The following is a 72,089-nucleotide window of genomic DNA, read 5'->3' on the forward strand; positions in this document are numbered from 1 at the left end:
CTGCATGGTATGAAAGACCCATTGATCATCAATTGTTGGTGTCCCTCAGTAACATATTCCAACATTAATATAAAAGAAAGTGATCCAGGGCACCTGGGAGGCTCAGTGGGTTAAAGCCTCTGCCTTTGGCTTGGGTCATAATCCCAGGGTCCTGGGATCCAGCCCGCATCAGGCTTTTAGATCAGCAGGGAGCCTGCTTCCTCCTCTCTCTCTGCCTGCCTCTCTGCCTACTTGTGATCTCTCTCTGTCAAATACATAAATAAAATCTTAAAAAAAAAAGAAAGTGATCCCTATTTGGAAGGGTAAACCTAAGTTATCTAAAGTGACTATCTTCAAAGACTAAATCTTCTAGTGAATTCCTCTCTTCTGTATTATCAAAGTTACAACCACTTTGCGTATTTATTTGCAACTTTAAGGCATAATCAACATACAGGAAGCTGCATGTGTTTAAAGTATGAAAGTTGATTTTTGACAAAAGACACTCATGAAGCCATCACCATAATTAAGAAACATATCCAACGCCCCCCAAATGTTCCTTATACCCTGTTGTAATATATCTCTCCTTTCCACCACCCTCCTCCCTTGCTGGCTGCTCCTGCCCTTCTTGACTTGGTTTCAACCCAGAAAAACAGCCATACTCTATGTATCTGAGCCAAATCCTCCTTTGAAAAGAAGCCAGACCCTCCCAATGATTTTTTTTTTTTTTTTTTGCAGTTGTACGCAAATAGCCCCCAGACTAATCAAGGGCCTTAAGGAAGGAACTGGGAGATTGAAACATTTCTATTAAGTGGAAGGAGAATTCTAAGTCTCAAATTACTTGAGGATAAAAAACCACTTGAAGGGGCTCGTGGGTGGCTCAGTAGGTTGGGCGACTGCCTTCAGCTCAGGTCATGATCCTGGAGTCCCAAGATCAAGTCCCACATTGGGATCCCTGCTCAGTGGGGGGGGGGGCGGATCCTGCTTCTCCCTCTGATCCTCTCCCCTCTCATGCTCTCTTTCTTTCATTCTCTCTCAAATGAATAAATAAAATTTTATAATTTTCTTTTTTTTAAATGCATTTATTTATTTGACAGCAGGAGGGATTACAATTAGGAAGAGAGGCAGACAGAGAGAGGGGGAAAGCAGGCTCCCCGCTGGGCAGGGAGCCCGATATGGGCCTCGATCCCAGGACCCTGAGATCATGACCTGAGCTGAAGGCAGAGGCTTAACCCACTGAGCCACTCAGGTGCCCGAATAAATAAAATTTTAAAAAATTACTTGAAGACTTGGTGTGAAAACATGTTTCTTAAGGAAACTTTATTTTTCTTTTATAAAAAAGCATGAATTTGAAAAGTAATTAAAATCTGCATAATCCCACCACCCTAGTTGAATACAGTCATTTGGCAAGTTTTTATTCCTGCTTCTTCCAACCTCAGAAAAATAATTTCTTTATTGAAACCTACTTTAAAGATTTTATTTATTTATTTGAGAGAGAGGGGGAGGGAGTATGTGTGAAAGAGAGAACAAGTGGGAGGAAGGGTCAGAGGGAGAGGGAGAAGCAGACTCCCCGCTAAGCAGGGAGTCCCATGCAGGGCTCCATGTGGGACTCCATCCCAGGACCCTGAGATCATGACCTGAGCTGAAAGCTGATGCTTAACTGACTGAGCCACCCAGGCTATTGATACCTGCTTTAAACACAACTTTTTGAGCTTTTGTGTTTAACCTTCTTTTTCATACATTATTCCAAGCACACACCACTGTAATATAGCCATAAAAGCAAAGCATAAAGTGTATATTTTTCTCAGGTCTCAGAGAAAGAACTGATATATCTTCTTAGAGGAAGTGGCTTCAAAATGCTATTAAGAACAAAAACTCTGTATTGTGGTTCTATCATCAGGTTCTAGAAAATTTGATTCTATAAAAATAGAAAAATATTTCTTCTTTGTTGAACATAAGTTTATAGCAGGAAAGAATAACCCCCAGAGAAAACCAACAGCTATAGCCAAAGATATTCTTTTGGTGAAGCAATGTTAGGGATGAGGAAGCCAAGTATCTATGTATACTCAGAACTTAGATTCCTCATCCTTAAAATCTCTACCTCTCTCCTCAGTAGATTGGAAGGACCCATTTTTTTTAAACATATAATGTATTATTTGCCCCAGGGTGAAGGACTCATTTTAATGCTAATTTTCTTTCTTCAGCACTCCAGATGGCCTACTGCCAATTAGCATGCTATATATTTCACCCCATAGTTATTGGGAGCAATGAGGTGGAATAGAATGTGTGCTGGCCTGGGAGTCAAGAAATCCTGGCACAGTGCCTGGCACAGAGTAGACACTAAATAAATAATCGTTCTTTTTTTTTATTTTTTATAAAAAAATATTTTTATACCTAGGGGTACAGGTCTGTGAATCGCTAGGTTTACACACTTCACAGCACTCACCAAAGCACATACCCTCCCCAATGTCCATAACCCCACCCCCCTTCTCCCAACCCCCCTCTTCCCAGCAACTCTCAGTTTGTTTTGTGAGATTAAGAGTCACTTATGGTTTAGTAGACTTGTGTTCTAATCTTGATTTTGCCATTAATTTACTGAAAAGTTGGTAACTTTTTGAAGAAAAAGAGAGCTTGAATTTATCTATCTTTATTACCTTCCCCCAATATCTACACTTGCGCTAAGGAAAAAAAATTGGTTCAAAGATACTTAAGCCCCTCTAGTTTCTAGTTTCTTAAACTACAAAGTGGGAAGTAACAACTCTTGTCTATCTCATAAAGGATAAGGGTATTAGATCAGATAATATAGAATTGTGAAAGTACATTGAAAAATATAAAATATTACACACATGAAAGATATTATTAAGATTATTGGTAGAAGCCCCAAATTCACTGACGGGGAGGGTAGGTGAGCTGAAAAACAAAGGGTTAGGCCTGCATTTCTAGATCATAATTATCTGCTGGTGGGCACTTAAGAGAGCTATATGAAACTTCAGTGACATAATCTGTTACCAAATGAATAGGAAGGGGCTTTGAGTTTGAATCCATCACTAGAGGCTGCAAAAGATCATTTTTATGTAACTCAGAGTTCTCATCAGCATCCATGATTGTCTTGCTGCATATGTTTGGAAAATGAATGATTGCTTATATCTTCATTTCCCTATCAGCATAATGAGGCAATCAATAACTTCCTCATAAAAGTTTTGTGAAAATGTTTTAAGGAAAGGCAGACTATAACTCCAAGAGCCTAGATCAAGATAGAAAGGGTTTTTTTCTTTAATCTTTTCAAGACTACATGACATAGCCCCAGGAGCAGCCATAGAAAATAAGCCCTCTTTCTGAGATAAATTTCTTATTCTTCTTTTTTTAATTTTTTTAAATAATCATATAATATATTTTTATCCCCAGGGGTACAGGTCTGTGAATCACCAGGTTTACACACTTCCCAGCACTCACTGTAGCACATACCCTCCCCACTGTCCATAAACCTACCCTCCCTCTCCCAACAACCCTCCCCCCATCAACCCTCTAAATTTCTTATTCTTAACACAAACACAGGTAGTTATGCTCAAGACTCTTATTTATTAAGAATTTTGAAGATGTATTTTGAAGAGGAAAGTAAAGTTGTGTTTTGATTACTTTCCTACTTTAGTAAAACTTTCTTTCAAACCATCTCAATTTAAAATGATCAAAAGTCCAGGCTTCAGCCTTGACAAAGGCTTTGGCCTTTGACACTCAAACAGAATATTGAACCAACACCAAAAACTCCAGGCAACTCTACTCATTGCAACCCAAGTTGTGTGTTCGGAACCTGTAAACTGCATCTCCTTGGGCCATACTGCATTAACATGACTTAATGCAAGTAACACTGAACAGTTTTATGGTGATAGCAAGGAGAGGCTATAGACCAGCACACTGTCCTTGTGCTTATGTTAACTCTGACTGCCACTGAACTATAATACTAAATAGAGTGAAAATACAGAAAGGGGATTAGAGTTTGTTCTCTGTGTTGCAGAGCAACCTTTTTATTGACTCAACCAAGCTGTTTTGTTTTAGTCTTACTTCATTATTTTGGCAAGATTTGAAATTGACACTATAGGTTGGAAATTCTAAGATGAGGTAATTGATGCCAGAAAATGACTAATTGATGAACAAAAAATACTCTTCCTATTTATTATTTTTAATAAGTGATAATGGATTCAGAGTCATCTCTTGCTGATTCTTAAAAATTTGTCTTGTTATGAAAATGCTGTTAGCTTTTGAATTAATCACTTGCAAAAGTAGCTACAGATGGATAAATTTCTGTTTATCTCCTCCACACCAAGACAGAATAAAACAACACACCCAGCATCAAATAACAAATATAAGTACACATACACAAATGTGCTTTCTTCCTGAACTGATTATTAACAATTTGTTCACAAGTAAGTTTCTGAAATTGTGAGTAGAGTTGCAAAGGCCTGTGATTGTAGCATTTAATTATATAGCTTACCAGCAAGTTCCTAAGTGACTGCCATATAGCATAGCACACAACAGGAGTTTTCTGAGGATGATTTCTAATAGTAAGTGACCTCTCAATTATCTTCAACCACTGCACATCCACTTGTTCTGAATACTGCCTCATGAGATATTACATCCTGTCCTAACTCCTCTGCTGATATGTTGGAGACCAAGAAGACAATGCTAAAGGGTGGAGGACTTTCCATTTCTCTTTGCCTTTTCTTTCATTCAGAGACTACGACCTGCTGTATCTCAATAGGCTGAAATCTACGAACAGCAGATGAGGTGTTGAATAAAGTGTTAGGTAGTTACCCAGGGCTGATGGAGCCAGAATCACTTTGTACTGACCCTCCATTGTTCTCAAACTGGGAGGTTTTCTTTTTTTCTTTCTTTCTTTCTTTTTTTTTTTTTTAGCCAAAGATTATTTTATTTCAAGAATTATTAATGCTGATAAAATCCCAACTCAGTGGGGAGGAGTCAAGATGGCGGAGAAGTACCAGGCTGAGACTACTTCAGCTAGCCGGAGATCAGCTAGATAGCTTACCTAAAGATTGCAAACACCTGAAAATCCATCGGCAGATCAAAGAGAAGAAGAACAGCAATTCTGGAAACAGAAAAACAACCACTTTCTGAAAGGTAGGACCAGCGGAGAAGTGAATCCAAAGCGACGGGAAGCTAGAACCCGGGGGGGAGGGGCCGGCTCCCAGCAAGCGGCGGAGTGACCGCGCACAAAATCAGGACTTTTAAAAGTCTGTTCTGCTGAGGAACATCGCTCCAGGGGCTAAACCGGGCGAAGCCCACGTGGGGTCAGTGTGGCCTCAGGTCCCGCAGGATCACAGAAGGATCGGGGGTGTCTGAGTGTCGCAGAGCTTGCGGGTATTGGAACGGGAAAGCCGGCTACAGAGACAGAGCCGACAGTAAGCTCGCACCTTGGGGTGACCTTGAACCGGTCGCAGGCTCAGTGAGCTCGGAGCGCGGCCGGAGGTCAGGAAGACGGGAGTAACTGGGCTCTGTTCTCTGAGGGCGAACTGAGGAGTGCGGCCCTGGGCTCTCGGCTCCTCCAGGCCAGAGACCAGAAGGCCGCCATTTGTATTCCCATCCTCCGGAACTCTACGGAGAGGGCTCAGGGAACAAAAGCTCCTGAAAGCAAACCCGAGGGGATTACTCACCCCGGCCCCGGGTAAGGGCGGTGTAATTCCGCCTGGGGCAAAGACACTTGAGAATCACTACAACAGGCCCCTCCCCCAGAACCGACAAGAAATCCAGCCAAGACCAAGTTCACCTACCAAGGAGTGCAGTTTCAATACCAAGGAGAGCAGCAGAATTCCAGAGGAGGAGAAAGCCAAGCACGGAACTCATGGCTTTTTCCCTGTGATTTTTTTTAGTCTTGCAGTTAATTTAATTTTTTTCTTTTTCATTTTTTGTTTTTTTTTTCTCGCCTTCGGGTAAAAATTTTTTTTTTAACTGTTACCTTTTTCTTTTTTAATGATTTTTTACTAGTTTATCTAATATATATATTTTTTCTTTTTTACATTTTTCTTAGCTGTTTTCTTTTTTTTAATTCGTTTCTTTTCTTTTTTTTTACTTTTTTCTTTTTTTTTCTTTCTTCCTTATTGAACCTCTTTTTATCCCCTTTCTCCCCCCTCACAATTTGGATCTATTCTAATTTGGTTAAAGCACATTTTCCTGGGGTTGTTGCCACCCTTTTAGTATTTTACTTGCCCCTTCATATACTCTTATCAGGACAAAATGACAAGACGGAAAAATTCAACACAAAAAAAGAACAAGAGGCAGTACCGAAGGCTAGGGACCTAATCAATACAGACATTGGTAATATGTCAGATCTAGAGTTCAGAATGACAATTCTCAAGGTTCTAGATGGGCTCAAAAAAGGCATGGAAGATATTAGAGAAACCCTCTCGAGAGATATAAAAGCCCTTTCTGGACAAATAAAAGAAATAAAATCTAACCAAGTTGAAATCAAAAAAGCTATTAATGAGGTGCAATCAAAAATGGAGGCTCTCACTGCTAGGATAAATGAGGCAGAAGAAAGAATTAGTGATATAGAAGACCAAATGACAGAGACTAAAGAAGCTGAGCAAAAGAGGGACAAACAGCTACTGGACCACGAGGGGAGAATTTGAGAGATAAGTGACACCATAAGACGAAACAACATTAGAATAATTGGGATTCCAGAAAAAGAAGAAAGAGAGAGGGGAGCAGAAGGTATACTGGAGAGAATTATTGGGGAGAATTTCCCCAATATGGCAAAGGAAACGAGCATCAAAATTCAGGAGGTTCAGAGAACGCCCCTCAAAATCAATAAGAATAGGCCCACACCCCATCACCTAATAGTAAAATTCACAAGTCTCAGTGACAAAGAGAAAATCCTGAAAGCAGCCCGGGAAAAGAAGTCTGTAACATACAATGGTAAAAATATTAGATTGGCAGCTGACTTATCCACAGAGACCTGGCAGGCCAGAAAGGGCTGACATGATATTTTCAGAGCACTAAACGAGAAAAACATGCAGCCAAGAATACGATATCCAGCTAGGCTATCATTGAAAATAGAAGGAGAAATTAAAAGCTTCCAGGAGAAACAAAAACTGAAAGAATTTGCAAACACCAAACCAGCTCTACAGGAAATATTGAAAGTGGTCCTCTCAGCAAAGAGAGAGCCTACAAGTGGTATATCAGAAAGGAACAGAGACCATATACAGTAACAGTCACCTTACAGGCAATACAATGGCACTAAATTCATATCTCTCAATAGTTACCCTAAATGTTAATGGGCTAAATGCCCCTGTCAAAAGACACAGGGTATCAGAATGGATAAAAAAACAAAACCCATCTATATGTTGCCTCCAAGAAACTCATTTTAAGCCCGAAGACACCTCCAGATTTAAAGTGAGGGGGTGGAAAAGAATTTACCATGCTAATGGACATCAGAAGAAAGCAGGAGTGGCAATCCTTATATCAGATCAATTAGATTTTAAGCCAAAGACTATAATAAGAGATGAGGAAGGACACTATATCATACTCAAAGGGTCTGTCCAACAAGAAGATTTAACAATTTTAAATATCTATGCCCCCAACGTGGGAGCAGCCAACTATATAAACAAATTAATAACAAAATCAAAGAAACACATCAACAATAATACAATAATAGTAGGGGACTTTAACACTCCCCTCGCTGAAATGGACAGATCATCCAAGCAAAAGATCAGCAAGGAAATAAAGGCCTTAAACGACACACTGGACCAGATGGACATCACAGATATATTCAGAACATTTGATCCCGAAGCAACAGAATACACATTCTTCTCTAGTGCACATGGAACATTCTCCAGAATAGATCACATCCTCGGTCCTAAATCAGGACTCAACCGGTATCCAAAGGTTGGGATCATTCCCTGCATATTTTCAGACCACAATGCTCTAAAGCTAGAACTCAACCACAAAAGGAAGTTTGGAAAGAACCCAAATACATGGAGACTAAACAGCAACCTTCTAAAGAATGAATGGGTCAACCGGGAAATTAAAGAAGAATTGAAAAAATCATGGAAACAAATGATAATGAAAATACAACGGTTCAAAATCTGTGGGACACAACAAAGGCAGTTCTGAGAGGAAAATATATAGCGGTACAAGCCTTTCTCAAGAAACAAGAAAGGTCTCAGGTACACAACCTAACCCTACACCTAAAGGAGCTGGAGAAAGAACAAGAAAGAAACCCTAAGCCCAGCAGGAGAAGAGAAATCATAAAGATCAGAGCAGAAATCAATGAAATAGAAACCAAAAAAACAATAGAACAAATCAATGAAACTAGGAGCTGGTTCTTTGAAAGAATTAATAAAATTGATAAACCCCTGGCCCGACTTATCAAAAAGAAAAGAGAAAGGACCCAAATAAATAACATCATGAATGAGAGAGGAGAGATCACAACTAACACCAAAGAAATACAAACTATTATAAGAACATACTATGAGCAACTCTACGCCAATAAATTTGACAATCCGGAAGAAATGGATGCATTGGTAGAAACATATAAACTACAACAACTGAACCAGGAAGAAATATAAAGCCTGAACAGACCTATAACCAGTAATGAGATTGAAACAGTCATTAAAAATCTCCAAACAAACAAAAGCTCAGGGCCAGACGGCTTCCCGGGGGAATTCTACCAAACATTTAAAAAAGAACTAATTCCTATTCTCCTGAAACTGTTCCAAAAAATAGAAATGGAAGGAAAACTTCCAAACTCATTTTATGAGGCCAGCATCACCTTGATCCCAAACCCAGACAAGGACCCCATCAAAAAAGGGACCTAGAGACCAATATCCTTGATGAACACAGATGCAAAAATACTCAACAAAATACTACCCAATAGGATTCAACAATACATTAAAAGGATTATTCACCACGACCAAGTGGGATTTATTCCAGGGCTGCAAGGTTGGTTCAACATCCACAAATCAGTCAATGTGATACAACACATCAATAAAAGAAAGAACAAGAACCATATGATACTCTCAATAGATGCTGAAAAAGCATTTGACAAAGTACAGCATCCCTTCCGTTTCAAAAGTCTTCAAAGTGTAGAAATAGAGGGCACATACCTCAATATCATCAAAGCCATCTATGAAAAAACCACCGCAAATATCATTCTCAATGGAGAAAAACTGAAAGCTTTTCCGCTAAGGTCAGGAACACGGTAGGGGTGTCCATTATCACCACTGCTATTCAACATAGTACTAGAGGTCCTAGCCTCAGCAATCAGACAACAAAAGTAAATTAAAGGCATCCAAATCGGCAAAGAAGAAGTCAAATTATCACTCTTCGCAGATGATATGATACTATATGTGGAAAACCCAAAAGACTCCACTCCAAAACTGCTAGAACTTATACAGGAATTCAGTAAAGTGTCAGGATATAAAATAAAAGAACAGAAATCAGTTGCATTTCTCTACACTAACAGCAAGACAGAAGAAAGAGAAATTAAGGAGTCAATCCCATTTACAATTGCATCCAAAACCATAAGATACCTAGGAATAAACCTAACCAAAGAGACACAGAATCTATACTCAGAAAACTATAAAGTACACATGAAAGAAATTGAGGAAGACACAAAGAAATGGAAAAATGGTCCATGCTCCTGGATTGGAAGAATAAATATTGTGAAAAAGTCTATGCTACCTAAAGCAATCTACACATTTAATGCAATTCCTATCAAAGTACCATCCATCCTTTTTAAAGAAAGGGAACAAATAATTCTAAAATATATATGGAATCAGAAAAGACCTTGAATAGCCAAAGGGATATTGAAAAAGAAAGCCAACGTTGGCGGCTTCACAATTCTGGACTTCAAGCTCGATTACAATGCCTTCATCATCAAGACAGCATGGTACTGGCACAAAAACAGACACATAGATCAATGGAACAGAATAGAGAGCCCAGAAATAGACCCTCAACTCTGCAGTCAACTAATCTTCGACAAAGCAAGAAAGAATGTCCAATGGAAAAAAGACAGCCTCTTCAATAAATGGTGCTTGGAAAATTGGACAGCCACATGCAGAAAAATGAAATTGGACCATTTCCTTACACCACACACGAAAATAGACTCAAAATGGATGAAGGACCTCAATGTGCGAAAGGAATCCACCAAAATCCTTGAGGAGAACACAGGCAGCAACCTCTTCGACCTCAGCCGCAGCAACATCTTCCTAGGAACCACGCCAAAGGCAAGGGAAGCAAGGGTAAAAATGAACTATTGGGATTTCATCAAGTTCAAAAGCTTTTGCACAGCAAAGGAAACAGTTAAGAAAATCAAAAGACAACTGACAGAATGGGAGAAGATATTTGCAAACAACATATCAGATAAAGGACTAGTGTCCAGAATCTATAAAGAACTTCGCAAACTCAACACCCAAAAAACAAATAATCCAATCAAGAAATGGGCAGAGACATGAACAGACATTTCTGCAAAGAAGACATCCAGATGGCCAACAGACACATGAAAAAGTGCTCCACATAACTTGGCATCAGGGAAATACAAATCAAAACCACAATGAGATATCACCTCACACCAGTCAGAATGGCTAAAATTAACAAGTCAGGAAATGACAGATGCTGGCGAGGATGCAGAGAAAGGGGAACCCTCCTACACTGTTGGTGGGAATGCAAACTGGTGCAGCCACTCTGGAAAACAGCATGGAGGTTCCTCAAAATGTTGAAAATAGAACTGCCCTATGACCCAGCAATTGGACTATTGGGTATTTACCCTAAAGATACAAACGTAGTGATCCAAAGGGGCACGTGCACCTGAATGTTTATAACAGCAATGTCCACAATAGCCAAACTATGGAAAGAACCTAGATGTCCATCAACAGATGAATGGATCAAGAAGATGTGGTATATATACACAATGGAATACTATGCAGCCATCAAAAGAAATGAAATCTTGCCATTTGCGACAACATGGATGGAACTAGAGCGTATCATTCTTAGCGAAATAAGTCAAGCGGAGAAAGACAACTATCATATGATCTCCCTGATATGAGGAAGTGGTGATGCAATATGGGGGCTTAAGTGGGTAGGAGAAGAATAAATGAAACAAGATGGGATTGGGAGGGAGACAAACCATAAGTGACTCTTAATCTCACAAAACAAACTGAAGGTTGCTGGGGGGAGGGGGTTTGGGAGAAGGGGGTGGTATTATGGACATTGGGGTGGGTATGTGCTTTGGTGAGTGCTGTGAAGTGTGTAAACCTGGTGATTCACAGACCTGAACCCTTGGGGATAAAAATATATGTTTATAAAAAATAAACAATTAATTAAAAATATCCCAACTCAGTAAACAGATACAGATTTGATTAAAAGGAACATCGTTTCCAAAAACAAAATAAATTCCAAAGATATTAAATAATAGTTTCAAGAACCTTTAATTATAAAGGCAAGCTACAGTGCAATTAATTTTTTATTTATTATCATATTTATTTATTTATTTATTTTTTATAAACATATAATGTATTATTATCCCCAGGGGTACAGGTCTGTGAATTGCCAGGTTTACACACTTCACAACACTCACCATAGCACATACCCTTCCCAATGTCCATAACCCCACCCCCTCTCCAAAACGCCCTCCCCTCCGCAACCCTCAGTTTGTTTTGTGAGATTAAGAGTCACTTATGGTTTGTCTCCCTCCCAATCCCATCTTGTTTCATTCATTCTTCTCCTACCCCCTTAACCCCCCATGTTGCATCTCCACTGCCTCATATCAGGGTATCATATGATAGTTGTCTTCCTCCGCTTGACTTATTTCGCTAAGCATGATACCCTCTAGTTCCATCCACGGCGTCGCAAATGGCAAGATTTCATTTCTTTTGATGGTTGCATAGTATTCCATTGTGTATATATACCAGTTCTTCCTTATCCATTAGTCTATTGATGGACATCTAGGTTCTTTCCATGGTTTCGCTATTGTAGACATTGCTGCTATAAACATTCTGTGCACGTGCCCCTTCGGATCACTACGTTTGTATCTTTATGGTAAATACCATGTCGTGCAATTGCTGGGTCCCAGGGAAGTTCAATTTCAACATTTTGAGGAACCTCCATGTGATTTTCCACAGTGGCTGCACCAGCTTGCATTCCCACCAACAGTATAGGAGGGTTCCCCTTACTCTGCTTCCTCATCAGCATCTGTCATTTCCTGACTTGTTAATTTTAGCCATTCTGACTGGTGTGAGGTGATATCTCATTGTGGTTTTGATTTGTATTTCCCTCATGCCGAGTGATATGGACCACTTTTTCATGTGTATTTTGGCCATCTGGATGTCTTCTTTGCAGAAATGTCTGTTCATATCCTCTGCCCATTTCTTGATTGGATTATTTGTTCTTTTGGTGTTGAGTTTGCTAAGCTCTTTCTAGATTTTGGACACAAGCCCTTTATCTGATATGTTGTTTGCAAATATCTTCTCCCATTCTGTCAGTTGTCTTTTGGTTTTGTTTAACTGTTTCCTTTGCTGTGCAAAAACTTTTGATCTTGATGAAATCCCAATAGTTCATTTTTGTCCTTGCTTCCCTTGCCTTTGGCGTTGTTCCAAGGAAGATGTTGCTGCGGCTGAGGTCGAAGAGGTTGCTGCCTGTGTTCTCCTCAAGGATTTTGGTGGATTCCTTTCGCACATTGAGGTCCTTCATCCATTTTGAGTCTATTTTCGTGTGTGGTGTAAGGAAATGGTCCAATTTCATTTTTCTGCATGTGGCTGTCCAATTTTCCAAGCACCATTTATTGAAGAGGCTGTCTTTTTTCCACTGGACATTCTTTCGTGCTTTGTCAAAGATTAGTTGACCATAGAGTTGAGGGTCTATTTCTGGGCTCTCTATTCTGTTCCATTGATCTATGTGTCTGTTTTTGTGCCAGTACCATGCTGTCTTGATGATGACCGCCCTGTAATAGAGCTTGAAGTCTGGAATTGTGATGCCACCAACGTTGCCCTCTTTTTCAATATTCCTTTGGCTAGTCGAGGTCTTTTCTGGTTCTATGTGAATTTTAGGGTGATTTGTTCCATTTCTTTGAACAAAACTTGATGGTATTTTGATAGGGACCATATTAAATGTGTAGATTGCTTTAGGTAGCATAGATATTTTCACAATATTTGTTCTTGCAATCCAGTAGCATGGACCATTTTTCCATTTCTTTGTGTCTTCCACAATTTCTTTCATGAGTACTTTATAGTTTTCTGAGTATAGATTCTTAGCCTCTTTGATTTGGTTTATTCCTAGGTATCTTATGGTTTTGGGTGCAATTGAAAATGGGATTGACTCCTTAATTTCTCTTTCTTCTGTCTTGTTTTTGGTGTAGAGAAATGCCACTGATATCTGGGTATTGATTTTATATCCTGACAGTTTACTGAATTCCTGTACAAGTTAATGCAGTTTTGGAGTGGAGTCTTTTGGGTTTTCCACATATAGTATCATATCATCTGTGAAGAGTGATAGTTTGACTTCTTCTTTGCGAATTTGCATGCCTTTAATTTCCTTTTGTTGTCTGATTGCTGAGGCTAGGACTTCTAGTACTATGTTGAATAGCAGTGGTGATAATGGACATCCCTGGCGTGTTCCTGACCTTAGCGGAAAAGCTTTCAGTTTTTCTCCATTGAGAATGATATTTGCGGTGGTTTTTTCATAGATGGCTTTGATGATATTGAGGTATGTGCCCTCTATTTCTACACTTTGAAGACTTTTGAAACGGAAGGGATGCTGTACTTTGTCAAATGCTTTTTCAGCATCTATTGAGAGTATCATATGGTTCTTGTTCTTTCTTTTATTGATGTGTTGTATCACATTGACTGATTTGTGGATGTTGAACCAACCTTGCAGCCCTGGAATAAATCCCACTTGGTCGTGGTGAATAATCCTTTTAATGTATTGTTGAATCCTATTGGGTAGTATTTTGTTGAGTATTTTTGCATCTGTGTTCATCAAGGATATTGGTCTCTAGGTCTCTTTTTTGATGGGGTCCTTGTCTGGGTTTGGGATCAAGGTGATGCTGGCCTCATAAAATGAGTTTGGAAGTTTTCCTTCCATTTATATTTTTTGGAACAGTTTCAGGAGAATAGGAATTAGTTCTTCTTTAAATGTTTGGTAGAATTCCCCTGGGAAGCCGTCTGGCCCGGAGCTTTTGTTTGTTTGGAGATTTTTAATGACTGTTTCAATCTCATTACTGGTTATAGGTCTGTTCAGGCTTTATATTTCTTCCTGGTTCAGTTGTGGTAGTTTATATGTTTCTAGGAATGCATCCATTTCTTCTGGATTGTCAAATTTATTGGCGTAGAGTTGCTCATAGTATGTTCTTATAATAGTTTGTATTTCTTTGGTGTTAGTTGTGATCTCTCCTCTTTCATTCATGATTTTATTTATTTGAGTCCTTTCTCTTTTCTTTTTGATAAGTCGGGCCAGGGGTTTTTCAATTTTATTAATTCTTTCAAAGAACCAGCTCCTAGTTTTGTTGATTTGTTCTATTGTTTTTTTGGTTTCTATTTCATTGATTTCTGCTCTGATCGTTATGATTTCTCTTCTCCTGCTGGGCTTAGGGTTTCTTTCTTGTTCTTTCTCCAGCTCCTTTAGGTGTAGGGTTAGTTTGTGTACCTGAGACCTTTCTTGTTTCTTGAGAAAGGCTTGTACCGCTATATATTTTCCTCTCAGGACTGCCTTTGTTGTGTACCACAGATTTTGAACTGTTTTATTTTCATTATCATTTGTTTCCATGATTTTTTTCAATTCTTCTTTAATTTCCCTGTTGACCCTTTCATTCTTTAGGATGCTGTTTAGTCTCCATGTATTTGGGTTCTTTCCAAACTTCCTTTTGTGGTTGAGTTCTAGCTTTAGAGCATTGTGGTCTGAAAATATGCAGGGAATGATCCCAATCTTTTGATACTGGTTGAGTCCTGATTTAGGACCGAGGATATGATCTATACTGGAGAATGTTCCATGTGCACTAGAGAAGAATGTGTATTCTGTTGCTTTGGAATGAAATATTCTGAATATATCTGTGATGTCCATCTGGTCCAGTGTGTCGTTTAAGGCCTTTATTTCCTTGCTGATATTTTGCTTGGATGATCTGTCCATTTCAGTGAGGGGAGTGTTAAAGTCCCCTACTATTATTGTATTATTGTTGATGTGTTTGTTTGATTTTGTTATTAATTTGTTCATATAGTTGGCTGCTCCCACGTTGGGGGCATAGATATTTAAAATTGTTAAATCTTCTTGTTTGCCAGACCCTTTGAGTGTGATATAGTGTCCTTCTTCATCTCTTATTATAGTCTTTGGCTTAAAATCTAATTGATCTGATATAAGGATTGCCACTCCTGCTTTCTTCTGATGTCCATTAGCATGGTAAATTCTTTTCCACCCCCTCACTTTAAATCTGGAGGTGTCTTCGGGCTAAAAATGAGTTTCTTGGAGGCAACATATAGATGGGTTTTGTTTTTTTATCCATTCTGACACCCTGTGTCGTTTGACAGGGGCATTTAGCCCATTAACATTCAGGGTAACTATTGAGAGATATGAATTTAGTGCCATTGTATTGCCTGTAAGGTGACTGTTACTGTATATGGTCTCTGTTCCTTTCTGATATACCACTTGTAGGCTCTCTCTTTGCTGAGAGGACCACTTTCAATATTTCCAGTAGAGCTGGTTTGGTGTTTGCAAATTCTTTCAGTTTTTGTTTGTCCTGGAAGCATTTACTCTCTCCTTCTATTTTCAATGATAGCCTAGCTGGATATAGTATTCTTGGCTGCGTGTTTTTCTCGTTTAGTGCTCTGAAAATATCATGCCAGCTCTTTCTGGCCTGCCATGTCTCTGTGGATAAGTCAGCTGCCAATCTAATATTTTTATCATTGTATGTTACAGACTTCTTTTCCTGGGCTGCTTTCAGGATTTTTGTCACTGAGACTTGTGAATTTTACTGTTAGGTGACGGGGTGTGGGCCTATACTTATTGATTTTGAGGGGCGTTCTCTGAACCTCCTGAATTTTGATGCTCATTCCCTTTGCCATATTGGGGAAATTCTCCCCAATAATTCTCTCCAGTATACCTTCTGCTCCCCTCTCTCTTTCTTCTTTTTCTGGAATCCCAATTATTCCAATGTTGTTTCTATCATTTGTTTTCCTGAATTTTTTCAATTCTTCTTTAATTTCCGGGTGACCCATTCATTCTTCAGAAGGATGCTGTTTAGTCTCCATGTATTTGGGTTCTTTCCAAATTTCCTCTTCTGATTGAGTTCTAGCTTCAGATAATTGTGCACTGAAAATATTCCTGTAATGACCCCAATCTTTTTTTTAATTATTAAATTGATTTATTTATTTTCAGAAAATCAGTATTCATTATTTTTTCACCACAGCCAGTGCTCCATGCAAACCGTGCCCTCTATAATACCCACCACCTGGTACCCAACCTCCCACCCCCTTGCCACTTCAAATCCCTCAGATTGTTTTTCAGAGTCCATAGTCTCTCATGATTCACCTCCACTTCCAATTTACCCCAACCCCCTTCTCTCTAACTCCCCATGTCCTCCATGCTTTTTGTGATGCTCCACAAATAAGTGAAACCATATGATAATTGACTCTCTCTGCTTGACTTATTTCACTCAGCATAATCTCTTCCAGTCCCATCCATGTTGCTAGAAAAGTTGGGTATTCATCCTTTCTGATGGAGGCATATTACTCCAGTGTATATGGACCACATCTTCCTTATCCATTCATCCGTTGAAGGGCATCTTGGTTCTTTCCACAGTTTGGAACCATGGCCATTGCTTCTATGAACATTGGGGTACAGATGGGCCTTTTTTTTATGACATCTGTATCTTTGGGGTAAAAACCCAGGAGTGCAATTGCAGGTTCACAGTGAAGTTCTATTTTTTTTTAAAGATTTTATTTATTTATTTGAGAGGGAGAGAGAGTGAGAGAGAACATGAGCAAGGAGAAGTTCAGAGAGAGAAGCAGACTCCCCGCGGAACTGGGAGCCCTATGCGGGACTCAATCCCGGGACTCCGGGATCATGACCTGAGCTGAAGGCAGTCGTCCAACCAACTGAGCCACCCAGGCGTCCCAGTGAAGTTCTATTTTTAATTTCTTGAGGAATCTGCACACTGTTCTCCAAAGAGGCTTCACCAACTTGCATTCCCACCAACAGTGGAGGAGGGTTCCCCTTTCTCCACATCGCCTCCAACTCATGCTGTCTCCCGTCTTGCTAATTTTGGCCATTCTAACTGGTGTAAGGTGATATCTCAATGTGGTTTTAATTTGAATCTCCCTGAGGGCTAGTGATGATGAACTTTTTTTCATGTGTCTGATAGCCATTTGTATGTCTTGATTGGAGAAGTGTCTGTTCATATCTTCTGCCCATTTTTTGATATGATTGCCTGTTTTGTGTGTGTTGAGTTTGAGGAGTTCATTATAGATCCTGGATATCAACCTTTTGTCTGTATTGTCATTTGCAAATATCTTCTCCTATTCCGTGGGTTGCCTCGTTGTTTTTTTGACTGTTTCCTTTGCTGTGCAGAAGCTTTTGATTTTGATGATGTCCCAAAGGTTTATTTTTGCTTTCAGTTTTTAATCCCTTATTGCTAGAGAAACTCATAAATACCTCATTGTCAGGAAGGCTCATTCAGGTGTGTTTGTCTTGTCCCATGTTGTCAGGAAAGCAGCTTCCTTGGGACATTTTAAGGCACATTTGAGCATCAATGGCATCAAAAATGAAAGGAGGCTTGTCATCAGATCTTATGAAATGAACAAAGGCTGGTAACATTCCTTCAATTGGCCAAATAATTATTAGAAACCAAATAAAAACATTGGGTTACCATTATTTGTGTAGAATTTTTTATAGAACTATGAAAAATAATAGAGTCTAGGGTTACCATTATTTGTGTCGAATTTTTTATAGAACCATGAAAAATAATAGAGTCTGTAATAGTAATTTTTAGAATCGCAAGCAAGACACTAATTCCAAATCATAGAATGTTCTAAATCATGAAGCTATACCTAAGGCTAGCCAGGTAAACAAGTCAATTTCTTCAATTTCTTTCATGAGTGTTCTGTAGTTTCTCGAGTACAGATCCTTTACCACTTTGGTTAGGTTTATTCCCAGGTATCTTATGGTTCTTTGTGCTATAGTAAATGGAGTCGATTCTCTAATTTCCCTTTCTGTATTTTCATTGTTAGTGTATAAGAAAGCCACTGATTTATGTACATTGACTTTGTATCCTGTCACGTTGCTGAATTGTTGTATGAGTTCTAGTAGTTTGGGGGTGGAGTCTTTTGGGTTTTCCATATAAAGAATCATGTCATCTGCAAATAGAGAGAGTTTGACTTCTTCATTGCCAATTTGGATACCTTTTATTTCTCTTTGGTGTCCTTATTTCTCTGGTTGCTGTTTCTAGGACTTCTAATACTATGTTGAACAAGAGTGGTGCAAGTGGGCATCCTTGACTTGTTCCTGATCTCAACAGGAAGGCTGCAAGCGTTTTCCATAGAGGATGATATTTGCTGTGGGTCTTTCATAAATAGATTTGATGAGGTTCAGGAATGTTCCCTCCATCCCTATATTTTGAAGAGTTCTAATCAGGAATGGATGCTGGATTTTGTCAAATGCTTTTTCTGCAACAATTGAGAGGACCATGTGGTTCTTCTCTCTTCTTATATTAATTTGTTCTATCATACTGATTGATTTGCGAATGTTGAACCATCCTTGTAGCCCAGGGATGAATCCCACCTGATCATGGTGGATAATCTTTTTGTGCTGTTGGATCCTGTTGGCTAGGATCTTGTTGAGAATCTTAGCATCCATATTCATCAGTGATATTGGTCTAAAATTCTCCTTTTTGGTAGGGTCTTTGCCTGGTTTGGGGATCAGGGTAATGCTGGCTTCATAAAAAGAGTCAGGAAGTTTTCCTTCTGCTTCAATGTTTTGAAACAGCTTCAGGAGAATAGGTGTTATTTCTTCTTTGAAGGTTTGGTAGAATTCCCCAGGGAATCCGTCAGGTCCTGGGGTCTTGTTTTTTGGGAGGTTTTTGATCACTGCTTCAATCTCGTTTCTAGATATCGGTCTATTCAGGTTGTCGAGTTCTTCCTGGTTCAATTTTGGTAGTTTTTAGTTTTCCAGGAATGCATCCATTTCATCTAGGTTGCTAAGCTTATTGGCATATAACTGTTGATAATAACTTCTGATGATTGTTTCTCCTTCCTTGGTGTTAGTTGTGATCTCTCCCTTTTCATTCATAATTTTATGAATTTGGGCTTTCTCTCTTTTCTTTTGGATTAGTGTAGCCAATGGTTGTCGATCTTATTGGTTTGTTCAAAAAACGAGCTTCTAGTTTCGTTGATACGTTTTACTGTATCTCTGGTTTCTACCTCATTGATCTCAGCTCTAATCTTGATGATTTCTCTTCTTATGTGTGGAGTTTGATTTGTTGTTGGTTCTCCAGTTCTTTAAGGTGTAGAGACAGCTGGCGTATTCTGGATTTTTCAATTTTTATGAGGGAGGCTCGGATGGCTATGTATTTCCCCCTTAGGACTACCTTTGCTGTATCACATAGGTTTTGGACCAAAGTGTCTTCATTCTCATTGGTTTCCATGAATTGTTTCAGTTCTTCTTTGATCTCCTGGTTGATCCAAGCATTCTTAAGCAAGGTGGTCTTTAGCTTCCAGGTGTTTGAGTTCCTTTGGAACTTTTCCTTGTGGTTGAGCTCCAGTTTCAAAGCATTGTGATCTGAGAATATGCAGGGAATAATCTCAGTCTTTTGGTATCAGTTGAGTCCTGATTTGTGACCCATATGTGGTCTATTCTGGAGAAGGTTCCATGTGCACTTGAGAAGAATGAGTATTCTGTTGTTTTAGGGTGGAATGTTCTGTATATATCTATGAGGTCCATCTGGTCCAGTGTGTCATTCAATGCTGTTGTTTCTTGATTGATTTTCTGCTTCGATGATTTGTCTATTTCTGAGAGAGGCATGTTAAGATCTCCTATGATTAGTGTATTCATATCAATATGACTCTTTATCTTGATTAACAGTTTTCTTAAGTAATTGGCTGCTCCCATATTGGGAGTATAGATATTTACAATTGTTAGATCATCTTGGTGGATAGTCCCTTTAAGGATAATTTAGTGTCCTTCTGTATCTCTGACTACAGTCTTTAGTTTAAAGTCTAATTTATCTGATATGAGAATCGCTACCCCAGCCTTCTTTTGAGGCCCATTGGCATGAAAGATGCTTCTCCATCCCTTCACTTTCAGTCTGGGTGTATCTTTAGGTTCAAAATGGGTCTCTTGTAGACAACATATGGATGGGTCCTGTTTTATCCATTCTGCAACCCTGTGCCATTTTATGGGTACATTTAGGCCGTTCACATTGAGAGTGATTATTGATAGATACGTTTTTATTGATATCCAGTTACCTTTGAAGTCTTTCTTTCTGTAGACTGTCTCTATATTTCTGTTCAATGCTATTCTTGGTATTTTTCCTCTTTTATAGAACCCCCCTTAATATTTCCTGCAGTGTCAGCTTGGTGGTTGCATAGTCTTTTAAGCCTTGCCGGTCTTGGAAACTCTTTATCTCTCCATCCATTTTGAATGTCAGTCTTGCTGGATAAAGTATTCTTGGCTGCATGTTCTTTTCATTTAGTGCCCTGAATATATCTTGCCAGCCTTTGCTGGCTTGCCAGGTCTCTGTGGACAGGTCTGACGTTATTCTGATGGGCTTCCCTCTGTAAGTAAGGAGCCTCTTTGTCCTAGCGGCTTTCAAGTGATTATACCTACAATTATAATTCCTCAATTTGACTATCAGGTGTCGTGATGTTTTTTTTGATATGTATAATCTTGGGTGGAGACCGTTCAGCCTCTAGTACATGAACGCTGTTTCCATTCGCGAGATTGAGAAAATTTTCATGAAGGATTTGTTCCACTATATCTTCTAGACTTCTTTCTTTCTCCTCCCCTTCAGGGATTCCAATAATTCTGACGTTGGAATGCTTCATGGCATCATTTATTTCCCTGATTCTGTTTTCATGGTTTCTAAGCTGTTTGTTCCAGGCTTCCTCCTGATCCTTTCCCTCTATCTGTTTGTCCTCCAGATCACTAATTCTATCTTCTGTCTCAGTTACTCTAGATTTGAGAGAGTTTAGATTAGATTGGAACTCATTGAGAGCATTGTGAACCTCCTCCCTGGTAGCTTTAAGCTCCGCCTTAACATTATGAACATACTGTCTGGTCGCTTTCAGTTCAGCCCTAATCAATTCCGTTTGGTCATCCATGTCTTTCTCCAACCTAGCTATTGCCTGGGTAACTGTTAGCCTGAATTCTCTTTCCGACATATTTTCTATGTTGATAGCTGTTAGCTCTGTTGCAGAAGGTCCATCCTCTGTATTTTTCTTCTGTTGGGCATTCCTCCTCCTAGTCTTTTTGGTGGGAGATGACTGAACAGATGTAGCTGGATGTATCAACTGTGTTGTAGTCAAGGTGCACCTCAGAACACTTCCGAGCAAACAGGATTCCCCACCCAAACGTGAGACAAAAGAAAAAGAAAAAAAAAGAGAGAGAGAGAGAGACAGGAAAGAAAGGGAAGATGAAAGAGAAGGTTCAGCCCAGATGGGCCCCAAGGTAAGAGTTATGAAGTAGACAGACAAAAACAGACAAACAAAAAGACCGATACTAGTATATGACAAGAGAAAAAAAATGTGCAAATAAAGGATGAACCTCGTCCAAAAGAACCCCAAGTGTAAAATTTATATGCTATCAGGACAAACATAAAAACGCAGTAACACTGGTGGAAGAAGAATATGGGAGAGTGGTTATAAATTCTCAGTGTGTGCGAGGAAGGTTGTTTTGATTTTCCTGGATGTATCTTGATATCTTTGTTAAAGTATTCAAATTTCCTAAGATAAAGGGGATTAAAAATTGGTTTACCTATAGGGATAGTATTGATTGGGGAAAGGGGATTACTTTGAAGTTTAACTCTATATGAATATAAGAGGATAAAAATAAAAAGGAATAAACTAGACTAAACTAAATTAAAATTAAAAAAGAGGAATTCAAAAACTAAAAATGCAAAAGAAAAACATAAGTGTATGTATCAAAAAGTTTTAAGGGTATTATGGAATTTGATGTACTGTACAGCTTGCTGTGATGGTAAATAGGTTAAAAAAATTACCTATGTGTAAAAAAAAAAAATGAACCATAATAATGGGAACGAGTGAAAAATAAAAATTTTCCTATGAAGTAGTGGTTGTTCTCTTGTAGTCCTTTTTTTTTCCTCTCTTTTTTTGTTTCTTGGTTTGTTTTCTGGGGGAGGGGCCTGCCACGTGGGTTTCAGTCAATGATGTTCCCTGAGTTAAGTCCTCCCACCCCCCTCAAGGGGGTGGGCTCTGAGGAAACTGGTTTTTTTTCGGGCTTTTGTTCTCTGGCGGTTTTTATGTTTGTTCACTTTTTTTTTCTCTCACCTTGACCGCTTTTTATGGTTTTTGTAGTTTTAGGGGAAAACAAACCACACTCTGATTTCCCTCTCAGAGAGAAGCCTGAGTCTGGGTGCAGAGCCTAAATAAGTTCCCCCTTGGCCGCTGGCAGAGCAGGTTCCATGTTGCAGACCCTAGGGACACAGGATCTTTGGCTTGTACCCAAAGCCAAGGCAGTGGCGGCTGTCTGGGAGCTTCCGACCACCAAAGAGTTTCCAAGCAGCGATCGCACACTGAGATTTTCTGCTGGCCCGGGCTGGGAGTGCCTGGTCTTGCTGGGTCTAAGAGTGCCCGGCTTGTGTGCACCTCTTTCAGGGGCGGCTATGGGTCGTGCGTGTGTGTCTCAGGCACTGAGAACGGGACGCAGGTCCGAAAGCACCAGGCTGGGCTTTTGTGCACCTCTGTCAGGGGAGAGTTTGGGGCACGTGGCTTAGGCTCTGAAACAATGGCGCGGGTCAAAGAGCACTGGCCCGGGCCTTTGTAACTCTCAGTGGAGCATGAGGGATGTGCGCGCCTATCTCAGGCTTTGTAGCAGAGCTCTCGCGTTTTGCCCAACGGCGTGGCTCCCATCCCCTCACAGGATCCAGAACCCACGCATTCTCGGGCGAGCTGGTGGCTTAGGGCCCACGACCTGGTTTCTCTGCTGCACTCTCTCTGCCACAGCACCAGGGGAGGCTGTCCTGGGACCAGAGACTTAAGCCCTTGTCCCTAGCCATCCCGATTCCCACAATTTCCCCCTGCCATCCTTTTCTCTTTTTGAGTGCTTTCAATCAGTCTCCAAGTTAATGCTGGTCCCCAGACGCAGGGCTCTCTAGCTCGTATTGGGGTATTACTTTTCAACCGGTCGCCTCTGGTGGCTCCCTCCCCCTTTTGTTTATCTTCCAATATCAGTCGCTGTTCCCACTCCACTTTACCTGCCCACTGGAGTCTTCTGCCCCTGTAGAGATCCAGACGTGTATAATTCTGATCTCAGGCTGATTTCATGGGTGAATGGAGTTCTTTGGTCGTTAATCAGCTCACTTTGGGGTACAGGCTGAAAAGGTGCCTCCTCCTACTTCCCCGTCATCTCCCCCCACCCCATCCCAATCTTTTGATACCGGCTGAGACCTGATTTAGGACTGAGGATGTGATTTATTCTGGAGAATGTTCCATGTGCAGTAGAGAAGAATGTGTATTCTGATGCTTTGGGATGGAACGTTCTGAATATATCTGTGATGTCCATCTGGTCCGGTGTGTTATTTAAGGCCTTTATTTCCTTGTTGATTTTTGATTGGATGATCTGTCCATTTCAGTGAGGGGGGTGTTAAAATCCCCTACTATTATTGTATTATTGTTGATGTGTTTCTTTGATTTTGTTATTAATTTGTTTATATAGTTGCTGATCCCATGTTGGGGGCATAGATATTTAAAATTGTTAGATCTTCTTGTTGGACAGATCTTTTGAGTATGATATAGTGTCCTTCCTCATCTCTTATTATAGTCTTTAGCTTAAAACCTAATTGATCTGATAGAAGGATTGCCACTCCTGCTTTTTTCTGATGTCCATTAGCATGGTAAATTGTTTTCCACCCCCTCACTTTAAATCTGGAGGTGTCTTCGAGTCTAAAATGAGTTTCTTGTAAGCAAAATATAGATGGTTTTGTTTTTTTTATCCATTCTGATACCCTGTGTCTTTGGATTGGGGCATTTAGCCCATTAACATTCAGGGTAACTATTGAGAGACATGAATTTAGTGCCATTATATTGCCTGTAAGGTGACTGTTACTGTATATTGTCTCTGTTCCTCTCTGATCTACTACTATTAGGCTCTCTCTTTGCTTAGAGGACTCCTTTCAATATTTCCTGTAGAGCTGGTTTGGTGTTTGCAAATTCTTTCAGTTTTTGTTTGTCTTTCAGTTTTTGTTTGGAAGCTTTTAATCTCTTCTTCTATTTTCAATGATAGCCTAGCTGGATATAGTATTCTTGGCTGCATGTTTTTCTCGTTTAGTGCTTTGAATATATCATGCCAGCTCTTTCTGGCCTGCCAGGTCTCTGTGGATAAGTCTGCTGCCAATCTAATATTTTTACCATTGTATGTTACAGACTTCTTTTCCTGGGCTGCTTTCAGGATTTTCTCTTTGTCACTAAGACTTGTAAATTTTACTATTAGGTGACAGTGTGTGGACCTATTCTTGTAGATTTTGAGGGGCATTCTCTGAACCTCCTGGATTTTGATGCTTGTTCCCTTTGCCATATTAGGGAAATTCTCTCCAATAATTCTCTCCAATATACCTTCTGCTCCCTTCTCTCTTTCTTCTTCTTCTGGAATCCTAATTATTCTAATGTTGTTTCGTCTTATGGTGTCACTTATCTCTCGAATTCTCCCCTCGTGGTCCAGTATCTGTTTGTCCCTCTTTTGCTCAGCTTCTTTATTCTCTGTCATTTGGTCTTCTATATTGCTAATTCTTTCTTCTGCCTCCTTTATACTAGCAGTGAGAGCCTCCATTTTTTATTGCATTATGATTGCATTAATAGCTTTTTTGATTTCGACTTGGTTAGATTTTAGTTCTTTTATTTCTCCAGAAAGGGCTTTTATATCTCCCGAGAGGGTTTCTCTAATATCTTCCATGCCTTTTTTGAGCCCATCTAGAACCTTGAGAATCATCATTCTGAACTCTAGATCTGACATATTACCAATGTCTGTCTTGATTAGGTCCCTAGACTTCAGTACTGCCTCTTGTGCTTTTTGTTGTGGTGAATTTTTCCATGTTGTCATTTTGTCCAGAGAAGAGTGTATGATGGAGCAAGTAAAATACTAAAAGGGTGCCAAAGACCCCAGGAAAATTCCCTAAATCATTGGGGGTAGAAAGGGGATAAAAAGAGGTTCAGAAAAAAAGAAACAATTAAAAAAAATGAATAAAGAAAAAATATAAAAAAGAAAAAAATATATATATTAGATAAACTAGTTAAAAAACGTTAAAAAAAGAAAAGGGTAAAATTAAAAAAAAAATTTAGCAGCAGAAGAAAAAAAATTGAAAAAAGAATAACAAATTAAATTAACTGCAAGACTAATGAATCATAGGGAGAAAGCCATGAGTTCCGTGCTTTGCTTTCTCCTTCTCTGGAATTCTGCTGCTCTCCTTGGTATTGAACCTCCACTCCTTGGTAGGTGAATTTGGTCTTGGCTGGATTTCTTGTTGATCTTCTGGGGGAGGGGCCCATTGTAGTGATTCTCAAGTGTCTTTGCCCTAGGCGGAATTGCACCGCCCTTACCAAGGGCCGGACTGAGTAATCCGCTTGGGTTTGCTTTCGGGAGTTTTGTTCCCTGAGTGCTTTCTGTAGAGTTCCGAAGGACAGGAATGAAAATGGCAGCCTCCCAGTCTCCTGCCCAGAGGAGCAGAGAGCTCGGGGCCCCACTCCTCAGTGTGCCCTCAGAGTATAATGCCCAATTACTCCTATATCCCTGGCCTCCAGCTACGCTCCGAGCTCACCCAGGCTGCGACCAGTTGAAGGTAACCCTGAGCTGAGAGCTCACTCCTCGGCTCTGTCTCTGTAGCGGCTTTCCCGTTCTAATACCTGCAAGCTCTGTGACACTCAGACACCCCCTATCCTTCTGTGACCCTGTGGGTCCTGCAATCTTTAGATAAGCTAACTAACTGATCTCTTATTACCTGATGTAGTCTCAGCCTGCTACTTCTCCACCATCCTGACTCCTCCTCCGGGAGATTTTCTTTTTGATCATCTTTCTCTCCATGGCTCTGTGATTCTGAAACCAGATTTTCACCTGAAACAAAAAATGCTTTAGATTAAATGGAGCATCATACCAAATGCAGTTTTCATAGTTATTGCTGATATTGTATGGAGATTTTAGCATTTACAAAGCCCTATCACATGTATCACTTCATCTGAGGCTCCCAGTGACCTTGTGAAGCATACATATTTAGCAGGTTAAAAAAATGCCGAGACAGAGAGAAGGAAAGTATCTTGCATGAGATGAAACTTTGAGATCAAATCCAGGGCTACTGATTCTAAATGCAGTGCTCTTTACATTACATCTCATCCACTGCCTCTGTTAGGTAGAAATTAATGATAGAATGGCAGATGCTGAGGTGTGGTGATAAAAGGGGAGGGATTTAAATAACAAAGGTGATTACTATTTGTCATTAAAAGTAACTTTCTAATAATAAGTTTAATGAAACATAGAACTGGGTGTACAGGGTGATCAAATATTCTATCTCTTGCTGTGATGCCAATGTACCTTCATACCTGGATGAAATGCAAGCTGCTTGGGATAGGTAGCACACTAACGGACTTTCCAATTCCAGCATTCTAAGATTCCAGGATTACTTCTAGACTTAAGCGAAAAAGTATCAGATAGTTTTGTAATATCAAAGTTTAGGTAAATGGAAACCATTAATCCTTGTCATGCTTCATTGAGTACCTACTGTATGCTAAATTTGAGGCAGGTCGTAGAATTATACAGACCATTGAAAATTAAATTTCCTACCCTGAATAATAGAAAAACTTGGTTCAGGTAGCAGCATTGGTGTTCAGTTACTATTATAGTTTGGCTGATGTGAACCAGACAATTGCCATGATTGCCAAATCACCACTTCAAACATTTGTTGTGACTACTTGGGGAGGCAATCAAGGTTTTGACTTGACTGATTAACTTTATGGGAGTTTTAAATCTTCACCTTTTTTGTTCCAACCCTTTGCTTCTCCATCTGCATATTGCCTACCACATTCAGTTTTTAACAAAACCACTGACCAATGAGACTAAACTAGGAGGTCCAGGAGAATGAATGTGGGCTTTAAGGAGCTTTGATAGTGTCTTGGTCTTTTGTTTTGCATCCATTCTTGCTTACAGACTTCCCTAAAACCTCAGCCTATTGAAATAACTGTTTAAGACATGTTGGTTGTACTTCCAGTGTACCTGTCTTTCAGAAAGGCCCAGGTTGACTGCCAATTCTGATTTTCTCCAAATGGTGATATATCTACTGCATGGAATTCCTTCTCTAGCTCCAGTCTTGATGTTCTGTGTAAACCATACGGTACTTTTCTTTTGTCCTGGTTTTCCCTGTTAGGGGAGAAAGTAATATGTTTAATCACATTTTACTTCTTTGGAGATTGCTTTGGTTGAAGGAATCAGAACTACACTTCCCATCCTTATCTATTACTTTTGAATATGAAACAAGTACATTTTAAACCAAATATGTCATATATCCACTTTATCATTAAATTCTTTATTATCAGCCACCACCATTGACCTATTTATACCACAGCATTTTATTTTTTATTTTTCACACCACCATTGACCTATTTATACCACAGCATTTTATTTTTTATTTTTCTTTAAAGATTTATTTATTTATTTGACAGGCAGAGATCACAAGCAGGCAGAGAGGCAGGCAGAGAGAAAGGGGGAAGCAGGCTCCCTGCCAAGCAGAGAGCCCGATGTGGGGCTTGGTTCCAGGACCCTGGGATCCTGACCTGAGCCTAAGGCAGAGGCTTTAACCCACAGAGCCACCCAGGTGCCCCACATTTTATTTTTTTTTTAAAGCAAACACTTAATCCATGATTTTCATTCCCTTCCCTTCCTGCTTGTAGAAGCAACACATAGCATACATACAATTTCCTTTATATTTTATGCAGTTCATTTTTACCATTTCTTATTGAACCCCTCACCTACACTTTGAATTGTGCAGAGTATGTCTCATCCCCATTTTGAAATAAGAAACCTGAGGCTCAGTGTAGGTAAGGAAATGGTTTTGTGCTAGTGAACTGAAGTGCTGGGACCTAAACATATACCTCTGACTCTTAGTCCATTATGCTAAATATTATTCCCAGTTTAAATATGCTGGGAAGCATAAGAATGGTCCAAGTACGACAAACTATTCTGTGATCCTGACATTATTAGCTGCATACATTCTAGTTATGTATATACTCTATAGAGAATTTTGTTTGGATAATAATTTTAAAGAAAGCATTTATTGTCACTTAGATTCTGTTCTAGGATAGCTCCTATTATCTACTAGAAAAAAATTTTTGTGTGTGAGCATCTTAAGTCAACTTTTATTCCCAAGTGGCTAATCAATGGGGGAAGGAGGAGGTGTTGACATAAGCAGAATGAAATGAGTATTCTCATATTCTTTGAAAGGATATACAAATATTTGCTTTGTGTTTCAGCATTTAACTAATTTCTCATGCCCTTCCTCAGAGTTTTATTCCTCCTTTAAAATTTTCCAAATGTTATTAGGAAGGTTCCCTTTCTTTTCAATTTTTCTAACTCCCTCCAGGACCTTTCTTCTTTTCTCTATGGCATTTGGCAAACTGCTTCTGATCTTCCCTGGCTGTTTTTGATGTGAGGTTTTGGGGAGCGATCTGTAGGACAAAGGTTTCTTTAAAGTGGTTCTCTAAACCCCACTGAGGTGTTAAGAAGCAGCAGAGGCTTAACAAAGGAGCTACAAAGCATCAGATACCATCCTGAACCCTCTTTACATTCAGAAACACCAGCCAGTTGGTTTGAAATTTACAAGCCCTAAACAAATGTCAGACACTCTTTCATCTCCAGGAAAGGAAAAAAAAGGACATGAATGTAGAAACAAATTCTGGATGAGAGATATGTTTTAGTATTAAACTTAATGGCTGAATAACTCATGGACTAATGAACTAAACTGTACTTTTCTCCCTGAAAACTGAAAATTATGAGCACTAGTCAGTTAAACTACCTGGAAGGCCTAAAATTTGAGCTGGTTTTTTGAATCCAAACAGAAACCCAGGAAACCAGAGGTCTGGCATTTGATTATTTACAGAGGCAGAATGTATATTTGAAGTCACAATGAAATCTTGGAGGTTTAATTTATTTCCAGAACCTCATATCTTGGGATCAAAATATATATTTTAAGAGATGTCTCCTTAAACCCTTTCTAATCCCAAGATAACTGAGTATTTAAATTCTAACTTGAAGCAGAAGTTAAAATTCAACTTGTACATGTCTGTATTTTCTGCTCTTTCATAATCAGTAAATATAACCAGAGCTCAAGAAAGAACTCTGGAAGGTTGCTGTCCTTCCCCACCCCCATTGGTCATAAATTCCCCTCTTGCAGTTTCTTCTAAGGACAATAAAGTGAAGACCAGGCTTCTTTATTTGCCATGAAAATCCTAACCCGTGAAGAAAGGAGGGATGAGGAAGAGCCAGCTGCATATCAAAGCCATGTGAAGTGTTAAAAAGAGTCTGTTGCCTCAGTCTGACAGATAAGACCTCAAACCTCAAGAAGATGTAGCTCAGGGGAAATATTGACTACACATTTTGTAAAGAGAAATGAATTCCTCCTATATCCCTCCTCCTGAACTCTCTTCTTTCTTCTGTCTCATTGCCTCTGCCCCTTGAATGATGAAATTGGACTGACTGGGATTTGGACATCTTCTAGTAGAGAATAATGTCCATATATTTATATCAAACCAAAGCGAAGAGGATGAAAACCAGTTTCTTTCTATAGGAAATACAATGCAATTGACCCCATCTTAATGACTTTCTATCTTAAGTGTAAGGTTTTATAGGCGAGATAAACACGACACCAGGTGAAGTGGGTGCAAGGCAAAGTTTATTAAAGGCACTCTCCGGTGAAGTTTCAGGGCTCAGGAGAAGGGGAGCCAAGAAAGTTGCACCGGGAGGAGGTGGGCACCCTGGGAGGAGGTGGGCACCCTCGGGAGAGGTTCCAAGACTCTGGAAAACAGAGTGGGGTAAGTCGCGCTGGGAGGGAGTTGGCGGGGGTCTTTTATCCTGCATAGGTATCGGGTTACCTATGGAGATGTGACCTGCGCATACATCCTTTTGGCAGGAGAGTCACGGGTTAAAGAGGGGGGTAGTCTGGAAGATTGCGGAGAGATCCCACGGGGGTCTGGCAGGGAGACCCGGTGGCGGTCAGGTGGCGGTCATTTCCATTGCTCTTCCTGCACTCTGGGAGCCTCCGGAGCCACCAGTCATTTCTGTTGTTCCTCCCGCACTCCCGGAGCCCACCGACCCAACATTAAGATAATCTTTTGTTGTTTCAGTTAAAAATTGCATCCAAATTTATTTAAAACATTGTCCAGCAAAATGGTCAAAACCAAGGAACACAATGATAATCTTCAAGAATTATTAAGCAACTTATTTTCTGAAGTATATTAATTGAGTAAAGCCTTTTTTATTAACATATAAAATATTATTAGCCCTAGGGGTACAGGTCTGTGAATCGCCAGGTTTACACACTTCACAGCACTCACCATAGCACATACCCTCCCCAATGTCCATAACCCCACCACCCTCTCCCTACCCCCCAACCCTCAGTTTGTTTTGAGATTAAAAGTAATTGACTAAAGCCTTCCAAGTATAACTTTCTCAGTGTTTTGTCCAGTGGCTTAATCAGAATCACTCAGTTACTTCCTTCTCTCCCCCTCTTCCCCAGTCCTAACAAAAAAGCCTTTTTCCAGCTCTGCTTAGATAACTACCTTGCTGAAACTTATCCAAGACTACTACTCTGGGTAATAGAAAAAAATGAAAAAAATAATTCCTAGCTGTAACACACTGACAGTGTTTAAAATATGAAGATACTAAACTTTTCACAGAACCTTTCTGCAGGTTCTTCTTCATGTAGTCTTTAAAATGAGATGTGTAGTAGCTGCCTGGGTGGCTTAGTCGTTAAGCGTCTGCCTTTGGCTCAGGTCATGATCCCAGAGTCCTGGAATCAAGCCTGCAACTGGCTACCTGCTCAGTGGGAAGCCTGCTTCTCCCTCTGCCACGCCCCCTGCTTATGTTCCCTCTTTTGCTGTCTCTCTCTGTCAAATAAATGAATAAAATCTTTTAAAAAATTAAAAAATAAAATAAGATGCGTATTGGAACAGACCACTTAGAGAACAATGTGTAAATAAAAATATCTTTCTTTTTAATCAAATCACCTAGGGGACAGATATTTACTCTGTCAGTCCCCTTTCCTTAGAAAATCAAATGTGAAGATACTATGAAATGTTTCTGATTGTTCCCTAATATGTGTATTTGTCTTTCTTTGGCTTAAGGTTATTTAAAATAATCTTCAGTAATGGGAAGACTTTTATTTGATTACCTTAATCAGAGAGGGGTTACTTCTATTTTGCAGTTCATCTAATTATCTCCTCAGCCATAAGCCAAATGTTGTTCCACAATACTACAGAGTGAAGTAAAATATTTAGGAGGATCTGATTCATTCATTCATTTAACAAATATTTGTTTCACACTATGTACTAAGCATACCAGTGTGTGCATTTTGGCTCAGAGTGGTCCACTGAGGTGATCAGCTTAATATTTTTGTGTATAATTCATAACCTGAGATCCATAGAAGGGCTTCAGTGGATCTATGCATCTCCCCAAATTATTTTTAAAATGATGTGTGTGTGTGTGTATGTGTGTGTGTGCATGTGTGTTTACATGCACATACATGTGGGTGCAAGTATGTACACTTTTGTGCATTTTCTGGGGAAAATGTCCATACTTCTCATTATATTCTTGAACTGCTACTAAATCTACAAATCAGGCTATAAGCATATAGCAAAAAGATAATTTTAACCTATAAGACATTAAAATGAAATAAAGATAGACTCTAATAAAGCCTCATCTAAAAGATAAAATGCCAGGAGTCAGAGGGGTTCCAAAATATTTCAATTTTAAGTTTTTCAATAGAATTTGGAGAGAAAACTGTGAAGGTGGCGTTGTACAGCTAGGTTTAAAGGTTTGTGATGAAGATATCACAAACCAAGGAGTCCCTTTCTAAACTTCCCCTGGCACCAGCATTACCCAAGAGGGAGACCACACTCATAAAAACAAATGCAAATGGAAGGCTTTTAAGAGAGAAACCTCTCATGTTTTCTCTCATAAATAAAAATTCAAGACTCAAGAAAATTTCTTTTGCCATTCCCTCCTCCATTGTTCTCTCTTCCAAACATACTAATAACTTTTCTAAAGCGTTTCAAAACCTAATCTTGGACTGAGAGCAGATACTTTTTGACTTTTGTGTCTTTTGCTGATTTTAGGGCTTAGTAAATGGATGTTAATTACAACCCTAAGATTAGATGTAACAACAGCTCCCGGAGTGCCCCACCTTAACCTTATTTTTTATTCTACTTCACCAGCTGACTCACCCATGTTTTTAAAAATGAAGATTTATTTCCAAACACTTTAAAGCCAAGTGTTTAAGCTCTACTCTTAATTTGGGATTGCTATCCTAGTAATGTCCCAATCAACGGAACTGCCTCCTTCTGGCTAAGCATCCTCCTAATGGTAAAAGTTGGTCCCTTCCCATTCTCCTGCCTTTGCTTTTTGAAGGGGAGAAAAAGTGCAGAAACTGTGAACAAAAGTATAATCATTATTGACAAATGCTATTGAAATTCATTTCCTCTTCAGAGGGATTAAAAATGATAGAGTCAAATTTTACTGATTTTCCCTAACGACAGAGAGTGATGGGTTGGAATAATAAAATATGATAAAAGAACAACTACAGCTGAAAACAAACATCTCTCCACCTCCCCCCATCCAAGATTAAAGCAGAGTGCCCATTTCCCCTTCCTGGGCTCCCAGCAACAACCCACTGCTTGCTGGTACCAGCGTGGGTCAGCATTAGGCCAGAATTTCTGGGCCTTCCTGTACTCTATTACAGACATACATCTGGACCCTGTGTCTCCAGAAGCCTTCCTGCACATTTATGAAGTCCTTAACCATCTATTAGCGTGGGGATTGATACTCTGCATGCCCAGAGATGTTCGAGTTGAGTAGTTTATTATGTCCCAGCAGTGTGCTGCTGCCTTCTTACCTGACTCAACACTTCCACTGGCAGAAAGGACTTTGAAAGAAGGCAATGGATTTGAGTCTAGCTTGCCTCTGCCAGCTTGAGTGAAGGAAAATGCAGCTACCTTGAAAGGACAGGATGACAAGGCCATTTTGCCATTGGGGCTTTTGTGGCTTAACTGAAGGGTCTAGCCAAGTACCATGAAACCAAAGTTGAGTATCATTAGCATTTGAGGGGAGCAGACCTTCCTAGAAGGGGAAGGGTTTTAAATGGAAATGGCAAGTACCAGTGACTGCACTGGGATGGTGGCTATCCTCTTGCCTCACTCACCCATCGACCTTTCCTGTGCATGTTTTCCCACATGGGCAACTACAGGGTTGGTTCCTGATCCTTGTGGCTCAGTGTGTCCATTGTCCACCAGCTTTTTCCCTTTACACATTAGAAAATGATGGAAGGGGCACCTTGGTGGCTCAGAGGGTTAAGCCTCTGCCTTGGGCTCAGGTCATGATCTTGGGGTCCTGGGATTGGGCCTCGCATCAGGCTCCCTGCTCAGCGGGGACCCTGTTTCCCCCTTTCTCTCTGCCTGCCTCTCTGCCTACTTGTGATCTCTGTCTGTCAAATAAATAAATAAAATCTTAAAAAAAAAAAAGGATGAAAAACTCTCCTAGGGTCAGTTTGGTTCCAAGCACTGCACTCTTCGGCTTTAAGCAGAGGCACACGCAAGGGAGGTCGCTAATGAGAGGGGATCTTGGGCACTCAGCCACGCAGTAGTCCTCAGCTAAACTGTCCCTGGAGAGGCCTGAGAAGCAGAAGGGCAGACAGGCCAACGGAAGTAGATGCCAAGCAAAGGAAGGAAAAGTGTGAAGGCATTGATATCAATTACTCACCTGTCACCTGCACTGTCTTGCGCATCCATGCATAAGGGCTGTGGCGACTTCTGTTGGGAGAACTGGCATCCACAGCGTCGGCGTTTATGGGGGACAGTGACTCACTGGCTGGGGCTACCAGGCTGCCACTGCTGCTCCCCTGGCCGGCAGGACCCAAGCTGCTGTATTCCTGAGAGCCAAAAGAGGAAGGGCTCGAGGTAAGGTCGTTCATGGGCACTGTGCCTATTGTACTGGATGGCCCTGGGTACACAATCCAGTCTTCTCGAGGGGGACTATAGGGTGAACTCCAGACCCCCAGCGACAGCCCGTGAGGATCCATGTTGAGCATATGGGGATACCCCATGTAGTGCGCATAGGCAGGTGCTGCTGTGAAGTTGGAAGCTGGCAGGGAACTCCCACGACTCCCAGTGCCACCAGTCCTGGCAGTTTCTCCTCCCGCGGGGCTCCTAAGAGTGCCCAGGTACATGCCGGCTTCTTTTTCCAAACGGCAGCTTCTGTACATAGTGGCTTGAGTACGAGGAAGGAGCTCCCTAGGCCATTCTGAAGTTCTTGTAAGACCCCAGCCCGACAATCAATACGTCAGTCAGTAGCTGTGCTGCATGCCCTCCTGTGCTTCTCTGACCATTCCATCCGCATTTTCTACCCCTCAGGTTTCCAGGTGACTGGTAGCGCAGTATAGATGGGCCACCAATGGCTAGGCTGAGGTCAAGGGGCTTCAGGCTTTTACATAGTATTTGCATTCAAATGAAGGGCCATTTCACTTTCACAGGGGCTTGTTCACTCTGCACTCCCTCTCCCAGAGTTCCCAGGCCTTTCTGTCTCACCTTTCTTACTTTTGTCCATCTGGTCCCCATAGCACTAGTTTGTGCTTTTGGAGGCAGGAATTCCTCCAGGGGTTTCTGGCCAGTTCCCTCCAAAGTGAGATGAATACAGGCAGAAGCAGGGCCAAGTCCTGCTTTTTGTGATTCAGTCCTTACCTTGGGGCCTCTTTCTGCTGAATTTCTCTTGCTTAGTCCAGCCTGCATTTGTGGTACCCCCTCTTCCCACATTGCCCTGCAGGGATACTCCACTGGAACTGGCCCAGGGTACCAGGAAAAAGAGCTTTCCCTTCTCTGCCTCTCTCCCTCCCCCAGGAGGAGGGCTTTGTTTCTAAGAACAAATTCATTTTACAAGTATATATTGTGTGTGTACTGAGTGCTAGGCACTGTTGTAGGCACTGGCGATACAGCAGTGAACAAGACACAAATATTTTGCTCAGCCTTCCTAAGGTTACATTCCAAGGGACAGCAGGCTGGATTAATTGGATGTTTTACCAATATGCACAAATTAAAGAAAGATAAAGAGAATAGGTTATGAAAAAAGAAGGAAGGGGAGAAGAACCATGTGGGTAACGGGCTTGCTTCTTTTCCTGTCAGTTCACTAGTCTCAGATGTCTTTCTACCAGGTTTGGCTTCTGCCCCAAAGCCAGTACCCCAAGGGGTCAAATTCTTGCAGTCTCAAATCCAGGGCAGCCACAACTTCCAACTTTCTTGCACACTTGGGGAAATTTCCTTTGTAAAGTTCCAATTATTGAAAAAGACATTGGCTTGCCAGCAGATGTCAAATGAACACAAGATTTTGTTTCAAGAAATCAGATAACCGGGCGGTGATGACCCCAACATGCCATCTGAGTGCCTGTGCTAAGAAATTAGATAACCTTCTGACCACAAAATCAGTCTGTATCCCAGTGTTCTTTCCCATCCCCTTCCCTCCCCGGTCTCCATCCCCAAGCCTACCACTACCTTTAATCTAGGCTGTGGGAATGTGTTCCTCTATAAAGTCCAATATAAACTGACACCCCCATTAACTGATCTCTCTTTGGCTTTGAAAATATCGCTTTGCCTATAGGAGTTTCAGGGATTTTTCCTGTGTAAAATAGAGATCCTAATAGTGTCCACATTACAAGGTAAGATTTACTGAAATAATATATGCAAATTGCTTAACTTAGTGCATGGTACATAGTATAGAACCATTGTATTCATTAATTCACTCAACAAATATTTATTGAATGCTAGGGGCTTTTCTATGCATTAAGTTATTAGTAGTGAACAAACAAAACCCCTGGCCTTATTAAGCTTATATCTTAGTGGGGAGGGACACTAATAAGTAATTACATTTTATGATTTGTCAGATGGCAAAGATCAATGCTGTAAAGAAAAAGAAAGCAGGAAGGAAGATATAGAATTCTGGGGCGGGTGTTGCAATTTTATTTTATTTTATTTATTTTTTTTAAAGATTTTATTTATTTGTCAGAGAGAGAGAGGGAGAGAGCGAGCACAGGCAGACGGAATGGCAGCAGAGGCAGAGGGAGAAGCAGGCTCCCTGCTGAGCAAGGAGCCCGATGTGGGACTCGATCCCAGGACGCTGGGATCATGACCTGAGCCAAAGGCAGCTGCTTAACCAACTGAGCCACCCAGGCGTCCCAGGTGTTGCAATTTTAAATGTGGTGGTTTGGAAACACCTCACCTCGAAATGACATTTAAATAAAATATAGAAGAGGTACTGGTATGAGCTATGAGGAGAAGATCCAGATAGAGGAAACCCGTGAAAATAGAATGAGAAAATGTCTGTCTTCTGTTGGAGAAAACAGTAAACAACAAAACTGTGTGGCTAAAAAATAGATGGGGTCCAAATGCTAAGGGGGTGTATGTCATTGTAAAGATTCTATTTTTTGCTCTAAGTGAGGTAGGGAGACATTGTAGGGTTTTGAGCAGAGGAGTGATATGGTTTAAGTTTTGAAGGGATAACTCTAGCAGCTGGATTAAGAATAGATTGTAAGAGCCAAACTATGGAAAGAACCTAGATGTCCATCAACAGATGAATGGATCAAGAAGATGTGGTATATATACACAATGGAATACTATGCAGCCATCAAAAGAAATGAAATCTTGCCATTTGCGACAACATGGATGGAACTAGAGCGTATCATGCTTAGCGAAATAAGTCAAGCAGAGAAAGACAACTATCATATGATCTCCCTGATATGAGGAAGTGGTGATGCAACATGGGGGCTTAAATGGGTAGGAGAAGAATAAATGAAACAAGATGGGATTGGGAGGGAGACAAACCATAAGTGACTCTTAATCTCACAAAACAAACTGAGGGTTGCTGGGGGGAGGGGGTTTGGGAGAAGGGGGTGGTATTATGGACATTGGGGAGGGTATGTGCTTTGGTGAGTGCTGTGAAGTGTGTTAACCTGGTGATTCACAGACCTGTACCCCTGGGGATAAAAATATATGTTTATAAAAAATAAAAAATTAAAGAAAAAGAATAGATTGTAAGTGGGTTGATTAATTAAAAGGCTATTGCAGTAATCCAGATGAATGGAGGAAAGTGGTTAGATTCTGGATATATTTTGAAGGCTGCTCTGAAGAAGAAGCAGGAGAAGGAAAAGAAGTAATTGAGCAGCAAAGAATAACTAAAAGCTGGCACTGGGGAAAAGGGACTTAGGAACAGGGAAAGTATCATACCCTGTAAGGCACTTTCTACGCACGATCTCATTTAATTTTCACAATAGCTCCATGAGCTATTTATTAGTATTATTCCCACTTTAGAGATGAAGAAACTGAGACTCAGAGAGGTGCCATGACTATTTAAGTGAACTATGAGTGCGGAGTATAGTTAGGTTTCCATCCTAAGCTACCCTAACTGTAAAGTTTATGTATTTAAATTGGAACCAGTTTAAATGTACAACCTCAGGGCTTAGGCCTGGGACTTGGCTTCTATTTTCTTTCTCTGCTTAGGCTCCCAGGCCTGGCATTTAATACTCTTCATATCATGGACCCAATTACCCTTTAATTGTTCTCTTTCACCTATGCTATATGGAAGCAGACTGGTTTACCTGACATTTCAAAAACTATATTATGGAGGACCTTTAAAATTTACCTAATTTGGGGTGCTTGGGTGGCTCAGTGGGTTAAAGTCTCTGCCTTTGGCTGGGGTCATGATCCCAGGGTCCTGGGATTGAGCCCCACATAGGGCTCTCTGCTCAGCAGGGAGCCTGCTTCCTCCACCTCTCTGCCTACCTGTGATCTCTCTCTGTAAAATATATAAATAAAATCTTTAAAAAAATTGACTAATTTACCTATGAGAAAACTGAGGGCCTAAGAGGGGAAGGTATTCTTTAAAGAAGTGAATGACAGAACTGAGGTTCAAACTCAGGTCTGTTGCCTCCCAGATCAACATTCTTTCTACTAAAAAGTGTCTTTGCTTATGCAATTTCCTCTGTCTAGACTTTTTTTTTTTTTAATAAAATAATGTTGAAATTCTCCCTAGTCTTAAAGGCTCAGCTCAAACGCCCCCTCCTCCCTAAAGCATTATGTGATGATGTTCCTCTCAAAAGGCACTCTTCCAAAGAAAATGAGATCTTGCCATTTGCATGGATGGAGCTAGAGAGTATTACATTAAGTGAAGTCACTCATATGTGGATTGAGAAATGAAACAAATGAGCAAAGAAGGAAGAAGAGAGAGGCAAACCAAGAAGCAGACTCTTAATCATACCAGAGGGTAGATGGGTGGGGCGATGCATTAAATAGGTGATAGGGATTAAGGAGTGCACTTGTCATGATGAGCACCAGGCGACATACGGAAGTGCTGAGTCACCATATTGTATACCTGAAACTAATATTATACTATATGTTAACTAACAGGAATTTAAATAATAAAAACTTAATTAATTTTAATTATTATGTTCAGTCAGCCAACATATAGTAAAGAAAGCACTCTTCCTGAATTCCATTTTCAACTTCCCTCCTTCATTAACTAATATTATTCTTGCCTACATTAGAATTATTTGGGGTTCTATCTGAATCTTTTAGAATTTGAGCACCTTGAAGGAGTGTGAGGAAGCATGTTTGAACCCAACAGAGTGCAGTGTCATGCAGATGGTAGGATCTCAGGGAAATATTTGTGTGCTGAATCGATAAATGACCTTGGAACTATAGACTGGAAATCATCATTTTGACCCAGCTCCAGGGATGTCTAGAAAAGCCAGTAAGCATTATCCAAGTGCTTGGCACAACTTGGCTTAAGAATACTTCATTTTATGATTTGTTTCCAGGAGGGTGGGAGTGGTTTGGGGAATAGGGAGTCAAAGGGGAGCCAGCCAGACAGGGAGGTTCAGTCTAGTTTATTTGACTGGAGGTTTTGATTTTTTTTTTTTTAAGATTTTTGTTTATTTATTTGAGAGAGAGAGATATATATATAGCAAGAGAGAGCATGAGTGGGTTCTGGGGGAAGGGAGAAACAGAATTCCTGCTGAGCAAGGAGCCCTAGGCAGGGCTAGATCTCAGAACCCCCAAATCATGACCTGAACCTAAGGCAGACGCTTAACAACTGAGCCACCCAGGAGCTACTGATTTCTTTCTTCACCTGAAGATTAACCAGAGAGGCTGCCTCACTGAGGAAACCAGAGTGGCCAGCAGTGGGAGCCAAACCCCATGGTCTGAAGATCAGGGCTCAGGTCATGCAGGATTATTTAGTACTTCTAGGGAGTGATCTCTTAGTTTTCCTGAGCCTTAGAGACGGATTGGTCAAATAGGGTCTCTGTAAAATATTCTTCTTCCATTGTCTAGTTTTGGGGTAACCCCCACAGACCAGGTTAATTATAAAACTTGTGGGAGATGATGAATGTAAAATTGCTTTGTGAGCAGTGAAGTACACCTATGATGGATGATGGGGATCTGAATAAGCCTTTTCTTTAGTAGGCTTAATGCTTGGGATGTACTACAGGAAAAATGGGACTGACAATAGAAATCACTTCATACAGATGTTGGGAGAATTCAGTGTTCTAGTCATGTGCTCAATGAATAGTCATTATTATTATTACCATCCTAGGACTTCCATGGACCTACTGTGCCTACTCTAGCCCACATCCATACATGGAATGTGCTGAGATTGGGGAGAAGACCCAGAGCAGTTTAAACATCTATGCCTATTGCCTTTCCAGTCAAACTATTCTCTCTGGGTTTTAAAAATAGCTCTCCTCATCTCACCCATCCCATCTCCCTCCCTTAGTTCTTTGGAGCCTTAGTGATGCCAGTGCTCAAGCCTTGGGCAGGAGGGCCTTGTGTTCTTTCCATCCATGTTTATCATTTTGATAGGCTTTTGTGTTTCCAGGGCCAGTCACTCTGAAGAATGAGCACCACTAGGCTCTAGGCCTGTCCCAAAGCATCACAGTGGGGGCGGGACCAAGGTGCATTTTGGTGAAAGATTAAGGTTCTTTCATGGGAACATGAGTTTAGGGTTAGGGTTAGGCCATGGTTCTGTACCTACCTTGCCCTCAGGGCCAGCTGCCTGGTTCTGGGTTAGGAGAACAAGAGGAATAGGAAGGTCCAGGGCTCTGAGAATGAAGCAGAACAAAGAATGAACAAACAGAGAGAAACAGGCTTTTTGAGTATCCAAAGGCATCTATGACTCTGGGGAAGAGAAGGTATATGTAAGGAGGCAAGTAAGGGCCAGTGCCTAATACCAAGATTCCAAACTTAGGGGGTATGGGTCAGGGAGGGCTTTTATAGAAGAAAGAGGGAGAAGGAAGGCAGAGAGACCAACCAAGAATGAGGAGACTGCAAATCCAACATTCAAGAATTAAAGGGATTCAGACTGAGTCTGAGGGGATAGGGGAGGCTAACGCTATGAAAGAAAAAAAGAGATATGAAAGTTCTAGCTCTCTGCTTTGGGAAAGAGAACCAGAAACCCAGTTCACAGATCATATACTCCAAGCCAGAACTAGTGCTTGTTCCTTTCTGATGTGAATTCTCATTAGGCTTACTACAATCAGAAGGGGTAGATGGTATCAGTCCTGTTTTATGGTGGTAGGAGAATGGAGGTAAGAATGGAGGCTCAGTGAGGTTTAGAAACTGGCCCAAGGTTAAATATCCAGTAAGAAGCAGTCAGTAAATCATTATCTAGTTTGACCGCAATGTTCATGCGGGACTTGGAGATCTGGACTTAGAATAATGGCCCGTATTTACTGAACACAAGATAAAAAGGAAAATTTGTATAAACATAGTGGGAATAATTTATGTTAGCTCTGAAAAAATAACTTGCCCACTATGAGGGCCAGGAAGCACTGAGGTGGGTGAACAACTTGATGAAATATGGAATGGCCTTTTTAAAAAGTCTAAGTAGAACTCTATGAAGGATTGTTTGGCTTTGAAGTAAAAAGAGTCACATTTATGGTTTTTCTCCCCCCCAATCCCATCTTGTTTCATTGATTCTTCTCCTACCCACTTAAGCCCCCATGTTGCATCACCACTTCCTCATAGAAAAACCATAAGTGACTCTTAATCTTACAAAACAAACTGAGGGTTTCTGGGGGGAGGGGGGTTTGGAGAAGGGGGGGTGGGATTATGGACATTGGGGAGGGTATGTGCTTTGGTGAGTGCTGATTCACAGACCTGTACCCCTGGGGATAAAAATACAGGTTTATAAAAAAAAAAAAAAGAGTCACATTGGTGACTGGCATTTGATTTTATAATGAGCATTTTCACTCTAAAAGTTTGCTTTTACTTTGATCTTGCTTTAGCTCAGTTTCTTTGTTCTCTCAAACTTGGAATTCTTCTTACATCATTCCATCTTACTATTTTTGCTTGTTTCCTCATTGGAAAGTTTCTTCACTGCATTTTTATTCTCTCCTAAATGCCCAAACTTCATTACCCTTCAAATAACCAATTATAACCATTTATAACCAATTATGTATATACATCATTGACAAAATTTACGTTTTAGAGGGGGTTTGGGTTCATAGCAAAGTTGAAAGTGCAGACAGTTCCTGTATATCACTGTATCCCCACATACCACAACCTTCACCACTGTTGATAACCAGTATGTCAGTGGTACATTTGTTATAATCAGTAAACCTATTTTGATGCATAAACTATGCATCCATAGTTTATATTAAGGTTCATTATTAGTGGTGTACATTTTATGGGTTTTGGCAAATGTATAATGACATGTATCTACTATTGTAGTATCACAGAATAATTTCACTGCCCTAAATATATTCTATGTTCTGCCCATTTATCCCTCTCTGCTCCTAATCCTTGACAACTACTGGTATGTTTATTGTTTCCATAATTTTGAATTTTCTAGAATGTCATATAGTTGGAATCATATAGTATGTAGCCTTTATGGATTTCCTTTGCTTTCAGTTTAACATGCATTTAATGTTCCTCAATGTCTTTTCATGGCTTGGTAGTTCATTTTGTTTTAACACAGAATAATATTTCATTGTTTAGATGTACCATGGCTTATTTATCCATTCACCTACTGGAGGACATCTTGGTGATTCCAGTTTTTGACAATTATGAATAAAGCTGCTATAAACACCTTCGTGAAGGTTTTGTGTGGTTCAAGTTTTCAGTTCAGTTGGATAGTTGGATAACTAGATAGTTGGATAACTACCTAGGAGTGTAACTGTTGGATCATATGATTACAGTATACTTAATTTTGAAAGAAACTGTCAAACTGTCTTACACAGTAGCTGTACAATTTTGCATTCCCACCAGCAGCAAATGAGAATTCCTGTTGTGGGAGGAGTTAAGATGGGAGAGGAATAGGGTGACCCTTAAGTTGTCTGGTCCCTCAAATACACCTAGATAGTTTTCAAATCATTCTGAACACTTGAGAAATCAATCAGAAATCTGAGAAAAGAAAAGCTGCAAGTTTACAAGTAGAAAAGCGACCATCATTTGGAAGGTACAAGGCTCAGAGACTTGAATCCAGGGTGATATAACTGAGGATACAGAGGAGGGGAGGGAGCCTGCTTAAGGAGACTACCGCAAAGTGTTATAACAAGCAGCGGAGTGCAAAATTGGAACTTTGAGAAGTCTGTTACAGTGGCTCAGGGGGTGAAGTGGGGGTGGAATCCCAGGTTTGGCAGCATGACCTCAGATCCCCAGGGTTACAAGAAGAATGGGTGATGAATGCAGCAGAGTTCCCAGGTAAAGGAGTGGGGAAGCGGATGAAAACAGCCAGTCTAGGTGCTGGCTTTCTGCTCTATGTTGCCATAAATTGTGAGCCACTACAGGGTCGAGCAACCGCTTTCCTGGGAGGGGTCCAGCAAAAGGCAAAGCATGACAAACTTCCCTCCTCCCTGGAGAGGACCAGCACCCATCCGCTGCAGGGCAGGTGTAATGCTATTGCATACTTAATAAACTACAGTATAGTGCAAACATAATTTTATGTGCTGGGAAAAAAATCATTTGACTCACTTTATTGTGATACTCACCTTATTACAGTGGGTATGGAACTGAACCCCCTATATCTCTAAGGTATGCCTGTATTCCCTTTTCTTTCTTTTTTTTTTTTAAAGATTTTATTTATTTATTTGACAGAGAGAGAGATCATAAGTAGCCAGAGAGGCAGGCAGAGAGAGAGAGGAGGAAGCAGACTCCCTGCTCAGCAGAGAGCCTGATGTGGGACTCGATCCCAGGACCCTGAGATCATGACCTGAGCCGAAGGCAGTGGCTTAACCCCCTGAGCCACCCAGGCGCCCTCTCTTTTCTCCTTTATCAAACATCAGTTGATTTAGATTTATGTGGCTCTACTTCTGGGCTCACTCTTCTGTTCAATCAAGCTATTTTTCTACTCTTTTACTAAGATCACACTGTCCTGATTTCTGTAGCTTTATAATAAGTTTTGAAGTCCAAATAGTGTCAGTCCTTTAATTTTGTTCATCTTCTTCAATATTAAGTTGAGAAGTGACTCCTTGAAAAATATTGAATCTTCCTATCTATGAATATGGAATACATCTCCATTTATTTAGTTCTTTGATATTTTTCATCAGAGTTCTGTAGTTGTTCTCATAGAGATATTGTATTATATTAGATTTATATCTCAGTATTTAAATTTTTGGATGACAGTGTAAATGGTAATGAATTTTAAAATTTCAAATTGTACTCTGCAATGTTGCCACAATTGTTTACTAGTTCCAGTTTTTAAATGATAAAATTGTAATTCTTTCAGATTTTCTACATAGAAGATTATTTCACCTGCAAGAAAGCCTTTTATTTATTTGTTCCCAACTTTTATACCTGTTATTTCCTTTTCATGTCTTACTACCTTAGCTAAGACTTACAGTACTTTGGTCCAAAACTTATGGGATACAGCAAAGGCGGTCCTAAGGGGGAAATACATAGCCCATCCAAACCTCCCTCAAAAAAATTGAAAAATCCACAATATACCAGCTGTCTCTTCACCTTAAAGAACTGGAGAATCAACAACAAATTAATCCAGCTCCACACATAAGAAGGGAAATAATCAAGAGTAGAGCAGAGATCAATAAGATAGAAACTAGAGATACAGTAGAACACATCAATGAAACTAGAAGCTGGTTTTCTGAAAGAATCAATAAGATCAACAAGCCACTGACCAAACTAATCCAAAAGAAGAGAGAGAAGGCCCAAATTAATAAAATTATGAATGAAAAGGGAGAGATCACAACTAACACCAAAGAAATAGAAACAATCATCAGAAGTTATTATCAGATTTTGATAGAAGGGGGGACAAGATGGCGGGGGAGTAGGAGGAAGCGCCTTTTCAGCCGGTACCCCAAAGTGAGCTGATTACCTACTAAAGAACTCCATTCACCCATGAAATCAGCCTGAGATCAGAATTATACACATCTGGATCTCTACAGGGGCAGAAGACGCCAGTGGGCAGGTAAAGCAAAGTGGGAATGGCGGACTGATATCAGAAGATAAACACAAGGGGGAGGGAGCCACCAGAGGCGACCTGTTGGAAAGTAATACCCCAATACGAGTGAGAGTGCCCTGAGTCTGGGGAACAGCATTAACTTGGAGACTGGTTGAAAGCACTCCAAAAGAGCAAAGCATCGCGGGGGGAAATTGTGGGAATCGGGGCGGCTAGGGACAGGGGCTTAAGTCCCCGGTCCCAGGACAGCCTCCCCGGCACCGAGGCAGAGAGAGTGCGGTGGAGAAACCAGGTCTTGGTCCCTAAGCTGCCAGCGCACCTGAGAATGCGTGGGTTCTGGCTCCTGTGAGGGGATGGGAGCCATGCAGGTCAGCAGAACAGGCGAGCCCTACTACAAAGCCTGAGATATGCGCGCACATCCCTCATGCTCCCCTGAGAGAGTTACAAAGGCCCGGATGGTGCTCTTCGACCGGCGCCATTGTTTCAAAGCCTAAGCTGCATGCCCCAAACTCTCCCCTGACAGAGGTGCACAAAAGCCCAGCCTGGTGCTCTCGGAACTGCGCCCCGTTCTCAGTGCTTGAGACGCGCGCGCTACCCATAGCTGCCCCTGAAAGAGGTGCGCACAAGCCGGGCACTCTTAGACCCAGCAAGACCAGGCACTCCAAGCCCGGGCCAGCAGAAATATCTCAGTGTGCGATTGCTGCATGGAACCTCTCTGGCAGTCGGGAGCTCCCAGACAGCTGCTACTGACTTGGCTTTGGGTACAAGCAAAAGATCCTGCATCCCCAGGGTGTGCAACATGGAACCTGCTCTGCCGCGGCCAAAGGGCAACTTATTTAGGCTCTGCACCCAGACTGAGGCTTCTCTCTGAGAGGGAGAGCAGGGTGTGGTTTGTTTTCCTCTAAAACTACAAAAACCATCAAAGGCAGTCAAGGTGAGAGAAAAAAAGTGAACAAACATAAAAACCACCAGAGAACAAAAGCCTGAAGAAAACCAGTTTCCTCAGAGCCCACGCCCTTGAGGGGGGCGGGAGGACTTAACTCAGGGAACATCATTGACTGACAACCCACGTGGCAGGCCCCTCCCCCAGAAAACAAACCAAGAAAGAAAAAAAAAAGAGAGAAAAAAAAAAAAAGGACTACAGGGAGGAGGAGTCAAGATGGCGGAGAAGTAGCAGGCTGAGACTATTTCAGCTAGCCGGAGATCAGCTAGATAGCTTATCTAAAGATTGCAAACACCTGAAAATCCATCGGCAGATCGAAGAGAAGAAGAACAGCAATTCTGGAAACAGAAAAACAACCACTTTCTGAAAGGTAGGACCGGCGGAGAAGTGAATCCAAAGCGACGGGAAGATAGACCCCGGGGGGAGGGGCCAGCTCCCGGCAAGCGGCGGAGCAACGGCGCACAAAATCAGGACTTTTAAAAGTCTGTTCCACTGAGGGACATCGCTCCAGAGGCTAAATCGGGGCGAAGCCCACGCGGGGTCAGTGTGGCCTCAGGTCCCGCAGGGTCACAGAAGGATCGGGGGTGTCTGAGTGTCGCAGTGCTTGCACGTATTGGAACGGGAAAGCCGGCTACAGAGACAGAGCTGACAGTAAGCTTGCAGCTCGGGGTTACCTTGAACCGGCCTCAGGCTCGGTGAGCTCGGAACGCGGCCCGAGGTCAGGCAGACGGGAGTAACTGGGCTCTGTTCTCTGAGGGCGCACTGAGGAGTGCGGCCCTGGGCTCTCGGCTCCTCCGGGCCGAGACCAGGAGGCCGCCATTTATATTCCCGTCCTCCGGAACTCTACGGAAAGCGCTCAGGGAACAAAAGCTCCAGAAAGCACATCCGAGCAGATTACTCAGCCCAGCCCCTGCTAAGTACGGTGCAATTCCGCCTGGGGCAAAGACACTTGAGAATCACTACAACAGGCCCCTCCCCCAGAAGATCAACAAGAAATCCGGCCCAGACCAAGTTCACCTACCAAGGAGTGCGGTTTCAAAACCAAAGAGAGCAGCAGAATTCCAGAGGAGGAGAAAGCCAAGCACGGAACTCATGGCTTTTTCCCTGTGATTTTTTTTAGTCTCGCAGTTAATTGAATTTTTTTCTTTTTCATTTTTTTTTCTTCTCGCCTTCTGGTAAATTTTTTTTAACTTTTACCTTTTTCTTTTTTAACGTTTTTTAACTAGTTTATCCAATATATATATATTTTTCTTTTTTATATTTTTCTTATTTGTTTTCTTTTTTTAAAATTCTTTTCTTTTCTTTTGTTTTCTTTTTTTCTTTTTGAACCTCTTTTTATCCCCTTTCTCCCCCCTCACGATTTAGGATCTCTTCTAATTTGGTTAAAGCATATTTTCCTGGGGTTGTTGCCACCCTTTTAGTATTTTACTTGCTCCTTCATATACTCTTATCTGGACAAAATAACAAGACGGAAAAATTCAACACAAAAAAAAGAACAAGAGGCAGTACTGAAGGCTAGGGACCTAATCAATACAGACATTGGTAATATGTCAGATCTAGAGTTCAGAATGACAATTCTCAAGGTTCTAGCCAGGCTCGAAGGACATCACAGATATATTCAGAACATTTCATCCCAAAGCAACAGAATACACATTCTTCTCTAGTGCACATGGAACATTCTCCAGAATAGATCACATCCTCGGTCCTAAATCAGGACTCAACCGGTATCAAAAGATTGGGATCATTCCCTGCATATTTTCAGACCACAATGCTCTAAAGCTAGAACTCAACCACAAAAGGAAGTTTGAAAAGAACCCAAATACATGGAGACTAAACAGCATCCTTCTAAAGAATGAATGGGTCAACCGGGAAATTAAAGAAGAATTGAAGAAAATCATGGAAACAAATGATAATGAAAATACAACGGTTCAAAATCTGTGGGACACAACAAAGGCAGTCCTGAGACGAAAATATATAGCGGTACAAGCCTTTCTCAAGAAACAAGAAAGGTCTCAGGTATACAACCTAACCCTACACCTAAAGGAGCTGGAGAAAGAAGAAGTATGAAACGCTAAGCCCAGCAGCAGAAGAGAAATCATAAAGATCAGAGCAGAAGTCAATGATATAGAAAGCAAAAAGACAATAGATCAAATCAACGAAACTAGGAGCTGGTTCTTTGAAAGAATTAATAAAATTGATAAACCCCTGGACCAACTTATCAAAAAGAAAAGAGAAAGGACCCAAATAATAAAATCTTGAATGAAAGAGGAGAGATCACAACTAACACCAAAGAAATAAAAACTATTATAAGAACATACTATGAGCAACAAATTTGACAATCTGGAAGAAACGGATGCATTCCTAGAAACATAAACTACCACAACTGAACCAGGAAGAAGTACAAAGCCTGAACAGACCCATAACCAGTAAGGATATTGAAACAGTCATTATAAATCTTCAAACAAACAAGAGCCCAGGGCCAGACAGCTTCCCGGGGGAATTCTACCAAACATTTAAAGAAGAACTAATTCCTATTCTCCTGAAACTGTTCCAAAAAGTAGAAATGGAAGGAAAACTTCCAACTCATTTTATGAGGCCAGCATCACCTTGATCCCAAAACCAGACTAGGATCCCATCAAGAAAGAGAGCTATAGACCAATATCCTTGATGAACACAGATGCGAAAATACTCAACAAAATACTAGCCAATAGGATTCAACAGTACATTAAAAGAATTATTCACCACGACCAAGTGGGATTTATTCCAGGGCTGCAAGGTTGGTTCAATATCCGCAAATCAGTCAATGTGGTACAACACATCAATAAAAGAAAGATCAAGAACCATATGATACTCTCAATAGATGCTGAAAAAGCATTTGACAAAGTACAGCTTCCCTTCCTAATCAAAACTCTTCAAAGTGTAGGGAGAGAGGGCACATACCTCAATATCATCAAAGCCATCTATGAAAAACCCACCGCAAATATCATTCTCAATGGAGAGAAACTGAAAGCTTTTCTGCTAAGGTCAGGAACAGGGCAGGGATGTCCATTATCACCACTGCTATTCAACATAGTACTAGAAGTTCTAGCCTCAGCAATCAGACAACAAAAGGAAATTAAAGGCATCCAAATCGGCAAAGAAGAAGTCAAATTATCACTCTTCGCAGATGATATGATAGTATATGTAGAAAACCCAAAAGACTCCACTCCAAAACTGCTAGAACTTATACAGGAATTCAGTAAAGTGTCAAGATATAAAATAAATGCACAGAAATCAGTTGCATTTCTCTCCACCAACAGCAAAACAGAAGAAAGAAATTAAGGAGTCAATCCCATTTACAATTGCACCCAAAACCATAAGTTACCTAGGAATAAACCTAACCAAAGAGGCACAGAATCTATACTCAGAAAACTATAAAGTACTCATGATAGAAATTGAGGAAGACACAAAGAAATGGAAAAATGTTCCATGCTCCTGGATTGGAAGAATAAATATTGTGAAAATATCTATGGTACCTAAAGCAATCTACACATTTAATGCAATTCCTATGAAAGTACCATCCATACCTTTTAAAGAAATGGAACGAATAATGCTAAAATTTATATGGAACCAGAAAAGACCTCAAATAGCCAAAGGGATATTGAAAAAGAAAGCCAACGTTGGTGGGATCACAATTCCGGACTTCAAGCTCTATTACAAAGCTGTCATCATCAAGACAGCATGGTACTGGCACAAAAACAGACACATAGATCAATGGAACAGAATAGAGAGCCCAGAAATAGACCCTCAACTCTACAGTCACCTAATCTTCGCCAATCAGGAAAGAATGTCCAATGGAATAAAGACAGCCTCTTCAATAAATGGTGCTGGGAAAATTTGACAGCCACATGCAGAAAAATGAAATTGGACCATTTCCTTTCACCACACACAAAAATAGACTCAAAATGGATGAAGGACCTCAATGTGTGAAAGGAATCCATCAAAATCCTTGAGGAGATCACAGGCAGCAACCTCTTCGACCTCAGCCGCAGCAACATCTTCCTAGGAACAATGCCAAAGGCAAGGGAAACAAGGTCAAAAATGAACTATTGGGATTTCATCAAGATCAAAAGCTTTGCACAGCAAAGGAAACAGTTAACAAAACCAAAAGACAACTGACAGAATGGGAGAAGATATTTGCAAACAACATATCAGATAAAGGACTAGTGTCCAGAATCTATAAAGAACGTAGCAAACTCAACACCCAAAGAACAAATAATCCAATCAAGAAATGGGCAGAGACATGAACAGACATTTCTGCAAAGAAGACATCCAGATGGCCAACAGACACATGAAAAAGTGCTCCACATAACTTGGCATCAGGGAAATACAAATCAAAACCACAATGAGATATCACCTCACACCAGTCAGAATGGCTAAAATAAACAAGTCAGGAAATGACAGATGCTGGCGAGGATGCAGAGAAAGGGGAACCCTCCTACACTGTTGGTGGGAATGCAAACTGGTGCAGCCACTCTGGAAAACAGCATGGAGGTTCCTCAAAATGTTGAAAATAGAACTGCCCTATGACCCAGCAATTGGACTATTGGGTGTTTACCCTAAAGATACAAACGTAGTGATCCAAAGGGGCATGTGCACCCGAATGTTTATAGCAGCAATGTCCACAATAGCCAAACTATGGAAAGAACCTAGATATCGATCAACAGTTGAATGGATCAAGAAGATGTGGTATATATACACAATGGAATACTATGCAGCCATGAAAAGAAATGAAATCTTGCCATTTTGCGACAACATGGATGGAACTAGAGCGTATCATGCTTAGCGAAATAAGTCAAGCAGAGAAAGACAACTATCATATGATCTCCCTGATATGAGGAAGTGGTGATGCAACATGGGGGCTTAAGTGGGTAGGAGAAGAATAAATGAAACAAGATGGGATTGGGAGGGAGACAAACCATAAGTGACTCTTAATCTCACAAAACAAACTGAGGGTTGCTGGGGGGAGGGGGTTTGGGAAAAGGGGGTGGGATTATGGACATTGGGGACAGTATGTGCTTTGGTGAGTGCTGTGAAGTGTGTAAATCTGGTGATTCACAGACCTGTACCCCTGGGGATAAAAATATATGTTTATAAAAAATTAAAAATTAAAAAAAAAAGGACTACAAAAGGACAACCACTACTTCATAGGAAATTTTTACTGTTCACTCGTTCCCACTATTCTGGTTCATTTATTTTTATTTTTATTTATTTATTTTTACACATAGGTAATTCTTTTACCATCACAGTGAGCTGTACAGTACATCAAATTCCATAATACTCTTCTAACTTGAAATTTTTGATACATACTCCTATGTTTTTCTTTTGCATTTTTATTTTTTGAATTCCTTTTTTTAAAATTTAGTTTAGTTTAGTCTAGTTTATTACCTTTTATTTTATCCTCTAATATTCATATAGAGTTAAATTTCAAAGTAATCCCCTTTCCCCAATCAATACTACCCCTATAGGTAAACCAATTTTTAATCCCGTTTATCTTAGGAAAGTTGAGTCCATTAACAAAGATATCAAGATACATCCAGGAAGCAACAAAACAGCCTTCCTCACACACACTGAGAATTTATAAGAACACTCCTATCTTCTTCCACCAGTGTTTCTGTGTTTTTGTGATTGTCCTGATAGCATATAAATCTTACACTTGGGGTTCTTTTTGATGAGGTTCTTCCTTTATTTGCATATATATATATTTTTTCTCTTGTCATATACTTGTATCAGTCTTCTTGTCTCTTTTTGTTTGTCTACTTCATAAATCTTACCTTGGGGCCCATCTGGGCTGAACCTTCTCTTTCATCTTCCCTTTCTTTCCTGTCTCTCTCTCTCTCTCTTTTTTTCTTTTCTTTTCTGTTTTTTTCTTTTCTTTTGTCTCTCGTTTGGGTGGGGAATCCTGTTTGCTCGGAAGTGTTCTGAGGTGCACCTTGACTACAACACAGTTGTTACATCCAGCTACATCTGTTCAGTCATATCCCACCAAAATGACTAGGAGGAGGAATGCCCAACAGAAGAAAAATACAGAGGATGGACCTTCTGCAACAGGGCTAACGGCTATCAACATAGACAATATGTCAGGAAGAGAATTTAGGCTAACAGTTATCCAGGCAATAGCTAGGTTGGAGAAAGACATGGATGACCAAATGGAATTGATTAGGGCCGAACTGAAAGCGATCAGACAGTATGTTCATAATGTTAAGGGGGAGCTTAAAGCTACCAGGGAGGAGGTTCACAATGCTCTCAATGAGTTCCAATCTAATCTAAACTCTCTCAAATCTAGAGTAACTGAGACAGAAGATAGAATTAGTGATCTGGAGGACAAACAGATAGAGGGATAGGATCAGGAGAAAGCCTGGAACAAACAGCTTAGAAACCATGAAAACAGAATCAGGGAAATAAATGATGCCATGAAGCGTTCCAACGTCAGAATTATTGGAATCCCTGAAGGGGAGGAGAAAGAAAGAAGTCTAGAAGATATAGTGGAACAAGTCCTTCATGAAAATTTTCTCAATTTCGTGAATGGAAACAGCGTTCATGTACTAGAGGCTGAACGGTCTCCACCCAAGATTATAGATTCCAAAAAAACATCACGACACCTGATAGTCAAATTGAGGAATTATAATTGTAGGTATAATCTCTTGAAAGCTGCTAGGACAAAGAGGCGCCTTACTTACAGAGGGAAGCCCATCAGAATAACGTCAGACCTGTCCACAGAGACCTGGCAAGCCAGAAGAGGTTGGCAAGACATATTCAGGGCACTAAATGAAAAGAACATGCAGCCAAGAATACTTTATCCAGCAAGACTAACATTCAAAATGGATGGAGAGATAAAGAGTTTCCAAGACCGGCAAGGCTTAAAAGACTATGCAACCACCAAGCTGATACTGCAGGAAATATTAAGGGGGGTTCTATAAAAGAGGAAAAATACCAAGAATAGCATTGAACAGAAATATAGAGACAGTCTACAGAAAGAAAGACTTCAAAGGTAACTGGATATCAATAAAAACGTATCTATCAATAATCACTCTCAATGTGAACGGCCTAAATGTACCCATAAAATGGCACAGGGTTGCAGAATGGATAAAACAGGACCCATCCATATGTTGTCTACAAGAGACCCATTTTGAACCTAAAGATACACCCAGACTGAAAGTGAAGGGATGGAGAAGCATCTTTCATGCCAATGGGCCTCAAAAGAAGGCTGGGGTAGCGATTCTCATATCAGATAAATTAGACTTTAAACTAAAGACTGTAGTCAGAGATACAGAAGGACACTAAATTATCCTTAAAGGGACTATCCACCAAGATGATCTAACAATTGTAAATATCTATGCTCCCAATATGGGAGCAGCCAATTACTTAAGAAAACTGTTAATCAAGATAAAGAGTCATATTGATATGAATACACTAATCATAGGAGAACTTAACATGCCTCTCTCAGAAATAGACAGATCATCGAAGCAGAAAATCAATCAAGAAACAACAGCATTGAATGACACACTGGACCAGATGGACCTCATAGATATATACAGAACATTCCACCCTAAAAAAACAGAATACTCATTATTCTCAAGTGCACACGAAACCTTCTCCAGAATAGACCAAATATGGGTCACAAATCAGGACTCAACTGATACCAAAAGACTGAGATTATTCCCTGCATATTCTCAGATCACAATGCTTTGAAACTGGAGCTCAACCACAAGGAAAAGTTCCAAAGGAACTCAAACACCTGGAAGCTAAAGACCACCTTGCTTAAGAATGCTTGGATCAAACAGGAGATCAAAGAAGAACTGAAACAATTCATGGAAACCAATGAGAATGAAGACACTTTGGTCCAAAACCTATGTGATACAGCAAAGGCGGTCCTAAGGGGGAAATACATAGCCATCCGAGCCTCCCTCATAAAAATTGAAAAATACAGAATACGCCAGCTGTCTCTACACCTTAAAGAACTGGAGAACCAACAACAAATCAAACCAACTCCACACATAAGAAGGGAAATCATCAAGATTAGAGTTGAGATCAATGAGGTAGAAACCAGAGATATAGTAGAACGTATCAATGAAACTAGAAGCTGAATTTTGAATGAATCAATAAGATCGATAAACTATTGGCCACACTAATCCAAAAGAAAAGAGAGAAAGCCCAAATTCATAAAATTATGAATGAAAAGGGAGAGATCACAACTGACAACAAGGAAGGAGAACAATCATCAGAAGTTATTATCAACAGTTATATGCCAATATGCTTAGCAACCTAGATGAAATGGATGCATTCCTGGAGAAATATAAACTACCAAAATAGGACCAGGAAGAAATCGACAACATGAATAGAGCAAACTAATAACGAGATTGAAGCAGTGATCAAAAACCTCCCAAAAAAACAAGAGCCCAGGACCTGACGGATTCCCCGGGGAATTCTACCAAACCTTCAAAGAAGAAATAACACCTATTCTCCTGAAGCTGTTTCAAAAAATTAAAGCAGAAGGAAAACTTCCAGACTCTTTTTATGAAGCCAGCATTACCCTGATCCCCAAACCAGGCAAAGACCCTACCAAAAATGAGAATTTTAGACCAATATCACTGATGGATATGGATGCTAAGATTCTCAACAAGATCCTAGCCAACAGGATCCAACAGCAAATTAAAAAGATTATCCACCATGATCAGATGGGATTCATCCCTGGGCTACAAGGATGGTTCAACATACGCAAATCAATCAATGTGATAGAACAAATTAATATGAGAGGAGAGAACAACCACAGGGTCCTCTCAATTGAAGCAGAAAAAGCATTTGACAAAATCCAGCATCTGTTCCTGATTAAAATGCTTCAAAGTATAGGGATGGAGGGAACATTCCCGAATCTCATCAGATCTATCTATGAAAGACCCACAGCAAATATCATCCTCAATGGGAAAAAGCTTGCAGCCTTCCCGTTGAGATCAGGAACAAGACAAGGATGCCCACTCTCACCACTCCTGTTCAACATAGTATTAGAAGTCCTAGCAACAGCAATCAGACAACAAAGAGAAATAAAAGGTTTCCAAATTGGCAATGAAAAAGTCAAACTCTCTCTATTCGCAGATGACATGATTCTTTATATGGAAAACCCAAAAGACTCCACCCTCAAACTACTAGAACTCATACCGCAATTCAGTAATGTGGCAGGATACAAAATCAATGTTCAGAAATCAGTGGCTTTCTTATACACTAACAATGAAAATACAGAAAGGGAAATTAGAGAATTGATTCTATTTACTGTAGCACCAAGAACCATAGGATACCTGGGAATAAACCTAACCAAAGAGGTAAAGGATCTGTATTTGAGGAACTATAGAATACTCATGAAAGCAATTGAAGAAGACACAAAAAGATGGAAGACCATTCCATGCTCTTGGATCGGAAAAATAAACATTGTTAAAATCTCTGTACTGCCTAGAGCAATCTATACTTCTAATGCCATTCTGATCAGAATTCCACTGGTATTTTTCAAAGAACTGAAGCAAATAATCCTAAAATTTATATGGAATCAGAAGAGACCCCGATTTGCTAAGGAAATGTTGAAAAAGAAAAACAAAACTGGCAGGATCATGTTGTCTGATCTCAAGCTTTACTACAAAGCTCTGATCACCAAGATAGCATGGTACTGGCATAAAAACAGACACATAGACCAGTGGAACAGAGGAGAGAGCCCAGATATGGACCCTCAACTCTATGGTCAAATAATCTTCCACAAAGCAGGAAAAAAAACATATACAGTGGAAAAAAGACAGTCTCTTCAATAAATGGTGCTGGGAAAATTGGACAGCTATATGTAGAAGAATTAAACTCGGCCATTCTCTTACACCATACACAAATATAAACTCGAAATGGATAAAAGACCTCAACGTGAGACAGGAATCCATCACAATTGTAGAGGAGAATATATGCAGTGACGTCTTCGATATCAGCCACAGCAACTTCTTTCAAGATATGTCTCCAAAGGCAAAGGAAACAAAAGTGAAAATGAACTTTTGGGACTTCATCAAGATCAAAAGCTTCTGCACAGCAAAGGAAACAGTCAACAAAACAAGAGGCAACCCACGGAATGGGAGAAGATATTTGCAAATGACAGTACAAACAAAAGGCTGATATCCAGGATCTATAAAGAACTTCTCAAACTCAACACACACAAAACACATAATCATGTCAAAAAATGGGCAGAAAACATGAACAGATACTTTTCCAATGAAGACATACAAATGGCTATCAGACACATGAAAAAAATGTTCATCATCACTAGCCATCAGGGAGATTCAAATCCAAATCACATTGAGATACCACCTTCACTCGTTAGAATTGCCAAAATTAGCAAGACAGGAAACAACATGTATTGTAGAAGATGTGGAGAAAGGGGAACCCTCCTACACTGTTGGTGGGAATGCAAGTTGGTGCAGCCTCTTTGGAGAACAGTGTGGAGATTCCTCAAGAAATTAAAAATAGAACTTCCCTATGACCCTGTGATTGCATTACTGGGTATTTACCACAAAGATACAGATGTAGTGAAGAGAAGGGCCATCTCTACCCCAATGTTCATAGCAGCAATGGCCACGGTCGCCAAACTATGGAAAGAGCCAAGATGCCCTTCAACGGATGAATGGATAAGGAAGATGTGGTCCATATACACTATGGAGTATTATGCCTCCATCAGAAAGGATGAATACCCAGCTTTGGTACCAACATGGACAGGACTGGAAGAGATTATGCTGAGTGAAATGGGTCAAGCAGAGAGAGTCAATTATCATATGGTTTCACTTATTTGTGGAGCATAAGAAATAACTCAGAGGACATGAGCAGATCGAGAGGAGAAGGGAGTTGAGGGAAATTGGAGGGGGAGATGAACCATGAGAGACTGTGGACTCTGAAAAACAATCTGAGGGTTCTGAAGGGGTGGGGGGGGTGGGAGGTTGGGTGAGCCTTGTGGTGGGTTTTATGAAGAACACATATTGCATGGAGCACTGGTTGTGGTGCTTAAACAATGAATTTGTTACCCTGAAAAGAAATTAAATAAAGCAAAGAAGAAAATCAACAAAGAAACAAGAGCTTTTAATGATCATGGGACCAGATGGACCTCTTAGATATATACAGTACATTCCACCCTAAAACAACAGAATACTCATTCTTCTCAATCGCCCATGGAACTTTTCCAGAATAGACCAAATACTGGGTCGCAAATCAGGTCTCAACTGATACCAAAAGCCCGAGATTATTCCCTGCATCTTCTCAGACCACAGTGTTTTGAAACTGAAACTCAGTCACAAGAATAAGTTTGGGAGGAATTCAAACACTTGGAGGCTAAAGACCATCTTGCTCAAGAATGCTTGGATGAACCAGGAAATCAAAGAAGAACTTAAACAATTCATGGAAACCAATGAGAATGAAGACACATTGGTTCAAAACCTATGGGATTCGGCAAAGGCAGTCCTAAGGGGGAAATACGTAACCATCAAACCTTCACTCAAAAAAACGGAAAAATCCCAAATACACAAAATTTCTTTGTACCTTAAGGAACTGGAGAATCAACAACAAATTAAACCAGCTCCAAGTGCAAGAAGGGAAATAAGATTAGAGAGGGGGTCAATGAGTTAGAAACTAGAGATACAGTAGAACACATCAACAAAACTAGGAGCTTGTTCTTTGAAAGAATTAATAAGATCAATAAAGCACTGACCAAACTAACCCAAAAGAAAAGAGGGAGAACCCAAATTAATAAAATTATGAATGTAAGCAGAGAGATCATGACTAACACCAAGGAAATAGAAGCAATTATCAGAAATTATTACCAACAGCTATATGCCAATAAATTAAGCAACCTAGACGAAATGGATGCATTCCTGGAAACCTATAAACTTTGAAAAGTGAAACAGGAAGAAATTGATAACCTGAGTAGATCAATATCTCATAATGAGATTGAAGCAGTGATCACAAACCTCCCAAAATACAAGATTCCAGGACCTGAAAGATTGCCTGGGGAGTGGTTTTCTTCTTTCTTAATGTAGGACTTTATCATTATAAACTTACCTATTAGAACAGATTTTGATGCATTGCACAAAATCTGTTGTGATCTCATTTTTGTTTGGTTCAAGTTTTTTTATTTACCTTTTTATTTGTTCTGTAAATTATTGTTTGTTCAGTGGTATGCTGTTTAGTTTCTACATATTTGTGAATATTCCAGTATTCCTTTTTATTGATTTCTAGTTTTATACCATTGTGTTGGGAATAGATATGGGAATAATTTTATATTTTTGAATTTTTTGAGACTTTTTTGTCATCTAACATATAATCTGTCCTAGAGAACATTTTGTGTGTTTTTGAGAAGGATGTGCGTTCTGCTGCAAGTAGATGGAATGATCTGTATGTTTATAATTTCAATAGATGAAGAAAGAGTATTTGATAAAATATGATACCCTTTCATGATAAAAAAAATCAATAAATAGAAATAGAAGGAAGCTTTATCAACATAATGAGTGATATATGAAAAACCCACAGTGAACATCATACTCAATGGTGGAAGACTGAAGACATTTCCTCAAAGATCATGAACAAGGCATATATGCTCACTATCACTGCTTGTATTCAACATAGGTTAGAATTTCTAGCCGGAGCAATTAGGCAAGACAAAGAAGTAAAAGACATCCAAACTGGAAAGGAAGAAGTAAAATGATCTCTCTCTCTCTTTAAAAAGATTTTATTTATGTATTTGACAGAGAGACAGCAAGAGAGAGAACACAGCAGAGGAAGTGAGAGAGGGAGAAGCAGGCTTCCCACGGAGCAGGGAGCCTGATGTGGTTTCGGTGCAGGGCTTGATCCCAGGAGCCCGAGATCATGACCTGAACCGAAGTCAGACTCTTAATGACTAAGACACCCAAGTGACCCTAAAATTATCTCTTTGTAGATGACATGATCTTTAGTTTATACATATTTGTGAATATTCCTACTGGAATATTCACAATATTTTATGTAGGAAACCCTGAAGATTCTACAAAAATCCGTTACAACTCTAAATCAACTCATGAACATTCAGGACACAAAGTCAATGCACGAAAACTTAATTGCATTTCTAAATATGAGCAAAGAAAATCTAAAAAGGAAATTACAAACACAATTCTATTCACAATAGCATCTAGAAAAATAAAATATTTAGGAATTAACAAAGAAAATGAAATTATTATACAATTAAAACAACAAAATATTGCTGAAAGAAATTAAATAAGATATAAATAAATGGAGAAACATCCCATCTTTATGGATGGGAAGACTTACTATTGTTAAAATGTCAGTATTACCTAAAGTGATGTATAGATTCAATGCAAACCCAAACAAAATCCTAATAGCTTTTTTTTTGCAAAAATAGAAAAACATTCTAAAATTCATGTAGAACTTCTAAGAACCCAGAATCTCCAAAATAACCATGAAAAAGAAGAACAGAACTGAACTACTCACACTTTCCGATTTCAAAACTTACTATAAAACTATAGTAATCAAAACAGCATATTATCAGCACAAAGAAAAGCATGTAGACCAATAAAATAGAAGGAAAACAACCAAAATAAACTCTAGCATATATAGTTAAGTAATTTTTTGTTAGTGTGCCAACAGTTCAACGAATAGCCTTTTCAACAAATGGTGTTGGGAAAGCTGGATATCCAGAAGCAAAAGAATTGAATTGTCCCCTTACCTAATACCATATGCTTAAATTAATTGAATATGGATCAAGAGTCTAAATGTAAGGCCTAAAACAATAAAACTCTTAGAACTAAGCATAGGACAAAAGATTCATGACACTGGATTTGGTAATAATTTCTTGTATATAACATCAAAAACACAAATAGTAACAGAGGGGAAGCAGATGAGGAGATGGGTGAAATAGGTCCTGGAGATTAAAGAATATGCATCATGAGCACTGAGTAATGTGTGGAATTGTTGAGTCACTATATTTTACACCTGAACTTAAGATAGCACTGTATGTTAACTATACTGGTTTTAAAATAAAAAGACATATGTAATGAAAGAGAAAAATAGAAAAATTGAACTTCATAAATATTTTTTAAAATGTGCATCAACAGATGTAATTAGCAATTGCTGGATCATAGGATAGTTCTATCTTTTACTTTTTGAGGAACCTCCATACTGTTGTCCAGAGTAGCTGCACCAGTTTGCATTGCCAAAAACGGTGCAAGAGTGTTCCCCTTTGAACCCTCCTGCACCGTTTGTGGGAATGCAAGCTGATGCAGCCACTCTGGAAAACAGTATGGAAGTTCCTAAGAAGTGGGAAATAGAACTACCCTATGACCCAGCAATCACACTACTGGGTATTTACCGTAAAGATACAAATATAGTGAATGGAAGGGGCATATACACCTGAGTATTTATATCAGCAATGTCTACAATAGCCAAACTATGGAAAGAGCCTAGATGTCCATCAACAGATAAATGGATAAAGAAGATAAAGATGTATTGTATATATATATATATATATATATATATATATATATATATATATATACATACATATAATGGAATACTATGCAGCCATAAAAAACATGAAATCTTGCCAATTGCAATGATGTGGATGGAACTAGAGTGTATTATACTAAGTGAAATAAGTCAATCAGAGAAAGACAATTATCATATGGTCTCACTGATATGAGGAATTTGAGAGGCAGGGTGGGGGATCATGGGGGGAAGGGAGGGAAAAAATGAAAGAAGATGGGATCTGGAGGGAGACAAACCATAAGAGACTCTTAATCTCAGGAAACGAAGTGAGGGTTGCTGGAGGGGAGGAGGGTGGGAGGGATAGCTTGGTTATGAATGTGGGGAGGGTATATGCTATGGTGAGTGCTGTGAATTGTGTAAGACTGATGATTCATAGACCTGCACCACAAAGAATACATTATATGTTAATAACAAAAAAAGAGTGTTCCCCTTTCTCCACACCCTCTCCAGCACCAGTTCTTTCTTGTGCTGTTGATTTTAGCCATTCTGACAGGTGTGAAGTCATATCTCGTTGTAGTTTGGATTTGTATTTCCCTGATGATGAGTGATGTTGACCATCTTTTCATGTGTCTGTTGGTCATCTGGATGTCTGCTTTGGAATAATATCTATTCATGCCATCTGCCCATTTTTAAGTGCATTTTTCATTTTTCTGTGTTGAGTTTTATAAGTTTTTATATATTTTGGATACTATCCCTTTATTAGATTTGCCATTGGCAAATATTTTCTTCCATTCTGTTGGTTGCCTTTTAGTTTTGTTGATTATTTCCTTCACTGTGAAGAAGCTTTTTATCTTGATGAAGTCCCAATAGTTTATTTTGGTTTTTGTTTCCCTTGTCTCAGGAGACATATCTAGAAAGGATTTGCCACAGCCAATGTCAAAGAAGTTACTGCCTGTGTTTTCCTTTAGGATTTTAACAGTTTCCTGTCTCACATTTAGGTCTTTCATCCATTTTGAATTTGTTTTTGTGTACGGTGTAAGAAAATGGCCCAGTTTCATTCTTCTGCATGTCACTGTGCAGTTTTACCAACACCATTTGTTGAGAAGACTTTTTTCCATTGGATATTATTTCCTGCTTCATCAAAGATTAATTGACCATGTAATTGTAGGTTCATTTCTGGGTTTTCTATTCTGTTATGTTGATTTATGTGTCTGTTTTTGTGCCAGTACCATACTGTTTTTTTTTTTTTTTTAGTACCATACTGTTTTGATCACATGATATTACAGTTGTAATTGAGGACTTGTGATGCCTCAACCTTTGTGTCTTGGGGAAAATCATTTGGAGTGACAGAGTGGGATGATCTATTAAATTTGCATACTTTAATGTTCAAATCTCTCCCCAGGTTCGGGATAGTCTGTCTTTTTTCTTCTTTAAATAAAATTTTTACAACCTTCTCTTTCTTTATTTTTTCTGGAGCTCCAATGATTCAAACAAGGTTTTTATTTTCATGGTATCCTATAGACCACGTGGACTTTTTTTTTTCACTCTTTCATGCTTTTTGTTTTTGTTGTTTTTAGTCTTCTCTGTTTAGGTTATTGTCATCTCTATCCACCATATCATTCATTCTTTCTTCTTTTGGTCCATTCTTCTGTTAATACTCTATGTCATTTTTCATTTCAGCTCTAGATTTTTCTTATTGGTTCTTTTTTAAAATTTTTAAATTTTTTTATAAAAATATAATATATTTTTATCGCCAGGGGTACAGGTCTGCGAATCGTCAGGTTTACACACTTCACAGCACTCAGCATAGCACATACCCTCCCCAATGTCCATAACCCCAGCCCCCTCTCCCAAACTGCCTCCCCCCAGCAACCCTCAGTTTGTTTTGTGAGATTAAGAGTCACTTATGGTTTGTCTCCCTCCCAATCCCACCTTATTTCATTCATTCTTCTCCTACCCCCGTAACCCCCCATGTTGCATCTCCATTTCCTCATATCAGGGTATCATATGATAGTTGTCTTTCTCCACTTGACTTATTTCGCTAAACATGATACCCTCTAGTTCCATCCACGTCGTCGCAAATGGCAAGATTTCATTTATTTGATGGCTGCATAGTATTCCATTGTGTATATATACCAGTTCTTCTATATCCATTCATCTATTGATGGACATCTAGGTTCTTTCTATAGTTTTGCTATTGTAGACATTGCTGCTATAAACATTCGGGGGCATGTGCCCCTTTGGATCACTGTGTTTGTATCTTTAGGGTAAATACCCAGTAGTGCTATTGCTGGATCATAGGGTAGTTCTATTTTCAACATTTTGAGGAACCTTCATGTTGTTTTCCAGAGTGGTTGTACCAGCTTGCATTCCTACCAACAGTGTAGGAGGGTACCCCTTTCTCCGCATCCTCACCAGCATCTGCCATTTCCTGACTTGTTTATTTTAGCCATTCTGACGGGAGTGAGGCAATATCTCATTGTGTTTTTTTTTTTTAATTAATTTTTAAATTTTTTTTATTTTTTTATAAACATGTATTTTTATCCCCAGGGGTACAGGTCTGTGAATCACCAGGTTTACACACTTCACAGCACTCACCAAAGCACATACCCACCCCAATGTCCATAACCCCACCCCCCCTTCACCCAACCCCCCTCCCCCCAGCAACCCTCAGTTTCTTTTGTAAGATTAAGAGTCACTTATGTTTTGTCTCCCTCCTAATCCCACCTTGTTTCATTTATTCTTCTCCTACCCACTTAAGCCCCCATATTGCATCACCACTTCCTCATATCAGGGAGATCATATGATAGTTGTCTTTCTCTGATTGACTTATTTCGCTAAGCATAATACCCTCTAGTTCCATCCACGTTGTTGCATAAGGCAAGATTTCATTTCTTTTGATGGCTTCATAGTATTCCATTGTGTATATATATACCACCTCTTCTTTATCCATTCATCTGTTGATGGACATCTAGGTTCTTTCCATAGTTTGGCTATTGTGGACATTGCTGCTATAAACATTCGGGTGCACATGCCCCTTTGGATCACTACGTTTGTATTTTTAGGGTAAATACCCAATAGTCCAATTGCTGGGTCATAGGGCAGTTCTATTTTCAACATTTTGAGGAACCTCCATGCTGTTTTCCAGAGTGGCTGCACCAGTTTGCATTCCTACCAACAGTGTAGGAGGGTTCCCCTTTCTCCGCATCCTCGCCAGCATCTGTCATTTCCTGACTTCTTGATTTTAGCCATTCTGACTGGTGTGAGGTGATATCTCATTGTGGTTTTGATTTGTATTTCCCTGATGCCAAGTTATGTGGAGCACTTTTTCATGTGTCTGTTGGCCATCTGGATGTCTTCTTTGCAGAAATGTCTGTTCATGTCTCTGCCCATTTCTTGATTGGATTATTTGTTTTTTGGGTGTTGAGTTTGCTAAGTTCTTTATAGATTCTGGACACTAGTCCTTTATCTGATATGTCGTTTGCAAATATCTTCTCCCATTCTGTCAGTTGTCTTTTGATTTTGTTAACTATTTCCTTTGCTGTGCAAAGCTTTTGATCTTGATGAAATCCCAATAGTTCATTTTTGCCCTTGCTTCCCTTGCCTTTGGCAATGTTCCTAGGAAGATGTTGCTGCGGCTGAGGTCGAAGAGGTTGCTGCCTGTGTTCTCCTCAAGGATTTGGATGGATTCCTTTCGCACATTGAGGTCCTTCATCCATTTTGAGTCTATTTTCGTGTGTGGTGTAAGGAAATAGTCCAATTTCATTTTTCTGCATGTGGCTGTCCAATTTTCCCAGCACCATTTATTGAAGAGGCTGTCTTTTTTCCATTGGACATTCTTTCCTGCTTTGTCGAAGATTAGTTGGCCATAGAGTTGAGGGTCTATTTCTGGGCTCTCTATTCTGTTCCATTGATCTATGTGTCTGTTTTTGTGCCAGTACCATGCTGTCTTGATGATGACAGCTTTGTAATAGAGCTTGAAGTCCGGAATTGTGATGCCACCAACGTTGGCTTTCTTTTTCAATATCCCTTTGGCTATTCGAGGTCTTTTCTGGTTCCATATAAATTTTAGCATTATTTGTTCCATTTCTTTGAAAAAGATGGATGGTACTTTGATAGGAATTGCATTAAATGTGTAGATTGCTTTAGGTAGCATAGACATTTTCACAATATTTATTCTTCCAATCCAGGAGCATGGAACATTTTTCCATTTCTTTGTGTCTTCCTCAATTTCTTTCATGAATACCTTATACTTTTCTGAGTATAGATTCTGTCCCTCTTTAGTTAGGTTTATTCCTAGGTATCCTATGGTTTGGGGTGCAATTGTAAATGGGATTGACTCCTTAATTTCTCTTCTGTCTTGTTGTTGGTGTAGAGAAATGCAACTGATTTCTGTGCATTGATTTTATATCCTGACACTTTACTGAATTCCTGTATAAGTTCTAGCAGTTTTGGAGTGGAGTCTTTTGGGTTTTCCACATATAGTATCATATCATCTGCGAAGAGTGATAATTTGACTTCTTCTTTGCCGATTTGGATGCCTTTAATTTCCTTTTGTTGTCTGATTGCTGAGGCTAGGACCTCTAATACTATGTTGAATAGCAGTGGTGATAATGGACATCCCTGCCGTGTTCCTGACCTTAGCAGAAAAGCTTTCAGTTTTTCTCCATTGAGAATGATATTTGCGGTGGGTTTTTCATAGATGGCTTTGATGATATTGAGGTATGTGCCCTCTCTCCCTACACTTTGAAGAGTTTTGATCAGGAAGGGATGCTGTACTTTGTCAAATGCTTTTTCAGCATCTATTGAGAGTATCATATGGTTCTTGTTCTTTCTTTTATTGATGTGTTGTACCACATTGACTGATTTGCGGATGTTGAACCAACCTTGCAGCTCTGGAATAAATCCCACTTGGTCGTGATGAATAATCCTTTTAATGTACTGTTGAATTCTATTGGCTAGTATTTTGGTGAGAATTTTCACATCTGTGTTCATCAAGGATATTGGTCTATAGCTCTCTTTCTTGATGGGATCCTTGTCTGGTTTGGGGATCAAGGTGATGGTGGCCTCATAGAATGAGTTCGGAAGTTTTCCTTCTATATCTATTTTTTGGAACAGTTTCAGGAGAATAGGAATTAGTTCTTCTTTAAATGTTTGGTAGAATTCCCCCGGGAAGCCATCTAGCCCTGGGCTTTTGTTTGTTTGGAGATTTTTAATGACTGTTTCAATATCCTTACTGGTTATGGGCCTGTTCAGGCTTTCTATTTATCCTGGTTCAGTTGTGGTAGTTTATATGATTCTAGGAATGCATCCATTTCCTCCAGATTGTCAAATTTATTGGCGTAGAGTTGCTCATCGTATGTTCTTATAATAGTTTGTATTTCTTTGGTGTTAGTTGTGATCTCTCCTCTTTCATTCATGATTTTATTTATTTAGGTCCTTTCTTTTCTTTTTGATAAGTTGGGCCAGGGGTTTATCAATTTTATTAATTCTTTCAAAGAACCAGCTCCTAGTTTTGTTGGTTTGCTTTATTGTGTTTTTGGTTTCTATTTCATTGATTTCTGCTCTGATCGTTATGATTTCTTTTCTTCTGCTTGGCTTAGGGTTTCTTTCTTGTTCTTTCTCCAGCTCCTTTAGGTGTAGGGTTAGGTTGTGTACCTGAGACCTTTCTTGTTTCTTGAGAAAGGCTTGTACCGCTATATATTTTTCTCTCAGGACTGCCTTTGTTGTGTCCCACAGATTTTGAACTGTTGTATTTTCATTATCATTTGTTTCCATGATTTTTTTCAATTCTTCTTTAATTTCCCGGTTGACCCATTCATTCTTTAGAAGGAACCTTTTAAGTCTCCATGTATTTGGGTTCTTTCCAAACTTCCTCTTGTGGTTGAGTTCTAGCTTCAGAGCATTGTGGTCTGAAAATATGCAGGGAATGATCCCAATCTTTTGATACCGGTTGAGTCCTGATTTAGAAACGAGGATGTGATCTATTCTGGAGAATGTTCCATGTGCACTAGAGAAGAATGTGTATTCTGTTGCTTTGGGATGAAATGTTATGAATATATCGGTGATGTCCATCTGGTCCAGTGTGTCGTTTAAGGCCTTTATTTCCTTGCTGATCTTTTGCTTGGATGATCTGTCCATTTCAGTGAGGGGAGTGTAAAAGTCCCCTACTATTATTGTATTATTGTTGATGTGTTTCTTTGATTTTGTTATTAATTGGTTTATATAGTTGGCTGCTCCCACGTTGGGGGCATTGATATTTAAAATTGTTAGATCTTCTTGTTGGATAGACCCTTTGAGTATGTTATAGTGTCCTTCCTCATCTCTTATAGTCTTTGGCTTAAAATCAAATTGATCTGATTGCCACTCCCGCTTTCTTCTGAAGTCCATTAGTATGGAAAATTTTTCTCCACCCCCTCACTTTAAATCTGGACGTGTCTTCGGGCTTAAAATGAGTTTCTTGGAGGCAACATATAGATGGGTTTTGTTTTTTTTTATCCATTCTGATACCCTGTGTCTTTTGATTGTGGCATTTAATCCATTAACATTCAGGGTAACTATTGAGAGATATGAATTTTGTGCATTGTATTGCCTGTAGATAAAAGATAAAAGAATTAGTGATATATTGTCATGTTCCTTACTGATCTACCACTTGTAGACTCTCTCTTTGCTGAGAGGACCCCTTTCAATATTTCCTGTATAGCTGGTTTGGTGTTTGCAAATTCTTTCAGTTTTTGTTTTTCCTGGAAGCTTTTAATCTCTCCTTCTATTTTCGACGACAGGCTAGCTGGATATAGTATTCTTGGCTGCATGTTTTTCTCGTTTAGTGCTCTGAAAATATCATGCCAGCTCTTTCTGGCCTGCCAGGTCTCTGTGGATAAGTCAGCTGCCAATCTAGTATTTTTACCATTGTATGTTATAGACCTCTTTTTCCGGGTTTCTTTCAGGATTTTCTCTTTGTCACTAAGACTTGAAAATTTTACTATAAGGTGATGGGGTGTGTGCCTATTCTTATTGATTTTGAGGGGCGTTCTCTGAACCTCCTGAATTTTGATGCTCGTTCCCTTTACCATATTGGGGAAGTTCTCTCCAATAATTTTCTCCAATATACCTTCTCCTCCCCTCTCTCTTTATTCTTCTTCTGGAATCCAAATTATTCTAATGTTGTTTCATCTTATGGTGTCACTTATCTCTCGAATTCTCCCCTCATGATCCAATAGCTGTTTGTCCCTCTTTTGCTCAGCTTCTTTATTCTCTGTCATTTGGTCTTCTATATCACTAATTCTTTTATCTGCCAAATTTATCCTAGCAGTGAGAGCCTCCATTTTTTATTGCCCCTCATTAATAGCTTTTTTTATTTCGACTTCGTTAGATTTTAATTCTTTTATTCTCCAGAAAGGGCTTTTATATCTCCCGAGAGGGTTTATCTAATATCTTCCATGCCTTTTTCGAGTCCGGCTAGAACCTTGAGAATTGTCTTTCTGAACTCTAGATCTGACATATTACCAATGTCTGTATTGATTAGGTCCTTAGCCTTCGGTACTGCCTCTTGTTTTTTTTGTTTTATTTTGTTTTGTTTTTTGTGGTGAATTTTTCCGCCTTGTCATTTTGTCCAGATAAGAGTATATGAAAGAGCAAGTAAAATACTAAAAGTGTGGCAAAAACCCCACGATAATATGGTTTAACCAAATCAGAAGAAATCCCAAAACGTGAGGGGGGATAAAGGGGATAAAAGGAGGTTCAAAAAGAAAGAAAGAAAGAAAAAGAAAAAAAGAAAAGAATTTTAAAAAGGAATACGAGTAAAGAAAAATATAAAAAGGAAAAATATATATATTAGATAAGTTAAAAAACGTTATATATATATATATATATATATATATAAATATATATATTAGATTAGTTAAAAAACGTTAAAAAAGAAAAAGGTAAAAGTTTAAAAAATTTTAGCAGAAGAAGAGAAAAAAAATGAAAAAGAAAAAAATTAAATTAACTGCAAGATTAAAAGAAATTGCAGGGAAAAAAAAAGAAAAGAAAAAAAAAAATCACAGGGAGAAAGCCATGAGTTCCGGGGTTTGCTTTCTCCTCCTCTGGAATTCTGCTGCTCTCCTTGGTATTGAAACCGCACTCCTTGGTAGGTGAACTTGGTCTCGGCTGGATTTCTTGTTGATCTTCTGGGGGAGGGGCCTGTTGTAGTGATTCTCAAGTGTCTTTGCCCCAGGGGGAATTGCACCGCCCTTACCAGGGGCCAGGGTGAGTAATCCGCTCGGGTTTGCTTTCAGAAGCTTTTGTTCCCTAAGCGATTTCCCTAGAGTTCTGGAGGACGGGAATACAAATGGCAGCCTCCTGGTCTCCCGCCTGGAGGAGCCGAGATCCCGGGAGTCCCACTCCTCAGTGCACCCTCAGAGAACAGCGCCCAGTTACTCCCGTCTGCCTGACCTCGGGCCGTGCTCTGAGCTCACTGAGCCTGCGTCGATTCAAGGTAACCCCGAGCTGCGAGCTTACTGTCGGCTCTGTCTCTGTAGCCGGCTTTCCCGTTCCAATACGTGCAACCTCTGCGACACTCAGACACCCCCGATCCTTCTGTGACACTGCGGGACCTGAGGCCACACTGACCCTGCGTGGGCTTCGCCCCGATTTAGCCTCTGGAGCGATGTCCCTCAGTGGAACAGACTTTTAAAAGTCCTGATTTTGTGCGCTGTTGCTCCGCCGCTTGCCGGGAGCCGGCCCCTCCCCCCGGGGTCTATCTTCCCGTCGCTTTGGATTCACTTCTCCGCCGGTCCTACCTTTCAGAAAGTGGTTGTTTTTCTGTTTCCAGAATTGCTGTTCTTCTTCTCTTCGATCTGCGGATGGATTTTCAGGTGTTTGCAATCTTTAGATAAGCTATATAGCTGATCTCCTGCTAGCTGAAGTAGTCTCAGCCTGCTACTTCTCCCCCATCTTGACTCCTCCCCCCCCTCATTGTGGTTTTGATTTGTATTTCCCTGATGTCGAGTGATGTGGAGCACTTTTTCATGTGTCTTTAATTTGTATCTTTAGGGTAAATACCCAGTAGTGCTATCGCTGTATCATAGGGTAGTTCTATTTTCAACATTTTGTGGAACCTCCATGTTGTTTTCCAGAGTGGTTGTACCAGCTTGCATTCCCACCAACAGCGTAGGAGGGTTCCCCTTTCTCCACATCCTCGCCATCATCTGTCATTTCCTGACTTGTTTTTTTTAGCCATTCTGACTGGAGTGAGTCTATATCTCATTGTGGTTTTGATTTGGATTTCCCTGATGCCAAATGATGTGAAGCACTTTTTAATTTGATCCATTGGCCATCTGGATGTCTTCTATGCAGAAATGTCTGTTCATGTCTTCTGACCATTTCTTAATTGGATTATTTGTTCTTTGGGTGCTGAGCTTAATAAGTTCATTATAGATTTTGGATACTAGCCCTTTATCTGATATATCTTTTGAAAATATCTTCTCCCATTCTTTCAGTTGTCTTTTGGTTTTGTTAGCTGTTTCTTCTGCTGTGCAAAAGCTTTTGATCTTGATGAAATCCCAATAGTTCATTTTTCCCCTTGCTTCCCTTCCTTTTGGCGTTGTTCCTAGGAAGACGTTGCTGTGGCTGAGGTTGAAGAGGTTGCTGCCTGTGTTCTCCTCAAGGATTTTGATGGAGTCCTTTCTCACATAGAGGTCATTCATCCATTTTGAGTCAATTTTCTTGTGTTGTATAAGGAAATGGTCCAGTTTCATTTTTCTGCATGTGGCTGTCCAATTTCCCCAACACCACTTATTGAAGAGGCTGTCTTTTTTCCATTGGACATTCTTTCCTGCTTTGTCAAAGATTAGTTGACCATAGAGTTTAGGGTCTATTTCTGGGCTCTCTATTCTGTTCCATTGATCTATGTGTCTGTTTTTGTGCCAGTACCATGCTGTCTTGATGATGACAGCTTTGTAATAGTGCTTGACGTCTGGAATTGTGATGCCACCAACTTTGGCTTTCTTTTTCAATATTACTTTGGCTAGTCGAGGTCTTTTCTGGTTCCCTATAAATTTTAGGATTATTTGTTCAATTTCTTTGAAAAAGATGGATGGTACTTTCATAGGAATTGCATTAAATGTGTAGATTGCTTTAGGTAGCATAGACATTTTCACAATATTTATTCTTCCAATCCAGTAGCATGGACCATTTTCCCATTTCTTTGTGTCTTCCTCAATTTCTTTCATGAGTACTTTTTGGTTTTCTGAGTATAGATTCTGTGCCTCTTTGGCTAGGTTTATTCCTAGGTATCTTATGGTTTTTGGTGCAATTGTAAATGGGATGGACTCCTTAATTTCTATTTCTTCTGCCTTGTTGTTGGTGTAGAGAAAAGCAACTGATTTCTGTGCATTGATTTTATATACTGACACTTTACTGAATTCCTGTATAAGTTCTAGCAGTTTTGGAGTGGAGTCTTTTGGGTTTTCCACTTATAGTATCATATCATCTGTGAAGAGTGATAGTTTGACTTCTTTTTTGCTGATTTGGATGCCTTTAATTTCCTTTTGTTGTCTGATTGCTGAGGCTAGGTCTTCTAGTACTATGTTGAATAACAGTGGTTATAATGGACATCCCTGCCGTGTTCCTGACCTTAGCGGAAAAGCTTTCAGTTTTTCTCCATTGAGGATGATATTTGCGGTGGGTTTTTCATAGATGGCTTTGATGATATTGAGGTATGTGCCCTCTCTCCCTACACTTTGAAGAGTTTTGAACAGGAAGGGATGCTGTACTTTGTCAAATGCTTTTTCAGCATGCATTGAGAGTAACATACGTTTCTCGTTCTTTCTTTTATTAATGTGTTGTATCACATGGATTGATTTGTGGATGTTGAACCAACCTTGCATCACTGGAATAAATCCCACTTGGTCATGGTGAATGATCCTTTTAATGTAATGTTTAATCCTATTGGCTAGTATTTTGGTGAGTATTTTTGCATCTGTTTTTTGATGGGATCCTTGTCTGGTTTGTGGATCAAGGTGACGCTGGCCTCATGGCCTCATAAAATGAGTTTGGAAGTTTTCCTTCCATTTCTATTTTTTGGAACAGTTTCAGCAGAATAGGAATTAGTTCTTCTTTAAATGTTTGGTAGAATTCTCCCGGGAAGCCATCTGGCCCTGGGCTTTTGTTTGTTTGGAGATTTTTGATGACTGTTTCAATCTCCTTACTAGTTATGGGTCTGTTCAGGCTTTCTATTTCTTACTGGTTCAGTTGTGGTAGTTTATATGTCTCTAGGAATGCATCCATTTCTTCCAGATTGTCAAATTTGTTGGCGTAGAGTTGCTCATCGTATGTTCTATTGTTTGTATTTCTTTGGAGTTAGTTGTGATCTCTCCTCTTTCATTCATGATTTTATTTATTTGGGTCCTTTCTCTTTTCTTTTTCATAAGTCTGGCCAGGGGTTTATCAATCTTATTTATTCTTTGAAAAGAATCAGCTCCTAATTTCATTGATTTGTTCTATTGTTTTTCTGGCTTCTATTTCATTGATTTCTGCTCTGATCTTTATGACTTCTCTTCTCCTGCTGGGCTTAGGGTTTCTTTCTTGTTCTTTCTCCAGCTCCTTTAGGTGTAGGGCTGGTTGTGTACCTGAAACCTTTCTTGTTTCTTGAGAAAGGCTTGTACCGCTATACATATTTCCTCTCAGGACTGCCTTTGTTGTGTCCCACAGATTTTTGTAACATTGTGTTTTCATTATCATTTGCTTCCATGATTTTTTTCAATTCTTCTTTAACTTCCCGGTTGACCCATTCATTCTTTAG

The 72,089-nt window shown here is 39.9% G+C and overlaps 1 protein-coding gene across 1 annotated transcript; it reads right to left on the reverse strand.

Moving 5' to 3' along the window:
• Positions 1 to 4,697: 4,697 nt before the first annotated feature.
• CDX4 (caudal type homeobox 4) lies at positions 4,698 to 34,648 on the reverse strand (the record flags this gene model as incomplete). Its single annotated transcript, XM_082717794.1, is given in 7 exon segments — positions 4,698 to 4,781; positions 4,785 to 4,838; positions 26,155 to 26,244; positions 27,397 to 27,467; positions 27,470 to 27,493; positions 27,496 to 27,540; positions 34,147 to 34,648. Coding segments are annotated over 7 exon segments (870 nt in total).
• Positions 34,649 to 72,089: the final 37,441 nt, after the last annotated feature.

The sequence above is a fragment of the Mustela nivalis genome (assembly GCF_964662115.1).
Source record: "Mustela nivalis genome assembly, chromosome: X".
NCBI classification, from domain to species: domain Eukaryota; kingdom Metazoa; phylum Chordata; class Mammalia; order Carnivora; family Mustelidae; genus Mustela; species Mustela nivalis.